The sequence below is a fragment of the Schistocerca cancellata genome, chromosome 5, assembly GCF_023864275.1.
Source record: "Schistocerca cancellata isolate TAMUIC-IGC-003103 chromosome 5, iqSchCanc2.1, whole genome shotgun sequence".
Taxonomy (NCBI): domain Eukaryota; kingdom Metazoa; phylum Arthropoda; class Insecta; order Orthoptera; family Acrididae; genus Schistocerca; species Schistocerca cancellata.
This window is the reverse complement of record NC_064630.1, coordinates 126,139,474-126,211,562: the sequence shown is the minus strand read 5'-3', so window position 1 is coordinate 126,211,562 and position 72,089 is coordinate 126,139,474. Positions and strand designations below refer to the sequence as shown.

At 38.8% G+C, this 72,089-nt stretch overlaps 1 protein-coding gene across 1 annotated transcript; it reads right to left on the bottom strand.

Moving 5' to 3' along the window:
* Window positions 1–27,066: 27,066 nt before the first annotated feature.
* LOC126188262 (uncharacterized) lies at window positions 27,067–28,667 on the bottom strand. Its single transcript, XM_049929828.1, has 2 exons — window positions 28,499–28,667; window positions 27,067–28,348 (listed from the first exon to the last, which is right to left on the bottom strand). Exons 1-2 carry the CDS (start codon window positions 28,503–28,505, stop codon window positions 27,837–27,839), a joined length of 519 nt encoding a protein of 172 aa, XP_049785785.1. The 5' UTR covers window positions 28,506–28,667; the 3' UTR covers window positions 27,067–27,836.
* Window positions 28,668–72,089: the final 43,422 nt, after the last annotated feature.

Sequence of the window (72,089 nt, the reverse complement as noted above, 5' to 3'; positions counted from 1 at the left end):
TCTGCTAACAATCCGCCAATAGTGCAAGCTGCTACCGAGAGGCACCATGGAGAAGGGGCAGATGATTACCTGAAAGTAATTAAAGTCCACGAGGATTACACCAAATATGAAGTCACAGTAGATATAAATAAAGCTGACGATGAGGCCGTTTTGCCAAAAGAGGAGATTGAATTAAAATCTAAGCCTGACGACAATACCGAGGAAGAACTTAGTGCCTGTCTCAGAAAAGCTTTTATGTTAGAACCTGAAAGCGATCCAGAATGGTCGGATTCCGACGATAGTTCAGATGATGAAACATACGCAAATACAGACAAAATTGAATATACTAACTTTCCCTATTGTGCAAAAGTAGCATACTTAAATGAATCTGATGGTGAGGAAGAGAGTAGTAATGACTCTAGTGTAGATGAATTTTCAGGTGTAAAAGAAAGTGAATATATTTTTACTGAAAGAGGGTATGAGGAAATTAGTGGAAATAATGGGAATGCAGCTAATTGCAAAATGGTACCTAATGATGAAGAAGTTTCAAAACAAAATCCAGACGTTGAGACCGAACAAAGAAAGAAAGAACCACCGGACGACTCAGGGTTTATCTCGCAAAGAGTTCAGGTAATTAATGACTTTGGACTCCCGGAACCCAAGAAACCGCCAGATATATGTGAAGCGAATGTTAAAAGCATATCTTGGGACGATGTTATCGTCGACCCGGATTTGCTCAAGGAAGACCACGATAATGAAAGACATTCGACGGTTAAACAAACTATAATACCAGTTGAAATTTATAACATGAAATTGCAAGTACTTCTTGATACTGGGTCTCAGATAAGTGCAATTTCCCAGTCATTTTTCGAACACATTTGTGATAAGCCTGGGCTAGTAATTATGTCAGTAACAGGTGTAAAAATTGTTGGTGCAACTGGCAAGGCTAGCAAGCCGGTAAAGAACCAGATTTTGGTTGAATTTAGTATAAAAGGACAAAACTTTGAACACGATTTTTTGGTTGTGCCCGACTTGAGTACTGAAATGATTTTGGGGATAGATTGGTTGGATAAAGAAAAGGTTATTATTGACTGTAGCCAGGGAGTGATCAAAATTAATAGTACATTTAGGAATTTGGAATTAAATTTTGAGGAAATTGGGAAAGTATTTGATTCAGAAATTGATTCTTTGTTGTTGGAGATCGACCAAGGGAATGATGGGTTGACAAACAAATATGAGGTGTACCATGTCCAGAGATTATTAAATGAGAGTGACGAGCAGGGGCATGAATTTAAGGGAATGGTGGAAAATTTAGAGGGAATATCTCCCGAACAGAAAGCAGAATTGCTTGAAATTTTAGATAGTAACAGCCCCGTATTTTCGGACAAACCTGGCCTTGTTAAGAGTTTTGAATACCAGATTGAGACAATAGAGCATAAACCTTTCTTCGTAAGACCGTTTTCGATACCCATATCAAAGAGGCAGGCTGTTCAAGTGGAAATAGATAAAATGATAGAATGGGGGGGTAATCGAACAAAGTAGTAGCGAATATAATAGTCCCCTTATCATAGTGAACAAAAGGGATGGGGGAGTGAGAGTGGTTATCGACGCCAGAATTTTGAACAAAATTGTAAAGAAGGAAATAGATAGACCTGAAAATCTGGACGAAATGCTCCAAAAATTTTATAACGTAAAATATTTAACCAGTCTGGATATGACCGCCGGGTATTGGCAAATCCCATTGAGTAAAGAATCCCGCAAATATACCGCTTTTCTATTCGCAGGGGAATGCTATCAGTATAAAGTAGTGCCATTTGGGCTTAGCACATCTGTGGCAGTATTTATTAGGGCACTGGACTTTGTGTTAGGGAGAGAACTGAGTTCCCGGCTAACCATTTATGTAGACGATTTACTGATTGCTACAGAAACATGGCAGGAGCATTGCGAGTTATTACAGAAAGTTTTTGTTGCTCTACAAGCAGGGGGCATGACACTTAAGTGGAAGAAATGTGAATTTGTGAAATCGGAAATAAAGTTTCTGGGGCACATTATTACTACAAACGGTATTGGCAAGGATCCGGAAAAGTTAAGTGCAATATCAGGATGCCCAGCTCCTAGAAATAGAAAACAGTTGAAAGCCTTTTTAGGTTTATGTGGGTTCTATAGAAAATTCGTCAAGGGGCAAGTTTTTAATAGTCCTCATTTGAATAAACTACTTAAGAAAAATAGTGCTTTTGTATGGACTGAAGGGTGCGTGAGAGATTTTGAAAACTTAAAAAGGGAACTTTTGAATGACAATATTTTGCATCACCCCATACTGTCAAAACCTTTCCATATGAGTACTGACAGCAGTGCTTATGGAATTGGCATAGAAGTTTTCCAAGAAATCTGTGAGGGCAAAGAAATCGAACACCGGACTATCGCATTTGCGAGTAGAACCCTAACAAAATACGAGAGAAACTACACTATTTCGGAAAAGGAAGCTTTAGCCATTATATGGGGGCTAAAGAAATTTAGAAATTATCTGTGGGGCCATAAGCTCATTATACATACCGACCACAAAGCTTTAACTTTTCTTAAAGATTGCCGTTTACTTAATGGTAGGCTGACTCGTTGGGCTTTGTACCTGCAACAATTTGATTACGATATTTGCTATGTTAAAGGTACTGAGAATTATGTGGCAGATGCCTTATCTCGAATGCCTAATGGTATGAGTGAAGTGCCAAATGAAAATGGTGAAGAGGGTACTTTTCAGATAAGGTATATGAAAGAGGTTTCAGGAAAGAGGAAAATTGAGCAGGTATGTAAAAATATGAGATACCATCAGAATGAGGATTCAACCTGGAAATCAGTGAAGGTAAATTTTGACAGTGTGCAGTATCCTCAAATTAAGAAATATTACAAAATTTATAAAGGCATTTTATATAGGAGGAAAGATTTAGTTACTGAGGAATGGAGGGTATGTTGGCCAAACCAGTTTGATACTGATGTCATAGATTATTTTCATTTAGCATTGGGGCATAGTGGGCCGAAAAAATGTTTGGATAAACTGGGTAATGTCGTAGTGATTACTGGTAGTGTAAGTAAGAAGGTAAAGGAACGGATTAAGTCATGTGATGTCTGTCAAAAGGCCAAAGTGCCGAACAAAACTAGTAGGGGACCAATACAAAGTACGTTGCCTGAAGACACCCTAGACTTATTATCAGTAGATTTATATGGTCCCCTCCCAAAAACTTCAGGAAATTGTGCATATATTTTGGTGATTTTGGAAGTATTTTCAAAATTTGTGAAATTATACCCCTTGAAAAAAGCAACAGCAAAAGCTGTATTCAGTAGGATGGTCGAATACTTCAGGACCATCGGGAAACCCAAGGCAGTACTATCTGACAATGGACCCCAATTCATATCCAAAATTTGGAAAGAAGGAATGGAGAAAAATGGTGTGGAGGTTAAATATATCGCAGCCTACCATCCTGCAAGCAACCCGGTTGAAAGGTACATGCGAGAAGTCGGGAGATTGTGTAGAACATACTGCAGTCACAATCATAGAGCCTGGGGCAGATTCATATCGGATTTTGAGAATGTCATGAACACATTACATCATGAAACTACAGGATTCCCACCGGAAGAAATTTTGTTAGGCAGAAGTAGTAAAAGTTTAATTGAAGAGAAACTAGAGTTTCCACCTTGTACAAGTTTGGGATTGGATCAAAAGAAAGAATTGGTGATAAAAAGGGCAAAGCAAAAAGCTGAATCTAGATCTAGAAGACACGATAAAAATCTAAAAGTTTCAAAATTTAAAATTGGAGATTATGTTCTTTTAAAAACCCACAAAAAATCTAGTGAACTAAACCATGAAATTTCAAAATTTAAATATATCTATAATGGACCATATATAATACAGAATATTCCACACGATAATGCTTACTACCTGATCTACCCAAAATCCAAAAGACCTTTAGGTGTAAGGAATATTGTGGACCTGAAACTGTATGTTCCTCGGAATGAGTAATTGTGCTGTATCTTATGCTGAACCCAAGTTGTTTCAAATGTAACTAATCTTTGTAAATGTCTGTATACCCTTGAAAGAGTGCTAATGTAGTTATGTGAGTTTCAGATTACCCATTGTACTGTAACTGTAAAAATGTATGGAGAAAAGGACTGAAAAGAAAGGATAAATACTATCAGCCAGATAAAAGATGGAACTGTCAAAACTGAAAATGGGCAGTGTATGAACCAGAATATGAAGGACTGCCAAATACCAATGAGGGCAGATAAAGAGTCGATGAAAAATTGTAAATGTAATCCAGGGGATGTGACAATATGAAGTGAAAAAGACTGCCCAAATCCGCATAATAGGCAGCAAATATGTGTAGTTAATTTTCTGAAAATTTTGTGTGTGTGTTTTGTTTAGTAAGTAAGGAAATGGACTGCTATTCAAAGCAAGCAGCAACAAATTATCTTATAGTGTATACGAAATATGCATTTGTTTTTGTAATTAAATATTTGTATTCCATAATCTGAAATTATTTCTTGGAGAAGCTGAAATTATTTCTTGGAGAAGTTAGAAAAAATATTTAAATTGCTATTTTAATAATGTTATGATGGGAAGTTGGACTGTGCAAAAGGCACTTAAGTAAATAACGAGAAATTGGTCTTGGTATGTTAAAATAGTGTAAACCTATATACAGTGAGTGAAAGGAAATATGTAGTGTAAATCTGTTTGAACATTTACGTAAAGATTCGGAACCACTGTATAATTGTAAGATTTAGTGTTCCCATAAAATTTGGACTTAAGAAAATTTTCTGGAAACAGGGGCATGTGTAACGACAACTGTACATATAATAATTTTTTTCTTTATGAATTTAGATAAATGAATGTAAGCAATGTTTTGAATTTCTTTTTCTTTTCGTGTCATGTTAAAGAAACTGTAAGCAACTTTTGAAAATGAATGTTATTATTTATGTTAGATTTCAAGCAATGTGACAATCAAAATTTAATGTTAAAACTATTGTAAGATGTGAAAATTGTAATTTATACACTTGGTCCATACGTAGGTAATGCATTAGGATATATGTAGTAGAAAACCTGTGGTGAATACCCTACCTGTAGGGGAGCGGGAAAAGGTGGATGCAGGCGAGCGCGGGAAAACGCACACTGGCGCGGTTCGGCACAACGGGCTCAGTATTACAGTCAGAGTTGGGCATTGGTCAGAGGAACATGTACTGTACCGAGGAGGCTATCCAGGAAAAGTGGTTTCCATTGAGCCTCGGATGTGCCGATTCCGACGACTACTTGGCATGGCTATATTCTTAGGCACAAAATTGGAAAGATTACGACGCTAAGAAGAAGGAAAGTACCGATGCAGTGAGAGCCTTAGCCGTGCTTGTATGTGTGCTGTGCCGCCCGCTATCTTGCTGCCCGCCAACCGCCGCACCGACGTGCACAGGTCAAACATTTATTTCATCTTTAGAAGTGTATCTGTGTGGATCAGTGTCGAAACTGTTTCTAACTGTTCAATAATAACGTGACTTTTACCAGAATTGCCTTAGCCATCACTTATCCTTATCATTGACCTAGACAGGGTCCTTACCACATATTGTGCAACCCGAGTATCCCGAACTGAAAGTTTAAAGTTAGTATTAACGAGAATTGTCAGCAGACAAATCTATGTTATAAAGAAGTTTATATTTATGTGTGTTAACGCAAATGTTAGTAAAGAACAACAGTTTGATTAAATTGAAAGATAAATTTTGAATTGAGCTAGCAATGACACTTAATTAATTTGAGACAGAAAGAATGATAGTTAATTAATTCAGAAATAAGAGAAAAGAGTAGTAATCCATCGATTGATAATTTTGAGTGTTAATTTACCTTCAGGACTTAATAGTTTCAGTATAACGACCATAACAGTTTCAGGCCCCCCCCCCCTTCTCTTGTCCATTCTTTCACATCTTGAAGTGTACTGATCGGATTTGAACAGTAAAGTTAATTTCTATATTAAACCTAAGTGTATTAGTGTTTTTTCCAATTTTAATAGTGACATTGTATGTGTGTTTTCAAAATTGCTAATTCTAGGGTAATCTATGCCCGATTTCAGTCTGATCAATATACAAAATGCAGTTCGTAGTAATCATTGCTGTGTGGTATTGTGTATTTATAGCTCGTCCAATTTAGTACAAAAGGAGAAAATTTTAGTTCAGTGGATTTTTCCTATGCCAAACTTTGCCATATAACGCAACATTACTACGTGTTGTTATGCTTGTACATGTACTCACTTGTACAAGGAAAAACTCACTCAATGCCTAATTAGGCTGGCGACCATATTATTAATCATTGGTAGTATCTACTGTGTGTACTTCTTGTCCTTGCGAACGCGTAATTATACTTTACACTTGCTTGACGCATCACTGGCTATAAGTCCGAATAGCTTCCAATTAGGTACACGCGGTCAACTTATGTACTAAAATCCTTGTTTATAAGGTGAAGCCTGTGAACTTATTACAGTACAGGCTTTAAAGAGCTAACGCACGTCCGAGCGGGCGGTAGCGTTACAACGTGGTGACAATGAACACATTGTAATAAGAAAATTATGCATTTGTCCTATGGGATGAGGTGCAGGGATCTCATTGGAACAATGCACAGGCCACCATTCATCCATTTGTTGTTTATTATAGACATCCAGAAAACTGTACAATTGATCACATTTCCTTTGTAATAATATCAGAATACCTTAAAGATGACACGGTGAGTGTTCATCTTTTTTGGTATCACTTGGTTAGCTTCATGAGAGCCCATTTCCATAAACCACCCAAGCATAACGTATACTATTTCTCAGATGGTGCAGCAGCCCAGTATAAGAATCGCAAGAATTTTGCCAACGTAACTTTTCATCAGGCTGATTTCAATGTCTCTGCAGAGGCACATTTCTCTTTCACATCACAAGGCAAACAACCATGTGATGGTACATCTACATCTATACTCTGAAAACTGCCGTGAGATGCATGGCAGAGGGTACGTCCCACTGTACCAGTTATTAGGGTTTCTTCCTGTTCCATTCATGTTTGGAGCGAGGGAAGAATGAGTGTTTGAATGCTTCCTTAGTCCTCAGGGGCATTCACCTTCATATGTATGCTCTGAGAAACCTGACAACTGTGGACAAGAGGGACATTCTTACAAAAGCTGATGTGACAATCAGCAACAGGGTGAACATATTTCCGTTCATTAAAAGATGTACAAACAGTGTGCTATGTTTCTTTCCAGTATTGAGGCATAGTAAGTCTAGATGATACATTTGTTGTATTTTTTTCTGTAAATTTGAACCTGTTTACTATATCTTCTAAGCTCATGTTTGGCTGGGATGGCAATATCGTGTTTTGCATCATTGAAGGTCAGACGTCATACTGTGTGACCCTACATATTATAAATGCTTGCTATAGGCCTGTAGAATGTATTAATGCGCTGTGTTATGGTGTAACATCAGGTTTTTAACAATAAAAATGTTTTATAGTGCTTTGTGTCATATTTTTGGAGTCAATACAATTTATGTTGCAATAATGCAACACATTACTGTACATATTAATTTATATCTCCTAATCACATTGTCAGCCAATTTGATTTTTTACTATGTTGTATAGAGTAACATGAATAAGCAAATGAGTAGTCCAGGTGCAAAATCTGCTAAATGTGTTTTTTGTTGATTTTGAGTTGAGCACACTGCCATACAGACTTCTTCAGCACCTACATGATGGAATCCCATCAAGTTCAACCAGCAAGGCATTTGCCGTGCCATGTCCAGATGCAAAGCACACCAGTTGACAGCAGACTTACCAGTATAGAAATTCAAATTTAAATTTCAGTTTGTTAGGATTAGAAGGACTGTTTTCTTATTCAGAGTTATGTTGCCTGTGCTGTAGCAAACTCGTATGCAAGAGTGTGACTCTTGCTGCTTATGCACTGTCGAAATACACGCTGGTAATCACAGTTCAGTTGATGAGTAGGGTGTGTGTTAACATACTTGTGTGAATTTTTTGAAGGAAATTAGTGATTTTGGGGATGTTTTAAATGCAGAAGATGGTAGAAACTAAGTGGGAGGAATTGAAATAATAGGAATTCTGCAAGAAATCAAACCTGTAGTAGTAGCAGCTGTAAATAACCAGAACGAGGCTGAGGGCTATGATCCTTTCCGCAAAAGGAAGTGGCGTCCTGATCAGTGGAAAAGAAATATTTCCAAAACAGGAAGGTCAGAACATGAAAAGTATTATGAAAGCAATGTTATGCGAGGAAAACTTGTGTTGACACTAACTGTTATGGCATACTTAGTGGAAGTGACCGGTAACTGGCATTTCCAGATTTAAAAAAAAAAAAAGCATTTTCATGAATAGCAAAAACAAGAAGTTTTGTCTAGTTTGTGGAGAGCCCTTCTACAATTTTGAAGCTGGAGAGAGGAACATCCTGAGAAAAGGCCCAACACCAATCACCGCAGGTGTAGAACTTTCAGAAGCCAAAGTCGGAGACATCAAAAAGTTTTTGGAGCTCCACTTTGGTGAAGACTAGGTGACCAACGACAAACTCAAATTCTGCATCGATGTGTCAGAGGAGCAGGAAGGCACTCCTATAGTCGTTCCTGCCACTACCAACATTCAGAATGAGGAAGAAGCTGGAAGCAATTTTGAGTTGCTGGACAGTGTTGAAGTCGGTGGCACAAAAGCAATTTTAGGCCACTTTCATTTTCTAGAATTTTTTGTCACTGTTTTAACTACGATGAAGCTTTCCATCAATTTTATCATTACCTAAAATTTTACCAGTTTTTTACTTCGATATAATTTGGAACTTATTTTATTTTCTACAAAATCTTGTGATGTCAAAAGCACGATGGTGTACTTTTTTAAATAAAACTTAATGTTGAACATTCATTTCTGTTCTCTTTTTTATGTTAAATATGTCAGTTTTTTTCTGGTAAAATAATGTCACCTTCATATTTTTATATGCAAACTTTATAGAATTTTCAGACTTTCTGTGAAATAAAATGTATTCTGTTTATGTTCAAAATAATTAAAATCCATTCTTCTGTCATTCCTAACATATCACCGAATAGTGAGTTTTGCAACTGATATTTGTTTGGTAATTGAACAGATACATTTCTAAAACCTGCAAACTGCATAAATCAGGTGCAAAAACTGCTCAGTCAATATTTCACTTAAGATTTCAACACGTAAAACTTAATAACAGATTTGAGCCATTAACACCGAGTAATTAATTATTTTTTATTATTTTTTTTAATTAAGTCTTTTACTAAAATAGTTTGGATGGGGCAAGTTTTCCACGATTATATCAGCTTTGCTTTTGATGCAGTTAGAGGCTTTTGCATCTGGACTATTCAAATATATTTTTTCATCAATTTTGAAGGCAACATGTTTTGTGATACTCAAGGCCAAAGGTCATGAAAAAATTGCATATAATTGAAAAGCTTGTTTCAAGACCCTTCAAAAATCACCTTTGTCAGAAAAGAAGTTACAGCTCTTTCAATAAAATTTTCCGCACATTTTTAGAACTTCGAATGGCCATTACACCCATTTTACTTATGGTAAAATTCTGTAATTTGATATTTTTCATTCTCTTGTCATGTGCAAGGAACACACAAAATTTTATGAAAATCAATGAGGGTCAGGTTGGCACCTGTGTTGATTTGACATGGAACGAGTCATTATCACATTAGCGTATCTACCAAGTTTCACTGCCATACAGTTATTACTGCCCACACTGGAACTTGGTGTCATAATGATGCTAAATCTAATATAGATGTAAAGTGAAAATAGTCAAGGCAACTATGTAATAACAGAAAATGCTGCACCCAACATCTCTGAATCACACAATGCAGATTAGAACAGGGCTGGCAGGCTGCCACTGATTGAGGTATGTTTATCATGTCAGGATCAATAGGAAAGTTCTGTTTCACTATGTATGTATTCATTGGGGCCACTGTAGACACTTTAAAATCAGTGAAACAGTTTACTGAGTGACTTGGGAAATTTCAAAAGCATGACCCCTATGTGCAACATCTCTGTTAACGGCGGATCTGGGTGGCATATGGCCTGTGTCTACATATCTCTATCAGGGGAGAGACAGATTACAATATCCTTAATTAAACTCCCTACTTGTGATAGGTCACAAGTACAACAAATTTACACTTCCTACTCAATCCCCGAAGATCTGCAATCTATGAAATGTAGCTTCCTCAGTTCGATTTACAATGCTGCCAAAATCCTAATTGAGCTGCGATCACGTGCATTTAGCAGAAAAACGTTCCACCAACAAAGTATAAATGTCTGAACAGTACCCAACAGCTTTGCCATTGGCACAAAAAGTAGGCCTGTCAGTTATCTCAGGTAGTTAAAGAAGAATCTCCAGTAGGTCCAGGTGTACTCAAGGCTCAGCAGGCTTTCATCAAAAAAACAATTGGTTTCAGAAAAAGTAGGGAAAGGGGGTAAGCCCTGATGTTAGGTAATATTCTTGGGTGAGGTGTAGGCCATCTGTTAGAGGAACATCCTTGAAATAAGTACCAGGTCACAAATTTTTTCAGACAAGTGTTAGAGGATACATGTACTTTGTACAGAGAATTCCACAAGGAGAATCATGTTGTAATAGTGGCTAGAGCAGGAAACTGTATTGACAGGGACTACAGCTATAGCATTGGGAGTGACCTAGTACAGACAGCTTTAGTAACAAATGATACAAATGTTCTGTTGCTTTGAGACATTATGACTGGCACCAGTTGAACAGCTCTGCAGCTATGGCCAACATGGAGTTATATCAATTGCTTCTGTCAGATGCTGAAGCCATCAGCAGTTCATAAGGGTGGCTGGCACAAATGATAAAGACTGCTGGCTTTGTGTGTTGGGTGCAAGAAGAGCTCTTGAAACCAAGAGCTGGCTGAAGACCAAAGCAGAAAACCCTGGAATATTTAGCCAGGCATGGAATATATACTGAAAGACAAATTAAGATGCCATAGGAGGAAGAGCATTCACTGCAGACCACAAAAATATTTTGTCTGTCAAGATCTGGACATGTTTAACAGGTCTAGGTGAATTCAAGTTTATACCAGATGTTTTGCTGGCCACCCAATTCCACCATGACAGTTTTAGAATCATTCAGAGAAAGTCCTCCTTCAATGATGCAGATATATCAACATCAAGAAATATTAGTTGAGGGGACTTCAACCTACCGAGTATGGACTGGGACATATTTGGATTTATTGCAGATGATACAGACAGGCAGTCATGTCAAGTATTTTTGAGCACTTCTTCTGAAAACGTATCTTTAGCAGCTAGTTCGAAAGCCCACACATATTGGAAATATTTTAGATCTTGCAGATTCAAACAGGACTGACCTTGTTAACAGTGTCAGTATAGACAAGGATTAGCGATCATATCATAGTGATGATGGTTACTAAAGGTAAAAAATCCATCAAGAAGGCTAAGAGAGAAGGTTCGCTAGAAAGAGCAAACAAGCATATGTTAGCATCCATCTTACGAGCCAAGTAAGTGGATTAAGGATTTAACGACAAAATTCAGAAATTACTGAGGAAGCAGAGACTGTGGCACTATTGTTTGAAAAAAGAACACACAAATGACAACAGGCAAAAGTTAGGAAGAAATTTGTGCATCTGTTAAAAGATCAAGGCTTACAACTACCTCCTTCATACCTCAGAAAAACATCTTGCCAAAACCCCAAGAAAATTCTGTCCCTACATAAAATTGCTAAGTGGCTCAAAAGCTTCTATACAGTCAATCATGGACAAGTCTAATGGGGCAGTAAAAAGACAGTAGAAGAAAAGCCGAAATTTTTAAATCTTGCGTTTTCAAAATCATTCCTTCAGGAGGCTCACACAGACATACTGTCATTTGAGCTTTTCACTTACTCCTGTATGGAGGTCACAGTAATAGGCATCCCTGGCATAGAGAGGTAACTGAAACAGTTGAAAACAAATAAGTTGCCAGGTCCAGACAGAATCCCAATTAAGTTGCTCTATGGTATTCACCCCTTCCCAAACAAGTGGAAAAAAGTGCAGGTGACTCCAGAATGGACCCACAAAATTACTGACTAATATCCTTAATGTTAGTTTGCTGCAGAATTCTTGAATATATTTTCAGGCCGGCCGAAGTAGCCGAGCGGTTAAAGGTGCTACAGTCTGGAACCGCACGACCGCTACGGTCGCAGGTTTGAATCCTGCCTCGGGCATGGATGTGTGTGATGTCCTTAGGTTAGTTAGGTTTAAGTAGTTCTAAGTTCTAGGGGACTTATGACCACAGCAGTTGAGTCCCATAGTGCTCAGAGCCATTTGAACCATTTTTTATATTTTCAGTTTGAATATTATAATTATCCTTGAGCCTGAAAAGCTACTGTCCACAAATCAGCAAGGATTTAGGAAGTTTCACTCGTGTGAAACAGCCTGCAAACCATGGATGAATGGCAAAAGGCAAATTCCATATTACAAGATTTCCAGAAAGCGTTTAACACAGTGCACCACTGCAGACTTATCAACGCACATGGATTAGGTTCCCAGATATGTTAGTGATTCAAAAACTGCTGAAGCAATAGAATCCAGTACATTGTCCTCGATGACGGGTGTTCATCAGAGACAAGGGTATCTTCATGAATGCCTAAAGGGAGTGTGATAGGAACTATCTTATTCTCTATATACATAAATGATCTGACAGACAGTGTGAGCAGCAATTTGCTGGTGATGCTGTGGTATTTGGGAGGGTGTTGTCGTCAAGTGACTATGGGAGAATATAAGATGACTTGGGCAGAATTTCTAGCAGTGAGAGGAATGGTAGCTTGCTCTAAATATAGAAAAATGTAACCTAATGCAGATGATTATTTATGTTGAAATACTGCATTAGTAGTGCACTGCTGGGCACAGTCTCATCAATTAAATATCTAGGTGTAAGTGATATGGAATGGAATGAGCACCTAAGGGCAGAAGTGTGGAAAGCAAATAGCCAACTTCAGTTTATAAGGAGAATTTCTGGGGAGTGTGCTTCTTCTGTAAAGAAAACTGCATACAGAACAGTAGTGTGACCCATTCTGAGTATTGCTGCAGTGTTTGGGATCCCCACCAGACTGGATTAAAGAAAAGCGTCAAAGCAATTCAGAGGTGGGCTGCTAGATTTATTACTGGTAGGTCTGATCAACACATGAGTATAGGAGATGCTCTGTGAACTGAAGTTGGAAACCCTGGAAGGGAGATGTTCTTTTCACAGAACAGTACTGAGGAAATTTAGAGAACTGGCATTCAAAGTAGACTGCAGAATGGTTCTATGGCTGCTATTTACATTTCCATGTAAAGGCCAGGAAAATAAGAGAAATCAGAGTTCATATGGAGAAACACAGACAGTAATTTTTCCCTTGCCCTATTTGAGTGTGGAACAGGAAAGGAAAAGACAAGTAGTGGTAAAAGGTACCTTGTGCCATGTACCAGATGGTAGCTTGCAGAATATCTATGTAGATCTGTGAAAGTCACAATCACAATTGTTGAAGCAAATATAATTTATGATTGTTTACTCCTGCCTAGTGTTTGGAGACAAGATTTATATCAGAGTGCAAAGGAAGCAAGCAGACAAGAAGCCGAAAATCGGAAATAAACAGATATTATAATGTAAAGTAAGAACAACAATGTATAAGCTACATCTCTATTTCATCACGATACTTGGATATGGGGATGCAAAATCCCATAAGCTGATGTTCAAATTCAACAGGATTTATTAACTTTTTCAGTGTATAGGCATTTGTTAGCACTCTCCAAAATCAGTGCAATTAATTAAATGTTTAGCACAACATAGTAGCTAAAAACAACAGATGAATAGTGCAAGAAGTAGAGCCGCAAACCCCCCCCCCCCCCAAAATCCAGAAAAAACAATAATAGAAACTGTATTTCTATCAATATAAAAGAACCTGGAAGTAAGAAGTACTTCCAGTAATCTCTTGATGATTCAAGTTAACTGGAACAAAGCAGAGCTCAAATTTGGTAAAACCCAAATTACACAAAGAGTGACAATTTTACAGATGTTTTATTTGAAAACAGATTCAGAACTTTATGTTCACACTATTATTACAGTAAATGAACTTACTTAATCAGTTAACATATTATTTAGTGTTTGTTTCAGAAATAACAGTCTACTAGAAACTTAAAACATTTACAGCTAACATATGTGTATTACATAAACTACTGTATATATTTCATTTCCAGAAATAATATTCAATAGTTTTTTGTTTTTGTCAAGAACATTTGTTCTTAGTGGCATATTCCGGCCACCTTTGTAGAAGAATAGCATCAGTTGGTGTTGCCACACACTGCTGCTCCACATAGTGTAGTGTTAATTCTAATGATGCCATTCCATGACTAACTTTGTTGGCATCAGCATTGTCCTCTTCCTTTTCATCACTAGAATCTAGGTTTCCTTTATTCACCATTTGCACAACAACACTGTTGGTCACTTCATATTGATCATCTTGGTTCAATCATATTTGCATTTCACTGTCGTCTGCACTTTCACATCCAGAAAGATGTCGAGCAAGATCTAACCACTTTTCACTTTCTTCTGACAGTGTCATTGTTGCCTTCATTTATTTCCCACTATGTTTCTCCAAGAGAATTTCCAATGACTTTTTCAGTGTTTCTGTTTTTAAATGAACTGCAGCTTATTATACACCATCTTTCAAATTAATTTTTAAGGCCAGCTTCTATTGACAGTGGCTCATCTTCTGTAGAGTACAGAAGTGATTGCAACTTACATCGACATATTTTCTTTTTCCAAACACGCCAATATACCTTGGTCCACTGGGTGAAAAAGGCTAGTAGTATGAGGAGCTATGAGGGTTGCCCAGAAAGAAACACACCACATTTTTTTCTTCAACAATTCTTTATTGAACATAATGAGAAAGACATACATGAAATAATTGTGTTTTATCTACACACACTATTTATCCACGTAATCTCCATCCCATTCTATGGCCTTCCTCCAGCATGAAACAAGGGTTTGTCTGCCCTGTTGGTACCAATCCTTGTCCTAGTGGCAGAGTCAGTGCTTCACTGCATGAATCACCTCGTTATCATCCTCAAAATGTCATCCATGAATGGCACCCTTTAATGGCCCACACAAGTGGGTGTCTGAGGGGACAAGGTTGGGGTGATAGTGTGGATGGGGTAACATTGTCCAACCCTGTTTTGCGACGTGTTTAGCAGTCCTCAGACTTGTGTGGGGCTGAGCGTTGTCGTGTTGCAGCAACACCTCCTGGCTTACTGTGGCGCTAAAGTCACTGGAAGCGTGTCTTGAGTTTGGTTAATGTGTTGACATATGTCTCTGAATTAATGGTACCGCGTCTTGGCATCACTTGAATGAATATCGCACTTTCGCAGTCCCAGAACATGGTGATCATGATGTTACTGGCAGAAGCAGTTGCTTTGAATTTTTTCTTGTGTGTGGAGTGGGAATGGCACCATTCCACCAACTGTTGTTGACGGTGAATCCAGGTTTCATCACCTGTCACAGTCCGGGACAAGAGGACCTCTCACTCGGCTTCAAAATGTTGCAACAAATCTTTTTTCTGTGTGATTTGTGATCAACTGTTAGACTCCACGAACTCGTCAAACACAGACTTTTGAATATCCAAGAGTGCGGATCATTGCATCCACACTTCCTTTGCTGATTCACAGATACAGCGCCAACTGCCGAGTCTTAATGCGTCTGTCCTCATGAAAGTCAACATCAGCTCACTGCAACATGTCAGGCGTGGCAGCCGTGGATGGTCTCCTCGACTGCTGCAAGACGTAGAGATCCAGCAAACCGCCTTCTGATGACCTCACCCTCCGTGTCCAGCGACTAACTGTACTTCTGTTGACAGCGGATACTCAATAGACTTTGCATAGGTGGTTGTGATTATTCCTCACAGTTTCTTTCTCTGCAGTGAGAAATTCAATGATGGCATGTTGCGTTGTAACCTAAGTCACCTACAGATACCATTTTGAAACTGTCCTGCTGCTATGCTACCTATCAGAAGCGACAAACTTGGGGCACTCACTCAGTACACTTCAAATATCACATTCATAAAGTTTTACATTCATAGGGTTTTCAGTTGAAACTTACAGGCTGAGAGGTCGTGGTCGATGTATAAAATTTCCACCTACCGTTTCATCTCCATCTGCGGGAGACATCTTCTGAGGTTGTCCGGCTACTGCCACTGAGGCTCCAGGTACTCTCTCATTTGTAGAGCATATAGAGGGCACCACCATTCATCATTTGATGCCGACGGTATGCCTATCGTTGGAAGGCGTCATCATTCTCGATTAAGAGTAATCGATTGTCATTCTGCTGGCGCAACGTCGACATCCATATTTTGTCTAACGTTAAAACTTCCTCTTTTCTATTAAAATTGTTATGGTGTTTGTGAATCTCTATTGCTTCTCTCTACATTCACACATGATAGTGGGATTTTCATGCTAGAATGCTTGTCTCATTAAATTTAATTTCGTGGTTCCCATCTCGAAAAACATGCTCAGCTACGGCCGGTTTTTCAATGCGTCCTAAGCAACAGTTTATTTTATGTTCGTCTAAGTGGTTGTTTACACTTCTTTTTGTTGTTCCAATATACACTTGTCCACAACTGCATGGAATTTTGTACACCCCAGGTGTTGCCAGGGGGTGTCGGGCGTCTTTTGCAGTTCTTAAATATTCCTTAATCTTCTTGGTGGGTCTGAAGATTGTTTCGATTCCATACTTGGCCAGAACTTCCCCAATACGGTCCGTGACTTTATCAATGAACAGTAGGACAACTTTTCCAGTAGGTGACCATTGTTGCTCTGGACTTCTCGCTTCTTTTCTTCTTTGATGGAGGGCTTGATCAATTTCCTTGCTGGTATATCCGATTTTCATGAAGGCTGACCGTAAGTGATTTAGTTCATCTTGTAAGTAAGCTGGTTCGCAGATTTTGCTGGCTCTGCCCACCAAGGTTTTCATGACACCTCTTTTTTGCCTAGGATGATGGTTTGATTCCTTGTGGAGGTATCGATCCATGTGAGTGTTCTTTCTATATACCTTGTGGCCCAGAGTCCCATCCACCCATTTAATTACCGACACATCCAGGAAATTGAGTTGACTGTTGCTATCTTTCTCCATCGCAAACTGTATCTTTGGGTTAATACTGTTTAGATGCACCAAGAAGACATCCAGCTTTTCTTCACCATGAGTCCACACTACAAATGTGTCATCAACATAGCAGTACCATTTAGCTGGCTTTTTACTGGCAGTCTGGAGCGCTCGCTGTTCGAAGATCTCCATAAATAAATTGGCAACAGCAACTTACAAGATGAACTAAATCACTTACGGTCAGCCTTCATGAAAATCGGATATACCAGCAAGGAAATTGATCGAGCCCTCCATCAAAGAAGAAAAGAAGCCGGAAATCCAGAGCAACAATGGTCACCTACTGGAAAAGTTTTCCTACCATTCATTAACAAAGTCACGGACCATATCAGGAAAGTTCTGGCCAAGTATGGGATCAAAACAATCTTCAGACCCACCAAGAAGATTAAGGAATATTTAAGAACTGCAAAAGAAGCCCGACGCCCCGTAGCAACATCTGGCGTATACAAAATTCCAAGCAGTTGTGGACAAGTATATACTGGAAAAACGAAAAGAAGTGTAAACACCCACTTAGCCGAACATAAACAAAACTGTCACTTAGGACACATCGAAAAATAGGCCGTAGCTGAGCATGTTTTTTTGAGATGGGAACCATAAAATTAGATTTAATGAGACAAGCGTTCTAGCACGAACACCCCACTATCATGCGCGCATGTATAGAGAAGCAATAGAGATTCACAAACACCATAAAAATTATAATAGGAAAGAGGAAGTTTTAAAATTAGACAAAATATGGATATCGACGTTGCGCCAGCAGAATGACAATTGATTACTCTTAATCAAGAAAGACGACGCCTTCCAACGATAGGCATACCATCAGCATCATGTGACGAATGGTGGTGCCCTCTATGTGCTCTACAAATGCGAAAATACCTGGAGCCTCAGTGGCAGTAGCCGGACGACCACAGAAGATGTCTCCCGCAGATGGAGATGAAACAGTTGGTGGAAATTTTATACATCGACCACAGTCTCTCAGCCTGGAAGTTTCAACTGAAGACAACACCAGCCATGAAAGTCTACATTGTATGACTCGTACTGTTGTTCTCGGTTGAGAGAGAGAGGGGGGAAAAAAACCTGGTTCATTGCTTTCTGGGCAACCCTCTTCATAAAAGAATTGCATAAATTTCTTCACTGAAAGCCAGTCAACCAGAACAAGGATATAAATTTTCTACTCCCCCCCCCCCAATACTTTCTGAAATATAAGTACCTTTTGCTAAATCTCTGTACCAGTTACTGGACTTCCTTTAGCATGTAGTTGAGTAAACCACGACCAGTGGCATCACCAATCTTTTTGTAATCTGATATTTTTATGGTTTTACAATCTGTGATTTTTTTTCTTTTTTTAATAGATGAACAAAATGCTTTGCCACTCTTTCATGGTTTCCCCATTGTCCCATCATTTCAGTATTAAACTTCTGTCTCCACTGAAACAAATTCACTCTTCTGTTTTGATGTCAGCACTCACATTAGTGCAAAATGTGTGTAACGATAATAAATACGTAACATGATCTGATTATACATACACTGCACTAAACCTGAGTGGGCATTGGCTGACTGGCACTGTGTGAAACAAAGCAGTAACAGCTAAAGTGGGCATGATTATAAACTGTCCATGCGTATGCATCTGGGCTACTGATCACACCCACTCCTTGCATATTTTTTATTCTATCCATGATATTCTTTTGATTTTTTTAAACATAGTAATCATCCATAACCCATTTCGGGTTAAACAAGACTCAAATTGCCAGGGCTTGAATTATCGAAGCCATACTGTACATTAATACTACTAGTAACTGGTTGTTACTACACTTTACATAAAGTTGCTTTTGGCAACCCCTCCTACACACAAAGATTTATGAAACTGTGTGAATGAACGAAACTTCATTCACCCCACATAACATGAGAAATGGCAATGCTGTAGTGTTCTGGTAAATTTTCTGGATTAGGTTGCTGAGACCTCTGGAAGTTCTGGTAAGCTGCATCTACAGAAATTTGGAAATGCTGATCATTGTACAATGGTGAATTCTCACACAGATTTGTTCGCCTAGTAACAAAGTGTACATAGAACATGAGAAAGTCAAGCCATGCCATAAACTCCATAGACATAACATGCTGGTCAAGAGTAAATTTATTTATATGTTCCGCAAACCACAGTGAAATTCATGGAAAAGGTTCATTACCATTGTACCACATAGCGGTTTCTTCCAATTCCAATTGTGCAAGGAGGACAAAACGAATAACTATTTAAACTGATCTTTGTGTGATCTCATCAGTCTAATTTTATCATTGTGGTCCCTACGGTAAGAGTATGTAGGGGGTTGATATATATTTCTATATTTTCTGTTTCATACTGGTTCCTGAAACATGTTTACTAGGCTTCTGCAGGATAACTGGCATCTGTCTTCAAGTATCTGCCAGTTATAGTTTTCCAGTAATTATGTGAGTCAACCAGACCTGTGATCATTCACATTATCATTCTCTGAATACGTTTACTATCCCTTCTTAGCCCTACATGGTATAGGTCACATATACTCTAAGAATATTCCAGGATGGGCAAACTACTTTGTAGGTTGACTGGATTTTACCAGTATCCCACCAATGAACCAAGGTCTGCCACTTGATTTACCCTTGATTGAGCCTATGTGATCATTCAGCTTCATACCCTATAAATAATTAGACGGGGGTTAATTAGGAGGATGCTGTCGTCATGAAAAACAAAACTAACATTCTTTGGGTCGAAGCATGAAATTTTAGATCCCTCAATCAGGTAGGTAGATTAGACAATTTAAACAGGGAAATTGATGGTTGAAGTTAGATATGGTGGGAATTAGTGAAGTGCAGTGACGGGCTGAACAGGGCTTCTGGTCAGTTGAGTGTAAAGGCATTACTGTAACAGAGATAGAAATGACGCCAATACCCACCGTAACAGTAAAAGTTTATATGCCTACTAGCTCAGCAGATGATAATGAATTCTGTGCAGAGAATAATTTAAACATTGCAAACACTTGATTTAAGGAGCATGAAAGAAGGCTATTTATGTGGAAGATGCCAGAAGACATCAGGAGGTTTCAGACAGATCACATAAGTCAGAAAAGATATTTTGAAATCAGATTTCAAACTGCAAAACATTTCCTGGGGAGATGACGTGCCTGAACACAATTTATTGGTTATGAACTGCAATTAAACCTGAAGAATCTGTATAAATGTATGAAATGAGGAAATGGGACTGGGTTAATGGAAAGAACTGGAGATTGGTGAGAGCTTCTGATGAACACAGAAAATGACTCCAATAGAAAATGAATCGGTAGCTTTGAGATACTCATAAGACGATGAAATATATAAAAAAAAGACAAGGCCTGGTAGAAATTTTTGGCTAACAAGCATGATATTTAAGTTAATGATGAAGGATAAAATATAAAAATGTACAACATGAGACCCGTGATGAGAGAAGTGTAAAATACCTAAGCAGGGTGAAATGCAAGGCTGTAGAAGCAAGCACGATTTGGGAAAAAGATAGATGTTGCCCCTAAGAAAATCTAAGATTCCTTTGGACAAAAGAGATCAGATGGCAAGCCAGTATGGACCAACAAAGGGAAAGGTGGGAGGTATATACAGAAGGACTACAGTGAAATGAACTTAAAAGCAATGTTACATGAGGGGAAAATGAAGTAGATAAAGATGAGAGGGGACAGAGAGGAATTTGACAGAGCACAGAAAGATCCAAGTTGAAATAAGACCTCTGGGGTCGACAGCATTTCCTCAGAATTATTGATGTCCTTGGGGGAGGCAATGATGAGGAAACTATTCCACCTGTTTTACAAGACCCATGAGAAGGGCAAAAATCCCCAGACTTCAAGAAGAATGTAATAATTCTAACCCAAGAGAGGTAAGTCATGTTTACAGAACATTAACAGTAACTGTTTCAGAAAAATGGGGAAAATGGCAGGAACTGACTTCAGTGAAGATCAGCTTGGATTCCTGATAAATGTAGGAACACATGAGACTATACAGACCCTACAACCTACCTTAAAAGAGAGGCTGAAGAAGGGAAAACTTACATAAGCAGAATTTTTAGATTTAGTGAAAGAATTGGCAATGCTGATTGGACAACATTCTTTGAAATTCTGAAGATATCACAGATAAAATAAGGGCAGTCAGAGGTTACATACAACTTATACAGAAACCAGACTGCAGTTATAAGAGCTCAAGGATATGAAAGGGAAGCACTGGATGAAATATTTAAGGGTTGCTGACTACATTCTAATTCCACCAGGTGAGATGAAGGAGTTAAAAGAACTGTAGAACAGCCTGAGCTCCATATAAATAGTGCAATCTTCAGTTAAACCTAATTGTTACATTTTGGCCTTTGTCACTCTCTGCAATTTTTTCCTCCCCCCACTCCACTATCAAATTTGTGATTCTTGATGCTTCGGGATATGTCCTGTCAACCAATTCCTCTGTGTAGTCAGTTTGTGCTATAATATTTGCCCCAATTCTATTTAGTACCTATTAGTTAGTTATTCTTTCTAGTCATCTAATCTTCTCAAGCAGCACATTTAAATAACTTCTGTTTTCTTCTTGTGTGATCTGTTTACCTGCTCAGTAACTAAAAGTCATGCAAATGGTCAGCATGTTGACGTACTTTGTGTGGAGAAGATCTTCTATAATTGCAGAACTGGTGTGTACAATATCACATATTAGAGGTCACAGTTATGAACCATATAACCTGCAAATAACTAACTATATCCATTACAATGGATAGGGTTTTGAAAAGAGGTTATAACATGAACATCAACAAAACTACAACACAGGTAATGCAATGTAGGTAAGGTGATGCTGTATGATTTAGATTAGAAAATGAGATCCTAAAAACAGTAGACATATTCTGCTATTATGGCATAAATAGAGATGACATAAAATGCATTCTCGCAATAACAAGAAAAGCATTGCTGAAAAAGAGAAATGTGTTCACACTGAAAATAAATTTACATCAGAAAGTATTTTTAGAAGGTATTTTTCGGTGTGTGGCATTATAGGAAAATGAAACATGGAGTTATTGGCAGGTTATGTGGTTCATAACTGTGTCCTCTAATTTATGACATTGTTCATGCCAGTTCTTTAATTATAGTACATCTTCTCAGCACAAAATATGTCAACATGCTTACCATTTGCATGACTTCTAGTTATCAACGCAGAAAAAAGAAAAAGATCAGACAAGAAGAAAACAATAGCTAGTTAAATGTGATGCTATATAAAATCAGATGAGCGGATAAAATAACTAACTAAGCTGTACTTAATAGAACCGGGGAGAAAACTTATGGCACAACCTGACTAGAAGGAGGAATTGGTTGATAGGACATATCGTGACACATCGAGGAATCAATCTTCATGTCCTCCTGTTCAGCTGAGTGGTAATATGTTTGCCTACCATGCAGCGGGCCAGGGTTCGATTCGAGGTTTTCTCTGCTCATTGACTGGGTGCCATGTTGTCTTCATCATCATTTCATCATCACCAACATGCAAGTCGCCCAATGTGGCATCACCTGAAATAACACTTTGAACTCGGCAGCCAAACTCCCCTAAAAGGGGCCTCCCAGCCATTAATGCCACACAACCATTTGTAATTGGTAATGGGGGGAAGTGTTGGGGATGGGGAGGGTAAAAACTACAGAGGGTGACAAAGGCTACAATACAATATTTTTGTTTAAACGAAGGTCGAGTAGTTATGTAGAGATGAAGAGGCATGCACAGAATAGACTAGCATGGAGATTTTGCGAAAAAAAAGCCTTTGAGTTGAAAACAACAACAAAGTAACTTTTGGGCATGGCAATCAACTGTTGTGTTACATGATGTGTAAACAGTTACTATATTAGCAATGTGAGCTATACCACGATATCCAGATTCACAACACACCTGGACACACACCCAGTGAACGGGTGAAAATATTTCTGAGGGAAGATTGGGAACACTCCAAGAAATCAATCTGTGCTCATAATTTTGATGGCAGTAAAATAAAATACAGTAATTAAAATTTTCTGATGAAAAGTAGCAGACATATCTAAGATCTCAACTAAAATTACATGAAGGTTTTATTCAAAGCATTTTCTCAATCTACCAAACTATTAAAGTAAATCATCAAACTTCAGCAGTAGAAAACTGCCTGATGAAAGAAAACTTCCAGACTTCATATGAAACGTGAAGAGTTGGTCACATACACTTGTATGACAAGGCTAAACAGAGGTGCGGGTAGGAGGCAGCATGGTTTAGTTCTAACACTAAAGGCAGAGCTACACTCAACTAATTCAAAATATAAATATAAACATTTTGTTACACAATATATTTTTTCACAAAAAACTATAGACTAATTTAATTCAAAAGTGGTGCATGATATGCGAGGGAAAACATACACCACCATAATACCAGAGGCAAAACAAAATTAGACATACCTAGGCACAGGCTGACAAGAACAAGGAATTCCCATCTAATCAATAGTCTAAAAATATTTAATAAACTTCCATTTTCTGCTCAGTCGGCTCACATAAGTAGCTTTAGGAGCAAGCTACTAAACTGGTTACTTATCAATCCTTTTTACAATATAAGAGAATTTATGAATATAAAATCAACTGACAATTTTTAAAGATTTCATTATGTGATGTTGCTGAATGTATTTATCTTATTTTATGGTGTATGTTATCATCTATGGGCACTATTTGCAATGCTCATTTAGCTTTAAGGTACTATTCAATGGAAAATTTTTATGATATCCATGTAAATTGCCTATTCCACCTCAATGGTGAATAAAGAATCTGAATCTGCAGGAAACCACCAGGCAGAGCATATAAAACAACATTAAATTCATGTCATGTTCATACACAGCATAATCTTAACAGGTTTTACTTTCTTAGGCTTTTGGAGCCACCTAGGTACAATGGTGACACTACTGTTTTAACACACTGACTTAAGAGGCTGCTGAAGCCACAGTAGAGCCTCAACTGCTGCTGTGGCTCTGCCTGGCAGTTACATAACCAGCACTGTGTGTGCATCACTCAACATGTTAACGAGAACAAAAATATGTACAACAATTTGTGACATTAAGACCCATCTATCTGTAATTCAAAACAACAATATGAAAAGGACAGATTGCTATTCAGCATATGGTGGAGACACTAAGTTGCAACAGGCACAACAAAAAGAATGCTAACAAGCTTTCAGCAAGAAAGCCTCTTTCTGAATTTGAAAAACACACACAGGCAGAAGAAAGAAGTAGGAAGAATGGGTGCTTTGGAATAGAAGGCTGTGTGGTACAGGGAGAGTTCCCACCTGCACAATTGAGAAAAGCTGCTACCCCTCCCTCTCCCTGCCCTAGCCACCTCCTTAACCCCACCACCCACACTGCTTCTCACATCATGCGCTGTAGCCCACAAGCTGGTTTCAGTATCCAGGGACAGTTGTGTGCTAGTTGTGACAGTGTGAATCTGAGTTTTTTTAATTGAGAAGAAAGTCCTTTGGCCGAAAGCTTACTTGTCTAGCAGTCTTCTCGTTGTGTCTGTCTTCAACTCAGTATCTCCACTTTCCATAATACTGTCATTATTCCATCTTGAATTTTCTTTATAGCTCACAACACCAACATTAGTACAATCTGAAGGCTTAGTCCATTTGTATTTAGAAATTCACTGTTGATACAGAACTAGGGTAGGGCATGCATATCAGTAAAATTGAGTGTGCTGCCCGTGAACACAGACTAACATTAGTTATTACTACTTGACTGCAGTTATCAGATTCCCAGTCAGACTGTGCTTCTGGGCAGCAAATAAGCTGCATCACGGCAATACTTTTCTGGGTTATATATTTGGAGCTCCATCATTTCACGGGACTTACTGTGAAGCTGCAATACTCAGAAAATTCTCAGTACTTCAATTTTTTTGTGGAGTTCTACTACCGAGTCTGAAGAACGGAACTTAATTGCATTTTATTGCTAGAGTTTGTGCTCAGTATTTTAATTTATGACAGATCTTTTCTATTTCTTTTCACAGTTCCTGTAATATTAGTAAGTATTTAAACACTGACATTTCAGCATAACAACAATTAACCAGTCTGTACTTGCATGAACATTGATTAATACACTAGTTGTCACACACACATTAATGGATGTTTCACTGCCAGGCCACAAGTGGGAGCTTGGTAGCAATGTGTCAAATATGGTCCAATGTAACTAGAAGATTGTGGCCAGTACTCCAACTACTGGGTGGATTGAATATTAAGAAATAAAACAATGATTTCTGACAACTTATGTTTATTTTCTGATATAATAATTTACATTCATAATTCTTGATATTTATTCTGCAATGGTTATCAATCTTAACTATATGTGGAAATAGTTGTAAAGGTATCACCCATTTGAGTCACAAAAAAGGAGGATAGCAAATTTGCCCCCACAATCGATTACTACTGATTATCTAAGAGTGGGGGAGGGAGAGTGGAGTTTTCAACCCACAAGATGTAACAAAAAGGTTTACATATTTGCATGACAAAGTAGGTACATTTATTGGTGACATTCTGCACCATACTTCTTGGGTGATCAGCTGACTGGTTGCATCAACTTGTCATGAACACCATCTTCAGGGAAAGATGATGGGTTCAAAACTGACTGAAATGCTGTGACAAGATGCCACCATTCAGATCACTCAGAAGATTTTTGCATCGATATGCACCAAGAAAGCCTCCAATTGAGGGTCCACACAATAATAAGCAATCCAATGTGTTAATATAAATTATAAGTAGGACATATTCCAAAAAATCTGATTATATATATATATTTTAAAAAAATGTATATCTTCAGCAAAATTTTACTAAGGGTATGGAAAGCCACATACATACTAACTTATGATATGATGTTAAACACAAAAAGTACTTTGTTAATATCTTAACAGCCCATAAAAGCATACAGTGTCTTGCATTCATACTTTATGTATCTACCACATACACAGCAAATACAAAAACTTTATTGGCCCCTTTTTTATTAGGCTGCACTCTTTTGTACTGTAATTCAGTATATGTATATGTAGCAATGTTTTAAGTGGCCCATACATAGACTTCTCCTGCACAATTTCAAACAAAGATTTGAAAAATCTGTCCAAGAAGGTTGCTAATAATGAAGCAGAAAGTTTTAATACAAAGTATGAAAATAAATAATGCCACTGTGTTCTACAGTAGTTTGAATACTGCAAACCTACCTGCAAGTAACTTTTTGCATTGCTATCACACGTTTCTTTACTGATTTACAGAAGAAATGCGATTGTAGAAAACTATGATTCTGTTTGGCATTAAATGTAGTAGTCTACCATGTTAGTAAACCATAATATACGAGTTTGTACTGACAAAAATCTCATCCCAGCTTATTTTAAAAAATCTGCATCTACACGGAACTTTTCCTACAGTCCCAATTTTTTTTACTTTCCTTTGACGCCACTTTTTAAGTCAACAGTGGTTCTTTCAGAAAAGATCACCTGAAGTGCTGCAATGCATTATTCGTCAGTTATCTACAAAAATCTACCTAGGGAAAATGGGTAACTTTGTTGAACCATCCAGTATTTATGACGACTATGAATCTATTTACACATAACACAAACTTTAATCGGCTTTGACTAGTCATAGGAAACTAGTAACAGAACGCCGTAGTCAAAAATGGTGACTATAACAGCTATTGACATTTACTTCAAACGAGCTGGGCTACCACATGGTATCTATTACAGATCAGTCGGCCACCACAGGCTGGCCTTCCAGTCCCCTAACTTTAACTGTCACCTATTCTAGCCTAGATCTCTCTACAAATCACTCAACACACTGAATTTAAAAAAAAAAATTATAACATTTGTTGGCTTCACCAACTGACAACCAAACTCGTGCTAAGGTACAGATCAATCAATGTATCACCAAAACTACTTTTCCTCTCCTCCCCCCCCCCCCACTTTTTTTTTCCACATTCGTTTGCTTCAAAAACTAACAAAACGGGTGACAGATCCGTTAGCAGTACGTCACCAGTTAATACCAACGAATCGTACGCAACATTTCAATTGGCCCATTTTTGGCTATATATCTAAACCGAACTTAATGTCACACAAATATACCACAGCTATAAAAGTCATGTTTTGTGTATCAGAATTTGCTAATACTTGTTGATTTCCTCTCGGGAACATGAAGTAATTATTAAATTTAAAAACCATAGACCTTGGCCTTAAAGTCAAATCTTTGCGCAACGAGCATTTTGAACATTGTACACTTGCTAGAAGCAAAAAGTTTGATACGTTGCTAAATCAAAATTATTACAATATACGATGGAAGCATTTTAGGATTACTATTACATTACAGTAAACTGATTCTCTGTAGTGGTGAATTCCCAAACAGCTTCAACTATTACCAATTAGCTAGCCACATGGACAGTTGGTGGAGAACAAATAAACACACAAAGAGAATTAATACTGTTATAATTAGAGCATTAAAACACTAGAGAAGTTAAATGTATTTTTTCAGAATGTTCACATTTGACGTTTCACACAACACCATCAGTAGGGGCATAAAAATGCCAGTCACTAAACAACCAACAACTTGGTTGAATTTGAGAGAAGTTTATAAAAGAAAAAAAAAAAAAAAACTTATGAAATTACCGCTTTTTCTTCTAACCACTTCCTAACATCCTCGACACGTTCATTGTTTGCCAATGTAACATCGTTTTTAAACTTCCGCCATTTTTGCTTCACATTCTCCATTTCGTGACACACACAACCTCCAATTTGCAGTTCAGGTTTATTATGCCTTGTTCTAAACATTCGCGCAGCGAGTGGTCGCTTTCTTCTTTCCAAGGCTGCGCGCAATTCTTCATCGATTTGTTTTTTAATCTTTATAAGGTCTTCTCGCCTCATTGCCTGTAGTTTAGCCCTGTATTCCTCTTTCGACAGCCCTCCCTTGTACTTACACACAAGAGAGTCCACGGACAACTGGCCGTAAATTTCACGTTTCCTCTGACATCTAATTTTTAACTCTAAGGACTTAGGCAGTGTTCCTGCTGGGACAGATATGGTGCGCCTATCCTCCGCACCGCAGACAGGACAGCCCTTCTCGGTATTTTCCATCTGCGCACCTCCGATTAGGACTTCATCGTTGAATGCTGTAAAAAGAGAAAAATTGAAAATTTCATTGAAGTTGGCCTACATGCTATCGTGGGTAAGATATTAATCTTAAATCGTAAAATACGTAACATGAATTTATTACTGCAGTGCAGTAACTTTGTATCACTCTAGTAGAATAAAAGTCTCACCTTCCATGGTATTCTAGTGAGGGAAGATCTGCTGCTACGCTAAACACAACGAAATGAAAAAGTACAATAACTTCCGACAGTCCACAGCAAACGTAGAGAATAAAACGTATTTTAGACTTCACATTTACCAATGCTCTACGAAATTGAAGACGCTTGCTATTCCCACGTGCTCTTCGGACAGACAGAAGTACAGAACTATTTAGTACCCCTAAGTGCGGTTGGTCGATCGTTGGAATGACGTCATTTCCCACACGTCATAGGGACACTGTGATACGGATACGTGAGGGTACTAGGCATCGAAAGTTGGCGCGACAATTAAGAACCAAATCACGTCGATCCCGCATCGACCCCTGGTGTGTCGGATGGCTGGTACAACTCGAGGAAAAAGGAACACTTTACTTTTAATTTCACTTGTACTTCGTCCCGCAGACTTCCACGTTCTGACCATCAACTCTTAGTATGTGCAGTTTTTAAAATTTTTGGTTGTACATTATCTCTTATCACATACTAGACGAGTTTTTTCTTTATTAAGCGTTTGTTTCATCAAATAATTGGCATAGGAATGGCTTATTTTGTACATTACACAGTTTAAAATATATTCTATGTTACTGGTGCAGTAAATTGATTCAGTACCATAAATAATTTTAAGCACATAATACATAACAGTTAAACCCTGCAAGATTATACACCAAAATGCATGTACAATCAAATACATAGCACAATAAATCATAAAGATATTTTTCATACATAATAGAAAGAGGGAAAAATTGGAATTTATGTCAACAGATATTCATTTACAGTGTAATGGCACCTATCCTGCAAATGCAGTTTTAGAGCCATAATGAAGTTTTGTATGTATTTTCTTGTCTTGATGTGGTGGGAACCTTTATTGTGAAGTTTTTTTCCCAGTATGTAGAGGTCCATTTTGTCTGAGAGTTGTCACTGTGGATGTCAAATGTTTGCTTGCAGGCTGTTTGATTTGTACATACTGCTTTGTTTTAGACTCTGAAATTTGCTTTATGTAATTAACTACCTCAAGAATGTACAAGGATGGCAGTGGTAGTATCTGGAGTGCTTTAAAAATGGATTTGCAAGAGTTCCTGGGTTCTGTAATTTCAACTGCCCTTACGGTCCTCTTTATGCTTTGAAACTGCTTTTGCTTATTGGCGACTTCCTCAAAAAAATTGTCCCATATTACAGCAGTGATTCTACTTAGGTATAATGCATATTTTTTAATGTTTCATTTGTTCTACACGAAGGAAGCATTTTTACACGATGGCATATTGTGCTTAGCTTCTTGCTGATGTAATTGAAGTGTGTGTCCCACTTCATGTTTTTCTGAATCCATATTCCTAGAAATTATGTTGAGATTAGAATTTCTAATTGCTTAACAAACAGATTTATAGTGAGAGTAAACAGGTGTTTGTTTTCTGTGGTATAGAGGTGCCTTATGCACTGTGTCAGTTTTCTCAGTGTTAATAACAACATTGAACAAAATCGTTAGTGGTGAACCATTCTGCAATGTGTGTGGTTCAGTTTTGTATTTGATATTGTACTTCTGCAGCAGTTTTACGTTTTGTCAATATATTTGTATTATCTGCAAATTTTACATATTTCTGTAAGTTGCTGGGTGACTACTTCATTGGCAGATCTTAAGGACAACAGCGGACCAGAAATAGAACCTTGGGGCCCACCATATTTAGTTAATTTGGTTTTAGACAGGTAGATATACATAATGTTTTCTTCCTGATACTTGATTTCTACTATCTGCTCTCTGATTTTCATGTATGATGTCAACCATTCGTGAACCAACACCCTAATTCGTTCACATTCCAATTTTTGAAGCAGTAAGTTGTGGTCTGTCACATAGGTTCTTGTGATGCCAAAATATATTGCCAATACTTGTTCTTTATGGTCTGGTGTCATAAATGCTTCATTAAAAAAATCAAAAAAGGCAATTTCTGTCGACTTGTGTCTTCTGAATCCTTTTTGGGTACTTATTTTTCTCTACAAACGTAAATAAGTATTTTGTAGGACGTTTTCTACAGTATTTTAGAAAAACCAGACAGCAAAGTATGGGTCTGTAGTTCTTTTCATTTCTCTTATCTCCCTTCTTGAACAGAAGCCTTACATTCACAATATTTAGTTTTTCTGGAAAAACATCACTACACAGTAAGAAGCAAATTCAATTAGATAAGATATACTTTTCGTTCGAATACATCCATAGTGAAGAGATCCTCCAGGACTTAGAAAACGTCATAAAAACAAGAACACATGGTAAATATTTACAAAGGAAATCAGGAATCCTAATATACCTCACAAAGGTCGCTAATGAAATGGTCATCATGGATGTGAAAAACGTAGAATTTTCATTTAGAAAGTAAAAATTACTTGTTACAAAGTATGTAAATGTTCAGTACACTCAGATAATATATCAGCAACATGTCACTTGGTTCTAATAAGAAATTCGTCAATGAATTAAAAGAAGTTGGTCACCAATAAATCCTTTAGGATTATCTTAAATTAGACTTAATTAGCAGTTAAATTTTTTATCACTGCTGGCAAGTTCCGGCAAATGTATGTTCATCAATCATGAGCACCTTTTTGGACCAAAGTAGATGATTTTAATTTTTGTGAAGAGTAGTCTTCTTTCTAATATTGATTACATGATCTGAGCCATGAGTTTGACAAAGATATACATTTTTAAAGACGAATTTCATTGAGGAATAAATATATTGGGAGACAGTGATTAGTATACCTAGCTTCCTAAACAGGCCTTTTCACCTGTTCTTGAGTTCACACCATAAATAATTCTTATTGCACATGTTTTGATGTGGAAAACTTTAGTTTGCTTAATAAGTTACCCCAAAACTTAATCCTATAGAGACATTATCTAATGAAAGTAGACATAGTATAATATGATTATTTCACTAACCGATCTTTCTAGGCTGTAGTTGATTTGCTTTTTATTGCAATGTTTTTGTCACTCACATATAAAACAAATTTGGCATCTGTTAGCCTAAGAGATGAAAGATCTTTCTATACACAAAAAAAGTAATGGCCCTAAAATGGAAGTAAAAAGGTGATTAAGCTTAGTATATATTTTTAAATGTGTCAACGTGAACACTGTATATGTCTGAGGAAAACTGTGATTTTAATTTCTTCATACACATCCAGTCACATTAATGTGACCACATGTCAAAAGCCTTAATAACCACCTTTTGCAATGTGGTCTACTGTGAGACTTGCAGAAAGAGAGACAATGTAATTCTGGAAGGTACCAACAGGGATGCAGAGCCATGCTGCCTCCAGTGCCATGACCATCTGCACTAGGTGCCTCAGTTGAGGATCCATGGTGTGAACAACCAGACTGAGGTGGTCCTATAGATTCTGAATGGATTTAAACTTTGTGGCCTTAAGGGTATGGTAAACTCCTCCCGTTGCTCTTTGAACCACATATGCACTCAGTAAGCTGTGTGACACATTGCATTGTCCTGCTGATGGATGTCATCATGCTGACAAAAAAACAAATTGCATGTAGGTGTGGATGAATTGTCCCATTGTTGGATGGTACATGCATAAAGAACACAGTTCGCAGGTAGCCTTGAACTACAGAATCTATTTCTCTAAGGAAGCAACAAGAAAACATGAACAACAGAAATTGAATCTCTCCAAAGAACACGAGAGATTTTCATGATCTGGTAAGAACAACTGTCACTCTGTGAATACAGTTCTAAGAAGGTGCAAGAGGAAACGCTCAGTCTGAAACCATGGATTACTCTCCATGGTCGGAATTAGTTGTGATCACGATTGGTGGTGCATTGGCGTTGTCTTCATATGGTAGTGCTGTATCGGTGACTCGTTGTTTACTCGGTGGTAGACTCAGCAGCGCTGTCTGTTGAAGAGCTCAGTCAGCAGTCTCCTATTGGCCACCCGGCATAGGGATATCATGAAATGGCTGGCGTCACATGGCTTAGGGGATGCGAAATAGTGCCAGCTGTGTCCTGTGATTGTGGCACCTCCACACTGCAATGGATGGCACAGTGAAGTCGAACAGTGTCAGCTGCAGGTGTCTGGTGTGACGGCAACCCACAGGGCATTGCTGTGTGGCTGGTGTGCCACAACATCAGGCACCAAAGGTACACAGCATTCCTCTTCCCTTCGGAGAGAGATGGCGAAGCCATTTTCGGTGTTAACGGTGGCTGTACTGGAGGCAACAGTCAAGGACATACCACTCGTCTTCCCTTTGGACGAGATGGTGCAGTTGGCTGGGGAACTGGATGGAGAGCATAGGCGCCATAAAAGAGGAGAGGCCAGTGCTCTGTCTGGAGAATGGACTCCATGACCAGGAGTGAATGGCACAGAGAGGCAGTAAGACAGAGGCACGTTGTGAGATCAAAGATGGCTGTAGGGAAGAAATCCCCATGTGTGAGAGAAAGCAGATGTCTGGAAGCATGGAACGAAGGACAAGGGTGGAACACAGGAAACAGGCAGGAAGAAAAGCTGTGAGTCAGCCATGTGCATGCCCGTCAAATGGTGTGGGTGGGCTGGAGGCCGACATGTAACGCGTGGCGTGGCGCACCTGTGATGGGTGCAGAGAGTGAGGTGGGCTGGCTGCATCCACGGAGGGTGGCACCGAAGCCAGCAGCGTGTGTATTGCGGCACTGGAGAAGGTGACAGGAGGTGCTTGGCACATTAGTAGAAGGCATGCACCACCAGGCATACTGAGGTTGTCTGTGAGGAGGCCTGAAAAAAAAAAAACTTGAAGAGACATTATCGAGCCTCTTCTCTTTCGAGGGAGTTGGTGAACCCATCTCGAGGTGTAGACAGTAACCACGGTGGAAGCGACAGACAAGGACATACCAGTGGACATGGTCCCCAAGGGTAGGTTTATACTTGCGTTGACTCACTGTGCCTTCTACAATAGTGAGATCATCCAGGGAATGCCAAGGAAACATTCCCCTGACCATAACACATACCAGGGTATTTGCTTCACCAATGGCCAACAGTCCTATGGAGCATAGAAAAGGCCATCTGTCGCCAAGCAGTGGACATCCAGTTGCAGTATTGGCGTGCAAATTCCTGCCTTGCTAGACGATGAGCAGCAGGCAGCTTCAGTCCATGAACAAGGCACTTTCTGCAGCGACCCATATGCAACAATGTTCACTGAACAGTCTTTATGGAGACACTACTGGTAGTCTCTTGGTTCATCTAGATGGTGAGTTGCTCAACAGGTGTACACTTGTTCACCCGTGCAAATCTCCACAACAGTCATTCGCCCCTGTCATATATGGCCCATGGCACACCATAGTTGTCTCAGCGCTAGTTTTGAATTGTGCCATCTTGCCATGAACAGTATACTTTAACCACGGAGGCACTTGGACAGTTTACAAACGTAGCCAATTTAAAAATGTTTCCATCCTTGGCTCGAAAGTCATTGATGGTGCCCTTTTGACATAAAATCAATCACTCAATTTCCACATTGCATCAACGACTGAATTGTTTTCTGTGTCCCCCGAAGTGCTTTATACACCCTCCACTGCTAGTATTGCCACCTGCCATCTGTGAATAGTCACTGCAAGTTGGCATCAAACATTAATGAGCCTGGACTGCGGTAAACTCAATATTTCCTTCTCATCTGTTGAGTACAAAAAGAATTTTTTCGTTTAAATGAACTTTTTGCTTGTCTCTGCTCTCATCTGGTTTCAGAAGCTGTTTTTTGTTGTTTTTCTTTCAGACTGCTTGCTGTTACTGTGAAATATACATTAAACAAACCAGCTACTCTGTGTGAGTCAATAATTTGTCCCTGTTTTCAAACATATTAATGGTACAACGTTTTGCCAGCTTTTCTCCTGACAGTGTCCCAAATTGCTTTCACTTTTTATGTTTCTTTCTCAGATAGTTCTCATTTGTTGGTTTTCTGACCTACTGATAATTTTATTAAGATCTGTTTGTGTCTTTTACAATAAGCATAAAATTCAGGGGTTGTTTAAGTTTGCTATTCCGATAGAGACTGATTTGATTTGATTTTGACAGGGAAGCTAAAACAGCTTAGGTCTAACCCACCACTGCCCACACCGAAACTGAGATTATTGTGCAGTATCGCTCCCTTTGTATCTAGTAAAGACAAACAATGCCCTTAAATAGTGCGAGGAGTCCCTTCACCAGTTTTTTGTTAGATACAATTTCTTCAGGTCTAGTTGTCTCGAAGATTCTGTATATTTTGCTCTCCATTGCCATTCATTCGAAGATTAGGTGTGATGCAGTTTCTTCAATCTCATCACAGATCCTACATTTAAGGTCTTCTTCCGTTATACCCATTGTGTGTATATGTTTTTTTTCCCCATGGCCACTCATTAGCTCAGTCATCAGTTCGATCTCTTTCCTGTTCATTCCCAGAATTACAGAGCTTCTTTCAAAACATGGGCATCATTACCTTACCATGTTTTTGTTTATAAACCTTGGTCCAATATTCTACATGCTGCTTCCTGAGCCAATTCCATAGTTCTCCTCCACACATGCCCTGATTTCAGTAATTTCAGCTTCGAATATGGAGGTCAGTTTTCCTAGAGAGATGATGCCCTCCAGTCTGAACCCCATACACCCCTGCCCCAACGCCTTGGTCTGATTTCGACCCATCAGTGAACCAAACAATGTCCCCCATACGATGTTGAACTGCTTTTCCCACTGCTCACTGCTTCCAATTATTATATTGTAAGGATTGTTGAAGCAGTTGGGAATTATTATACAGTCAGCAAGTATTTCCCCAGCCATTTCTGTGTTTACCTGACTCACTATGTTAGTGTGTGACTCTGGATGTACCGATGAGATCCAGTTTTTGCCAGTTTTAAGTCTGTATGCCCCAGCTGCGCCCTCCATCTCGACCGAAACGTGCAGTGGAGACATGTCTAGCATGGCTTCCATCCCAGCAGTTGGCGTGCTGCTAATTCCGCCAGTTATGGCTAAGCAGGCCAGTCTCTGCACCTTAGCAAGCTCCTTAGCTGCAACCCGCTGTTCTACCTTCGTCCGCCACACTACAGCCCTGCAGGAAATCCTAGGTCTCACCACTGTGGTGTATATCCAGCGCATACCTCTGGGGCTTAGGCCCCAGTTTTTATCAGAAGCCTTTCTGGTACTCACTTGAGTGCTTTTTGCCTTGGAGCAGGTACTCTTAATGTGAGGGGTCCACGTTAGTTTCTCATCTAAGGTTACCCCTAGATATTTCACTATACCCTTCACAGGTAGAGTTGCATTGAAGAGCTTTGGATTCCAACTTGAGTGTTGGATATGCCTCTCTGTAAATGGCACCACAACAGTCTTCTTAGGATTAACACTCAGATCCTGTTTAATGCACCAATTTTGCACAATGTCCAATCCTCCTTGTGCCATATTTCTGAATGTGTCAGTAAATTTGCCTTGTATTACTATGACAAGGTCATCTGCGTATCCTTGGCAGAAGCATTGCCTGGAATTCCACAATAAAGGGGCCAGAACTCCTCCTTGTGGGCATCCTCTAGTGGTGTTAATTACCCTCTTTTCAATCATCATGGTAGCCTCTACCTTCCTTCCACTAAGCATGGCCCTGGTCCATCTACATATAGTGGTCCTTAGATTATGCACCCCTGCTGTCATTACCATGGAATCGAAGGTCGTGTTACTAAAGGCCCTCTCAATATCCAATAAGAAGCTGCACATTGAATGGGTATAACTGCAACACTCTGTCACAGTACAATGCAGGATCACAACATAATGCTTTCACAATAAAATCATGTGCCAACATCTACAGTTCATGTTAGTAATGTCTTGTGATTATTCATAGCTCAACACCTCGCTCATCCTGGGGCAATGCTTACTCAGTTTTTCAGGTGGACTGAGGGAAGGACATGAAGCTGTGCTTGGGGCATAGCTGTATCCTTATGTGCCTAGAATAAGTTTTCTAAACAGGTGCATAGCAGGATGTTAGTGGTCTAGGAGTCACTCGTGGGAGTCTCCAGTGTTTGCAGTGATGTACTGAAAAACTATGTTTCATATTGCAAGTTAACAGGAGCATGTTGTGTGTAAATCAAAGAAAATTGTACAATAGTGACCGACCAAATGAGTCAGTGCAATTGTTAAGTCACTGACGTCTTGTTTGAGAGAATGGAGTTTGCCCCATCTGGTTATTGTGATTTAGGTTTTCTGTTGTTATCTTAAATCATTTCAGGCAAATGCAGAAATGTTCCTTCTTCAAGACCACAGCCAAACACCTGTCTTACCCTCATAAAAGTGTAGCCTATTTATATATTCTCTGTGTATGTACGGTTTGAGCAATTTATTTTCATTGTGTTACAATGAAAAATCCTGTATCATTGTGAGGAAACCCCTGTGTATAAAAATAAATCAGATCAAATCATAGTAGTTACAAAACTTTCAAAGCCTTTAAAGTGGAAGTGACAATGCCAGAAGGATAACCTTCAAGATTTAGGGCATAAGGAATGTATTGCTCTAATAACTTATCCTTGAAGTGATAAACTATGATTTGCCTGATCTTTGCCTATGTCCACAAGAAATGTAATGGATGATGTGGTATTTAACAACAGATCGAGTGTAATTTAAAAATTCTTGCGCATTTTAATTGCTATATAAACATGACTATGTTAGTTTTTGCTGACTGGTTTTGTGTTAAGACTAGAAACATATGGATTGCAATATTATAGACTTGTCTTTGACGTGGTTTAATTACATGCAGTAGCTAAGCTACTAAAATGTAATAAACAGTGTGAAAAATACATACATCAATTACTGTTGTGATCTGATTTTTAATGTAGCAATACTTTGATGTGTTTTGTTATATATCCTTTCCATTGCTTTGATTGACTTCTTCTGAATTAGAAGAATCTCATTTACATTTCTGATGTTTCGCATAGCACTAATCAGTAACTTAAACAGATTGAAAAATGCAAAATATACTACTCTTACATATTCTAAAGTTACACAGGTCATCAGTCTTGTCATAAAATCATGTCAGTCTTTGCAAGCTAATTTTAATGTGTTTAACAAGAGAGTTTGATGTTACTGTGTTGCCAAGTATAATTCCTAAAAACAGATGTGTATTTTATTTCTCTATTTGGCAGTTTTTAATAAACTGGTTATTTTTTTAGTTTAATAGAAAATCATTTGCTTTAAATCAAGGTCCTGCACTTTCTTTTACCAAATTCAAGATTTTCATAAGGACATTCAATACAGGCTTTACATAAGAAAATTGTATCATCTGAATACAGATATTTCTTTATATCGTTATTTCCTGATAATTGCAAGGAATATGTGATTACTTTATTTTGATCCCTGTAGCACACCATTTGAACCTCATGTGAGTTTGACAGTTGAGTCCAGAATTCACAACCTGCTTTCTCTTATAAAGAGGTGATCTGACTAGCTTTAAAGACTTGCTGCAAATTTCGCAGCACTCCAGAGAGTAAAACGGATTCGTAAACACAGTGGAAGCTTTGGTAAGATCACAGAAGGTAATCCATGTATGATCTTCAAATACTGGGAAAATGTATCTCACTAAAAGGCACACCTGACATTTTATTCATATAGCCAAACTCTGATATGCTTTTTGATGCTAATACAGCATGCTAATACATGATGGTTACAAAGAGTCTGATAGTTACGGGCTTTGGTTAAATCAATCTGTAGTTAGCAGGTTCAGATTGCACCTATCCTAAAAAACTGAGTTTTTGGAATCAGAAAAGACATCTTCTGCAAGACATAGTTTTATAGAGTATGTGTTAATTATTTCAGAGAGTTTCTTGACATTTTGTAATGACAATCTTTGAGATTATGATTGAGATTTGTGTTATTAACATAGTCTTTGTATGTTACATTATATTTATAGATCATCTTTTTGATTTTCTCTACACGGTTTACAAAGTAATTATTGTAAATCTTTGCTGGTATAACGACTATATTATTGGGCTTTCTGGTTTCATCTTAGTTCTTAGTGCTGATTTTTGCTATGCATTATTAAATTGGTGATGTATCTTTCTTTAGCAAATTGCAGCTGTTTCTTGTGTAATTTTTTAATTGTTTTTACATCTTCATTAATTTTATTTGCCTTTTTTTAAGTTCATTCAGGTCCTTTAACAGAATGAGTTCATTTCTAGATTTTCTAATTCTCTGATGTACTACAGTTTTGACCTTTTTACTCTATTATTAGCCTTTAAAACAGAGTGAAGATCTAAGATATTTGCTTATATTTAATAACTTCAGGAGGTTTCATAGAACACTTAGGAATTTTATGTACATCTTTTAAGTAATGCAACCCATTTAGGTATACTGAGCTGGGGTATTAGTTTGCTCCTATTGTATTTTGCAAGTACTAAGGTATTGTTTCATTTTGGAAACTTTTGTAGTTGCTTATTCCTATTTTAATACTCACATAGAATATACTTACTTTCTTTTGTGTCAAGTTTCGCTAACAGTGTGGATACTTTTTTTGTTTTAACTATTATTGCTTAATGATCCTGAAATTGATTGTGCAATGTAAGTTTGCGTCTGTATGCATCACTTCCACATGGTTTAAAGATGTTTAGGATTATGTATAGGTGGCCTGACTTTATGGTATGAATAATCTGTTTCAGTTACATTGATGAAGCAAAATAACATTTGATCTCACATTCACAGTCTATGAACAATAACACTGAAAGTGCAACATCATAAGCTACTGGAGTGTTCAAGTTCATTGTATCTTTATTCATGAGAAATATACTGTTTACATAATTTGTGGCAATTTCGAAAACGGTCGCCATGTCTATTAAGACATTTACATACATTCATTGTTCCTTTCCTCAATAGTGCCAGGTAAATGCAGTTAGTTTCCTTAATAATAACGAACTCTTCTTAAACTTTCAATAATGTAATCACACAGCCCATTTCACAAAAGATCGATAATAAATAATTTGAAAATGCTATGAAACTTGAGACAAGTTCAGTTCCGCTTACTGTTTGGTTTCACTTTGTTTAGCACCATACTTTACAGTTATGCACCAAAAAATATTCAGGAAATGAACAAAACAACGCTAGTGGGAATGCAGTTAGCACTACTTTTGAGTAGACACTGGCCATGATAGATATAAGAAAGATATTACGCGTACACCAGTTCTTTAGGTACCTGCTCTTATTATAGTACTCATGTAGAATAATTTTTTTCTTTAACCACAAATAGAATTCAAATACCATTTTCAACAGACAACTTTTGAACAGACTTTATATTAAAGAGTGACAGAATTATAAATCTTTTGTAGCTATGCATATTTCTATATTGAAATCTACTGTTAGCAAGTGATGCTGCTACTTCAGCAACAAAGTTACGTATTGTTTTAACTATTCGCAATTAGATGTAGAATAAATTATTATTCGAATTCTTTGTTCATAAACAGCATCTGTTCCTCGTTCCTGTATCCACTAAAGAACCACACAGTGTGGAAAGGAAGACGTGACAGACTGCCAACGAGAAAAAGAAGATGGAACAAGGCACATTTGGACACCAGGACAGCACAATTTTTTTTCTTTCAATTGAATTATTTTTGTGTATTATTGAGTTCAAATACGTACTTTGAAATGCTTAACTCGAGCTGTTTAAGAAATCAGGCAAACTAGAGAAAGCAATGTCTAAGTGCTGATCAGTGTCTAACATCTCTTGTTCAGTTTCAGAGTGAACAAATAACAGAAATGCTTTCAGCAGTTTCTAGCTTCGAACAAGCGCAAGCAGTGTAGCAGACTAGACTCTAGCAACTGCGAAACACGGGAAGTGACGTTGTTCACAGAAGTTAACACATCCATTTGAAGGCGTTGACTATTTTGTATTTAACTTTGAAGACGAAATTTTTGGCGGGCATGGGCAGGAAGATCTGTGTTTGTTATTGTTTTCGCTGAGGGTGAGGTGGAAGATGCCGCATGGAACTTAACGTAGTAAGTCAGTAATAAGCTTTGTGGTATTGTGATTTCTAAGAGACGAAAAGCGGAACACAAAATTGTTAGAGGGAAAACAGGAAACGAAATATACATTCGCATTCTGGGAGGCAGACAAGCTGATCGCTTAAAATGATTGTGGTTAGAATATCGTATTTTCCCATAGAATATAAATGTACAGGATTATTTAATACTGTGACGTATGTCATCTAGCTGCACTTGTAGTGTTGTACTCATGAACGCTATAAATGGCAGATTTAGCTCCATGGCTGTGTTGTAATCAACTTCATAATGTTGTAGTGGCTGTTGGAAGGCATCTTCAAATGTAACTCTCGTTTAAACATGTTGAGACGTTAAGTAATGTAGTTATTTAGTCACTGAAGTATAGAGCGATGAAACTCGCTTAAAACAGGAAGAGAAATGTAGCAAAATTGGAGATACTGTGGGAAATTCGCAATTGTAAAATAATATGCTGAAATAGCGGGTAAGGGTTCATATGAATGTCTCACCCGACATTCAGAAAATTCTTAAATCAAATCAGGGTCTAATAAATTCACTCTTTATTATTAAACATAAGGACCATTAGGGAGTAAATAATTTAGGATGTAAGTATTAGAATTTCAATGTTAGAATAGAGAATGTTTAGATCTTAGCTGCGCTGCTTGGAAAGAAAATGCTGTAGGACAGATTCAATAAAAGTATTTGTGGACCAGTACAGTGAGAAAGATCTCCTAAGTGCAAAGCAGGCAGTACTGGTCTTTTTGGGTTGTACCAAAAAATGCAGACTCTGAACAAATGTTCCAACAGTAATTAAGTTTAATTCTTGACAATTTAATCCTGTTTTCTTGTCAATTGGCAGTCATTGTCTCATCACTATTTCCTACCTGAGGCTAACTGAGGTTATTCGTACATGGTCGGGTGCTGATGCTACACCCATCTACTTTGACCCGTAATGTCATGGTGAGCCTTGATGTTTTTGAGTCTTTGTCAATTGTGTGTCGTAGTATTCAGTGGCTCTTTGGTGTGGTGTGTGTTTGTGAGTGAGTAGTTTGACATGAATTGAATGTTTCATGTTGGCACTGAAAGAATTTGTGCTGGATTTCTGGTGAGTTACTTTGAATTTGAGTATTTAAGCTGATGGATTAATTTTTATGTTTGAAAATATTAGTACCGTGTGTTTCTTGTGGTCGGAGATTTAATATTTTTCTTTTTTCTTCTGAGGTGAAGATATAGATATTTATGAGTAGCTCATTGCTTGTTGCAATGGGCGAAGTTGTTTGTGTATATTGAAATTGGTGGTGGTGAAAGTTTTCGTGAATTTTCGGGAGTTCCTTGTTAGTGTTTGGTAGTTGTTGGAATGTTATTGGTAGGTATTTTGGGTAGGTATTTTGTTTAGGATATATTTCTGATATTAGTCATGGGAACATGGTTTGGTTTGTTGTACTGAGCACTTTGGTTTAGATAGAGTAAGTGAAAGTGCTGTATCTAGGGCTCTGCTTGAGCTTTGTGGTTGAAGTAAAATTTGCAACACTGTTTTAGAGTGGCTGGTTCGTGGTATCGAGGGCTTTGTTGGATCTGTGTAGCTAAAGTAAAAATTGTGTTGAGTTTTTGAGTTCTATATGGGTTACTGGTATTGAGGTCTTCATTGGAGATATATGGGTCATGTGAAATTTACAACACCAATAGGTTTCATTTTTGTAATTTTTTTGTTAAGTTTTGAGGATTTCATGTGCTTGATTTTTTGGTGAATATTTATTTTGCAGTGATGTCGTTATTCTTACTGTCATTTATTTAGTTTGTCATCTTCCTTTGGTTGTGTTGTTAGTTTCATTCTGTTGCTGGAGCTAAATACTTCACGTGCTATTTATGTTTGTTCACTGGTGTAATGAGTGATGTCGTGGTTACCATATTGTGTGTGTTTGAAATAGTGTACATTATGTTGATGGCATAACTGGTCAAAACAGGCAGGTGGAGTCATGATTTTATGCCAGTCTACCTTTTATAACTGAGAAGAAGATCACTATATATAAACTGATTTTGTTCTTCGGATATAGTTTGTGTGTATTTTGATTAGTTAAAAAGTATGCTGTGTTCCAAGGACCATTGGTCTGTTTCTATCAAAATGGTGTAGAGTACTTTGGATTTACACTCTGTGTCTTTGTTTATGGCTACATACTGGCTGTTTACAGATTACCAGCTAGCTTATTGGCTGAAAAGTAATGATAATGAACGTATTCGTCTCTCACTGCTCGTTTTACTGTTACAGAATGTTTACATCTACTTTTAAATAGCACAAGCAATCATTGTAGTCTTTTTATACCACAAGGTTTTTGTTAAATATCCATCTTTATTTTTATTCTTCAGTTTCTATTTATCCTTAACTGATTTTAAATTAACAAGCTATTTATCATCAGATGGTACATATTTAATGCATATTTGCAGTATTCTTGTGTCTTGTAGTTACGGCAAGAGAACGAAACATATATGCACCAAATGTGGTTAGAAGTATGTACAGTTCACATCGGGCCACAGCTGCACAACTCCAACAAAGCTGCAAACATGCAATAAACATATACCAGCTGATGATAGATTGAAAAGTAATACAAAAGGTGGCTGACAGTAATTTCCGGAAATTTTTAAATTCAGCACCTCTCAGATTATATTACTGGGATAATAATAATAAAAAACTTTTGTGGCTATTGTTTTTGGCAGACTTAGTGATAAACAATTATTATGTTTTCTTCTAAATTTTGATTAAAATAACCTCTTGGTTGACAGACAGCTATGGTGGCGCTGATTTGTTCATTATATACATCATTCCACAAACTTAGAACAAGCAACAGCTGCACATGCAATGCAAATAGAGCAAAATATACATTCTGATTACTTTTATTGTTGTTATTGTCAGCAGCAGTGGGAAGTAAATCAGTGGGGATGGTGGATAGGGCTGACACTTAGCCACTGCCACAATCAGAGTTATTTTAATTAAGGCATAGTGTACTTGTGAAAAAATCAGTTAAAGATGAAATTTGATCTGCACTATAAATACAAGGCAGAAATACAACTTTTGTGTAAGCTTTACATCCTTAACTGAGATTTAACAAATTTATCTACTATGGTATGGAGATATTTGAGAAGGTCCCATTTAACATACAGGTAATTAGTTATCTCAGCAAGTTCAAAGGAAAATTTAAAACATATCTCATTAGTGTCTCTTTCCACTGATTATCTTACTGCACGGATTTGATTCCTTCTTTAGATGGATGGCAGGTAGTGTGTTGCAAACTGTCCTATGTAATTACATATTTAGGTTACTGTTTTCTTCAAAGAAATACTTGATTAATGAAGTAAATATTAAGTTCCCTATAAGACATCCTGCAGCTACCTAATATAACTGAAGTAGCAGCAGCTTTCTTTCTAATTCACAAGAACACATTTAACTGGCATAAACAGAACTAGCATTCAGCAGTATTGTAATAGTTTCTTGTTAATATAGTGTACAGCTTAAGCAGTGTTTGGTTGTCTTTTTCCTGTAGATTCACCTTCTTGGTGGTAGAGTAGAAGAAATTTCTATTCTTGCTCTCCTTGGTGGAATGTACAGAATATGATGAATGAGGGGAATAAATTTCTATTCTTTTGAAATTGTGATGGTTTATTCATGTCATGCCATGTTAGTAAATGTATATAGGCCTAATGTGAAGGTGCTATTAGAATTCTTAATGCCTTGAACACACACCTACATAATGACTGTCAGTAAATCCATTGCATCACTGTCTTCAGCTGCCCAGTTGCAATGTGAATGCAATACAGGATCAGATTAGCTGATTATATGTTCCGCCATTTAACAACTTAATATTTGCTCAAATGTAGGAGTTTTTACTCCTAGGTACTTCATTTGAGACCGATTTGCACCTCATTGGCAACAGGGTGGTGTATTCTACATACAAAATTCATGTTACGGATCATTACATATGGTTAATTCTTTTCTAATTTGACATGTAGTGATGTTATTCTAATTTTACATCTAGTGATGTTATTCTACTTATGTTTATTCTTTCCATTAGTGACAGGTTTTATCAAAAAAATATTCAATAATTCATTCAATATAGCTTTGATTTATTTTCAGAAGCACATTGCAAATCCAGTACCACAATGGAGTGACTACAGGATTGCACAACCAAATGTTCTTTGCCACCATCCGATATTTTCTGGGATGGTTACTAGGGATAGACAACAGCCAGTACCCAAGATCATTATTTTTATTTTACCATATGTGCCAAATTAATGTGTGTGGTAATATATTAATGTTATGTCATTGTCTGTAGTAGTATCATAGATACACTTTAAGAAAATTAAATGGTTTACATTCCACTGTGAAAACCCACTGCCATAAAATGTTTATTTGTGTGGATGACACTTGTTTCTCTTGTTTTGGAGCTACTGTTGCAATGAATGTGACTTTTTTAGTATGACATGTTAAAAACAACTGCAGTAAAATAAATTTGTTTATTGCCAAGGGAGTTATGTCTTTTACATATGTTGTATTGTCCCATTTTATATGTGTGTTGTTAGCAATCCCTGCTCTGTTGTTCAGTCCCTGCTCCCATCCCCAGCCAGAGAAATTAATTACAGTATCAAGAATCATTGCATTGTGTGTGTGTGTGTGTGTGTGTGTGTGTGTGTGTGTGTGTGTGTGTGTGTGTGTGTGTGTGTGTAAAGGGAGAGGGGGGGGGGAGCAAGCATGCACTTTTGAGAAGAGTTCAATGGTCCATCTACTAATGATTATAAGTCCAAGGATTATATTTTTTGGCTGAGTTGCTTACATTTCTTCAAAAGGAAAACTGTGAAAAGCATGAAATTAAAATATTTTGTGATTGGTTCTGCATGGAATGTTGAATGTTTTGTTATAATATATTCAATTATTCAAAATTTATTCCCTTACTGTGAACTATTAGACATTAACTGTATTAGGTATATTAGTGACGTGAAAATTTTTGCCGGACTGCAACTTGAGCCTGATGGAAGATTCACTGTGTATATGTTTAGAATAAGGTATAATGAGCCAATTGTCACACATTCGGCCAGTGATACACAGCTTCTTACTTGGCATGTGTTCAGTTCTTTTTCTTTGATTCTTTCCACGCATCACCTCTCCTCTCCTTGTAACTTTAGATTGGTCAGTCTGTGAGAGTACATAATGGGCTATGAAAATGAACAACAGTTTCTTCTAGATATGTTCAGTTTGGTTTGACATTTTGGATGTGACGTGATCTTGAAGAAATAATAACAAGTAGAAGTAGTAACAGTTATGACCACAGCTTGATCTATAAAGAAAGAGGTACCAGTACTGTGAATTACCAGAGGTAATTGACAGTATTATGAAAAGGATAGTTGCTACCCACCATATAGTGGAGTCGCTGATTCGCAGATAGGCACAACGAAAAGACTGTCAAACATAGCTTTCAGCTAAACAGGTCTTCATTAGATTTAGACAGCACACAACACAACACACATCCGCAGACGTGGCCACAGTCTCTGGCTGCCAAGCCAAGACTTTGAGCATCTTGCACTGCTGCTCTCATTCTGGCCTTGGCAGCCAGAGACTGTGGTCAGGTATGTGTGTTTGAGTTGTGTTTACACACACTGCCACTGCCACCGAAAGAATTGGTCTTATGAATTTTAGTGTGCTGGTGGAGGGTGGTGGTGGGGGGGGGGGGGGGGGGATTGGAGGCAGAGGGGAAGGTTTGCACTGCTCACATGGAAGAATCTATCTTAGTATGTGTTAATTAAGAAATCCCAACCTAATTATGGATCTGCCATTATAGATTTATCATTGAGTCAACATAGCAGAATTAAAAAATAATTTGAAAATGATGAATGAAATCCAAATTTTTTATGGTTGGCTCTGCATGGTATCTGAACCCTGTCACACTTGTCTTTTTTTTTTTTTTTTTTTCCTGTAATACATTTGGTTACGCTGATGCAAAATGTCAGAAAGAGTACACAAGATGAAAGCTCCATGAATACAAGACTGATGGAAAACTCCGCAGCATAGTTTAAGCAACCTGCCAATAAAACACCTGCCAAGGCTGTATGGAGTACGTTGTAGAAGTTTTGCTGGGAAACACGTGTTCTCCATAAAGTCCCAATCTCTCCCCATGTGATTTCCATATTTTTAAAGCGTGGAAGAAAGACATTCATGGCTGTCCCTTTGCTTCAGATATAGAGGTGCATGCCTGGCAACATTTTGCAACAAAGCGTTGACTCTTGTAAGGCAATTACAGTGGAATAAATGTGTTAACAACTATGGCAAGTACTTCAGTATAAATGAATTGTTTACTTACTTTTTTCCACCTTTTTTGTATTGATTTGACTACCCTTGTAAGCCACTCTCTTAAGTTTGTTTTTGTAGATCTGTGTACTATGTACACAAGTGCTCTATTATTATTTTACAGCATTTTATTTTTTTAAATACCGTGTTCCCCTCAGAAACTTGCAACTGTGTGCTGGGCTAAAGATATCCCAAATTTGGTAGGTTTTCGTAATCCAGCTAGATTATCTGTAGTGCTAAAGCAATCAACAGTAGATTCATAAACACTGATTGACATGCACCATTTTGGATTTGAGAACTGTACACTCACTTTTTTTTAAAGATGGGGACAGTAGAATACATACTTCTATTGTACAGATGAAGAACTTGAAACTTAGCAAGTTGGAGTAGCTCCATTTGCTATAAATCTACTCCTTAGATAACTTTATTTTTTTGTTATATTTTGCTGGTAGTAAATATACCACATTTACATAAAGCACCAAAATTCCTATTTAGATGATGTTTCAGTAAAATTCATTATGTATCAAATTAACTGAGTTCTGGTAATGCCAATGCTGAATGTGAGTTCTTTTAAGAGAAATCTGTAATTTGCTTTATTCAGAAGCCATATGCTGAGGAACATATTATGAGCTAATAATTGTTTATTTCCAGAATGACATAAATTATTTGAAAGCCCTCATTTCACTCTTATCTGTTAACATTTTATTATTTGTGAAAAGTCATTAACTAAAATGTTATTCATAATTAAAGTTTACAGATGCAGAAAATATTATTATTTGGACCTTTAAGTGTGTTTATAGAATCATATGTGTAGTTATAATTTTCTTGCTGTAATTTTTCTAAACTAGAAAATAGCTTTGGTTATCAGAGTAATTCGACAATTAAGAAAAGGAGACAACTACTATCCTGTTAAATTTACAAGAGGCTTGGTAAATTCCCACGGCAGTCCGCATGATATGAATAAAATAATCCACCCACCTTTTTTCATTTCCCAATCGTCTATCACATAGATAAACCAAATCATTAGTTCCTTCCCCATAATGTCATTGCCACTAATTTCAAAATTGTTCTCTTTATATAGCAATAGGGATTTAGGTTCTAGTAATCGTTACGGCAACTTCTCGACAGCAGAGTCATGATTAGCTGTTTTCATCATAATATTTCAATTTAAAAATCCATAGAGTGCACTCATCCATTCCACATTTCAATTTCAAAGTCACTAATATGAGCAGATCTTACTGTTACAGTCACTCAGTGTAATTATTTAATGAGCTTGTTTGGAAAATCTGTCTGTAGTCATCCACGTAACTTCTCTGTGTTAAAGTGGTAGTAAAGCTTCAGTGACTGAGTTCTTTCAAATGCTGTTTTCTGAAGACTTACATTTTTGTAGACTTGGATTATGACTTCGCCATGGAAAGAACCTGCTACTGTTTAGAGTTCAAATGTAGTAGCTGACTTGGACTATTTGAACTATAAAAATAGTTATAGCAGAAGTTAATCTTCATCATTGTGTGTTTTGGCACTAAGAATTGTGAAGTAATCTCAAGTTTAAATCAATGATGTCATGTTCATCACTGAACTAGACTACATCTTCAACCAATTTCTCAGAATGAGACTTCAAAAGTTTAGCATTACAAAAGAATACCAGCAAATAACCAGGTCAGTAATTTACATAGTGTGGTTAGCTTTCCTCTGGGCAACTGTAGAATCCCTAATGATAAGCGTCCTAATGATGCACTAAACATAAAATGTGGCTACCCATACAACCAATATGAGAGGAGTGCACATAAAAATAAAAAAAAGCATTTTGTAAGCAACTGCCTTTCCAACTGGAAAAATAGGTTGCCCAAAGCTGCAATACTAAATGTGATACAGTACAGTGCACTCATTGACACTTGAAGTGTTTGTTTCCATTTTGTAAAGTAAACAAATCATATGAGGAATTTGCCCATTTTGTAAAGATTTCTATTCTTAATATGCAAGATATGCCTGTAAGAGTTACTGTGTCAATTATAAGTTCATCAGGCAAATTTAGGAAAACTAAAATTACAAATGGGGACTAGATACCTATACAAAGGGCTAATATGCATATCTTACAATGAAATTATGGAGTAGTCTACATACTAATGCAATGAATTCGTTGAGGCGATGAATCCATAAACAATACACATTCAAAGTACAGGAAACCTTGGCTAAATAGTGTTATACTGCTGAAGGCTAAATAGAATAAAGAAGTACACGAAACCTTTCATGGCATTTGTGTAACTTTCTGGATTAAAATTATCTTTCACAGATGAATAATACTGAATTCAGTTTCTGTTAATCACCAAAATTTTAATTAATTCCGGGATAAGCATTATAGCTCTTGGATCAAACATAATTCCTTCCTTTTGACAAAATGGTAGCATGTTCTAATAATATTTCTTTGGGTTAGTGCACACAGTAACAGAACACTGCTGTTGTAAATTAGAGCAGTAATGCTTGCACCAGATCTACATCCACAAACATGCTATCCAGCATAAATATTTTGTGATATGTACCTAAGACAAAGAGCTACAAAAAAGGACTCTGGGTTAAGTAGGTATAATCTTCTGTAGGAAGGACCTCTTGTCAGGACATGATATAAAAAAACATAAAAAAGGTATTTACTTTCACAGTTACTTTTTATGTTCTGTGTACCATTCAGATTAATCAAATACATGTAATAAGATATCTAATCACAATACCATTACTTCAGACAAACAAAATTTTATGAATAAACACAAGTGGTAGAACAGCCTGCCAAGGTATTTTAAGAGCAGTAACTGAAATTTATACAGGTAGTGAATAAGAAATATGGATTGTGAACTTCTCAGTACTGTATGGCATAGTCCAAAATAAAAGAACTGTGATTGTAGAATTGAGAGATAGCAGAATCCAAAAACTGAATCTTACAATTCTACAAGTGGCACCAGTTGCACACCTATTGCAGTAAGCTATACTTTAAATCATGATCTCAGTTTCAGATATCACTATTAGTGATTGACACTTACAATGAAAATCAAATGATGTGCATTTTATTTACTCAAGTAGAACTGACAAAACTTGTTTGTGTAAACAGTTTGAAATCCCACTTTTGAAATGTGAACAAAAATAATTTAGAGTCATTGGAAAATCTAGAAAATGGAAAAAGGAAACTGAGCAGGCAAGAGAGAGAGAGAGTGGGAGCACGCTGGGACATAGTAGAGACAGGATAATAAGCTGCTAGTTGCAGCATCTGTAGGCTACACTGGGGCTGTGGGGGAAGTGGAGTAAAGTAGAGAAGGAAAAAGGATTCTGCCAGTGTGCCGGTGGGGTAGAAGGTTGTGTAGGGCTGGAGTGGGAGCAGGGAAGGTTGAGATCAGTGTGGTGCCTTAGTCTCAAATCGGTATTTATGTCTCCAAGAATATATATCCTTTCCTAAGACCATTTTGCAAAAAATAAGTTAATTTTCTCAAGGACTGCCCAAATGCTTCAATATTAGTGTCTGGCATACAGTAAAAAAATATATTTATGATTTTTAACATGGGCTATAACAGTGCAGCTGCTTGCATTGCAGTTTTTAGGCTTGTATCATCCTCACTAAGGACACTGTATTGCACAAGTACTGTAAGCCCACCAAACTGATTTATGTAGTCTCTTCTATGATGCCTCATTGGTAGCACAGCATTCTGAAGTCATAAAGTGGAAAATCTTAATGAGTTCAGGATGGTGTTTGCTTAAAAATGTACACACCACCACAATTTTGGTTTCACTTTTTCATATATTGTCTTCAAGGTCCCATTTTTGGATGATGACCAATTTCTTAACGTCATATTAAAAAAAAATACTACTCAGGATAGACTATAATTATTAACAATAATTTGGTTAGTAAAAAGTGTAGTGACTTAGGACTTTGGAATAGTATATGGAGTCATTTTACGCATCTGCATTGGCACTAAACCGTTTATGGGTACAAGCGCAATACTGAACATCATTGGAGATTACACAATTTTCATAACTAATGGCTCAATCAGTTAATGAAGTAGCACAGAGTCAAAATTTGCAATGTAAAATGTGTGTAATTCTGAACATTAATGATAATTATCTTGTAAGTTAATTATTTCCACAAAATTTTAACTATGTTAATGAAAGTAGGAATGCTAGTCTTTACAATGAGTGGTATCATCCTTACCAAATCCGTTTATTAGCTCAAAATATTTTCACTGCTATTTACTATTGTAAAATTTTTAATCAGACACAACTTTTAATTAACATGGTTCTAAACAAAACTAATTGTATTTTTGCTGTCGGATACTGAGACTACAACTGTACCAATGAAACCTGAACAAAATAACAAATGGGCAGATTTATGCCTACATCACATACAAAGATTACTGAAAATCAAAGCCAAAAGACAGCCAGAGACAGAAGAGAGAAAAAATTATTGGTAGCAGTTGGGGTGTAATTAGAGCAGATAGTGGATGCCAGCACGATATGCCACAGTATGCCAGGACCATCCCCCATGATATGTACAGTTGTAGCTTATCTTCACTGAGCCAGAGTTTATTAACACATAATGTAGTCTTCTCGTTTACACCTAACAGAATACTAAGAATACCAATTTTATTTTTTAATGACCTGACATTTATATACACTCCTGGAAATGGAAAAAAGAACACATTGACACCGGTGTGTCAGACCCACCATACTTGCTCCGGACACTGCGAGAGGGCTGTACAAGCAATGATCACACGCACGGCACAGCGGACACACCAGGAACTGCGGTGTTGGCCGTCGAATGGCGCTAGCTGCGCAGCATTTGTGCACCGCCGCCGTCAGTGTCAGCCAGTTTGCCGTGGCATACGGAGCTCCATCGCAGTCTTTAACACTGGTAGCATTCCGCGACAGCGTGGACGTGAACCGTATGTGCAGTTGACGGACTTTGAGCGAGGGCGTATAGTGGGCATGCGGGAGGCCAGGTGGACGTACCGCCGAATTGCTCAACATGTGGGGCGTGAGGTCTCCACAGTACATCGATGTTGTCGCCAGTGGTCGGCGGAAGGTGCATGTGCCCGTCGACCTGGGACCAGACTGCAGCGACGCACGGATGCACGCCAAGACCGTAGGATCCATGCAGTGCCGTAGGGGACCGCACCGCCACTTCCCAGCAAATTAGGGACACTGTTGCTCCTGGGGTATCGGCGAGGACCATTCGCAACCGTCTCCATGAAGCTGGGCTACGGTCCCGCACACCGTTAGGCCATCTTCCGCTCACGCCCCAACATCGTGCAGCCCGCCTCCAGTGGTGTCGCGACAGGCGTGAATGGAGGGACGAATGGAGACGTGTCGTCTTCAGCGATGAGAGTCGCTTCTGCCTTGGTGCCAATGATGGTCGTATGCATGTTTGACGCCGTGCAGGTGAGCGCCACAATCAGGACTGCATACGACTGAGGCACACAGGGCCAACACCCGGCATCATGGTGTGGGGAGCGATCTCCTACACTGGCCGTACACCACTGGTGATCGTTGAGGGGACACTGAATAGTGCACGGTACATCCAAACCGTCATCGAACCCATCGTTCTACCATTCCTAGACCGGCAAGGGAACTTGCTGTTCCAACAGGACAATGCACGTCCGCATGTATCCCGTGCCACCCAACGTGCTCTAGAAGGTGTAAGTCAACTACCCTGGCCAGCAAGATCTCCGGATCTGTCCCCCATTGAGCATGTTTGGGACTGGATGAAGCGTCGTCTCACGCGGTCTGCACGTCCAGCACGAACGCTGGTCCAACTGAGGCGCCAGGTGGAAATGGCATGGCAAGCCGTTCCACAGGACTACATCCAGCATCTCTACGATCGTCTCCATGGGAGAATAGCAGCCTGCATTGCTGCGAAAGGTGGATATACACTGTACTAGTGCCGACATTGTGCATGCTCTGTTGCCTGTGTCTATGTGCCTGTGGTTCTGTCAGTGTGATCATGTGATGTATCTGACCCCAGGAATGTGTCAATAAAGTTTCCCCTTCCTGGGACAATGAATTCACGGTGTTCTTATTTCAATTTCCAGGAGTGTATGTCATCATCACAAAGGGTAAAGGTGGATTCTTAGGCTGTAGCACATCATTGTCTTCACTTTTACATAGTCTACTGTTATACAGACATTGCGTACATAAACAGCAGATACCTCCTCGATTGCATTGAATCCAGATGCTTCCAGCAAAGTAATTTGCTCAGAACCACCCATAAAAAAAATCGCTGTTCCTTTCTTGTTCTGGCAGACTCTCATCCACAGTGACTTCTTTGTTTTCATCCAAATTCTGTTTATCTGTTTTTTGCAATGTCCTACTAATATAATTGAAATTTGTAATACTGCCCTATGAAAGAAATGTAATTGTTTCCTTTTTCATGGATTTGTCTATGCATTTGTAGCAGTAAGAGTAAATATGAAAACATTACCAAAGAATGTAATTTTTAAATTTTTAGTCATTGCATGGAATATAAACAAACAGTGATGTACTGAAGTCATGTAATAATACCAGTTAGGTCTTCTCAACTATTTATCATGAAATAAACTATAACTATTTATTGTATGTGGTTAAAAGACAGTATGACATTCCTCCACTGCATTTTTTTTCGTAGATTACATACAATGTATGAAAGTCACTGCAAAAGAAATGCACCTTATTTTTGTAAAAATACAATTTTGATTCTGCTTGTGTGAAAGTTTTACAGTGTGTAGATACAGCCTTCCCGCTTGTTTTCAAACTTAGTTCAACCTGTTCCCATGAGTGGCGCTGTCACAGCATATCTTCAAGATGGCTGCTACACTTGACATTCATCAAAAGCAACGTGCTGTCATAGAATTCCTGTGCTGTGAAAACAAGACAGTGGGAAATATAGGCAATAGGTTGAAAAAGTTGTATGGAGACGCTGCTGTTGATCGCAGTACAGTTAGTCGGTGGGCAAGCACAGGTTACATGATGAAAGCGGGCACAGCAAATTGAGGATTGTCCTCACAGTGGCAGGCCTTGTACTGCACACACTCCAGATAATGTGCAGAGAGTTAACGAATTGGTGACTGCTGACAGGCACACCAAAGTGAACGAATTGTCATGCTACATTGCGAAAGGGGAAGGAAGTGTTTGCAAAATACTGAAAGTGTTGGCGTTAAAAAAGGTTTGTGCCAGGTGGGTTCCCAGGATGTTTACAGTGGTTCACAAAGAAACGAGAAAAACTGTATGCAGTGAACTTTTGGAACCATATGAGAATGGTGGAGATGAATTTCTTGGAAGAATTGTGACAGGTGATGAAACATGGCTCCATCATTTTTCACCACAGACAAAGAGGCAATCAATGGAGTGGCATCATGCAAATTCACTGAAGAAAAAATTCAAAAACACACCTTCTGCTGGGAAAGTTATGGCTACGGTGTTTTTCGATTCCGAAGGACTGTTGCTTGTGGACATCGTGCCAAGTGGAACCACCATAAATTCTGATGCATATGTGATGACACTGAATAAACTTCGAGCTTGACTGAGTCGTGTTCGACCACATTGGCAAAAGCAGAATTTTTTTCTGTTGCACGACAATGCACAGCCACATGTCAGTCAAAAAACCATGGAAGCGATCCCAGAACTCGGATGGACAACACTGAAACACCCGCGTTACAGTCATGACCTGGCTCCATGTGACTATCATCTCTTTGGGAAACTGAAAGACTCTCTTCGTGAAACAAGGTTTGAAGATGATGACTCCCTTGTGCACACTACCAAACAGTGGCTCCAACAGATTGGTCCAGAATTTTACCGTGCGGGTATACAGGCGCTGGTTCCAAGATGGCATAAGGCAGTTGAGATGGATGGAAATTACATGGAGAAAAGGAAATATTGTTCCTAAAGTATGTATCTGCACACTGTAAAACTTTCAAACACGTAGAATAAAAGACGGATTTTAAACAAAATAGTGTGTATTTCTTTTGGAGTGATCCTCGTATGTCGTGCACTCATGAGATACTTGTTTGTTATCCCATATGTGCTTTATGAATTTACCTTGCAGTTCATTTTTATAACAAAAAATGCACTAAATATGGCATGAACATAGACATTGTGCTGCTCTACAAATCAATATTTTACATCTAGCTCCAAATAGCTTGGCAGCCACACAGCCTCAGGTGTGTCTACCTTTTTGTTATGAAGGAGTGACCATGTTCGTATGCAGTAATCTGCTGAGCAGTGTACTTAGTACACTATCAGCAGTTGCATTAACTGTTAATAGGGTGATTTTATTATTAGCCACTTCAGTCAGTTATATTATTAGTCATACTGGGATGAACTGTCCGTATGATCTTTTGCAGACTCACTAACTGTAGCTTAGGAGCTCTGCTTTTGAGTAGGCTTCGTTCATTGAACTAAATCCCCCCTACCAGATAATGCTCACACACAACAAAACCCCCACCACTTTCACTGTACCCACCCATACAATACTATCTGCACAGGTATGGGACAATAGTTTACTCTTAACACTCTGCTTTCACATTTAACTTGGCCACAAGTAATCGAACTGTCACCTAGTCACCCTAACCTAATCCTCTGGTTACACTACAGATTAGTCATCACAACAAAATGCCTATTCAATCTTGTTATGTCAGTGTTCATTTAGGGTGATAAAGTAGGTGTTTACACAACCTGAAAATCAATTTGCATAAGAATAAAGCATCTGAAATGTAGTGTTACAGAAGAATGGGTGAATATTATATGGGTATACTGGAAACTACAGGGTGTTTAAAAAATGACCGGTATATTTGAAACGGTAATAAAAACTAAACGAGCAGCGATAGAAATACACCGTTTGTTGCAATATGCTTGGGACAACAGTACATTTTCAGGCAGACAAACTTTCGAAATTACAGTAGTTACAATTGTCAACAACAGATGGCGCTGCGGTCTGGGAAACTCTATAGTACGATATTCTCCACATATCCACCATGCGTAGCAATGATATGGCGTAGTCTCTGAATGAAATTACCCGAAACCTTTGACAACGTGTCTGGCGGAATGGCTTCACATGCAGATGAGATGTACTGCTTCAGCTGTTCAATTGTTTCTGGATTCTGGCGGTACACCTGGTCTTTCAAGTGTCCCCACAGAAAGAAGTCACAGGGGTTCATGTCTGGCAAATAGGGAGGCCAATCCACGCCGCCTCCTGTATGTTTCGGATAGCCCAAAGCAATCACACGATCATCGAAATATTCATTCAGGAAATTAAAGACGTCGGCCGTGCGATGTGGCCGGGCACCATCTTGCATAAACCACGAGGTGTTCGCAGTGTCGTCTAAGGCAGTTTGTACCGCCACAAATTCACGAAGAATGTCCAGATAGCGTGATGCAGTAATCGTTTCGGATCTGAAAAATGGGCCAATGATTCCTTTGGAAGAAATGGCGGCCAAGACCAGTACATTTTGAGGATGCAGGGACGATGGGACTGCAACATAGGGCTTTTCGGTTCCCCATATGCGCCAGTTCTGTTTATTGACGAAGCCGTCCAGGTAAAAATAAGCTTCGTCAGTAAACCAAATGCTGCCCACATGCATATCGCCGTCATCAATCCTGTGCACTATATCGTTAGCGAATGTCTCTCGTGTAGCAATGGTAGCGGTGCTGAGGGGTTGCCGCGTTTGAATTTTGTATGGATAGAGGTGTAAACTCTGGCGCATGAGATGATACGTGGACGTTGGCGTCATTTGGACCGCAGCTGCAACATGGCGAACGGAAACCCGAGGCCGCTGTTGGATCACCTGCTGCACTAGCTGCGCGTTGCCCTCTGTGGTTGCCGTACGCGGTCGCCCTACCTTTCCAGCATGTTCATCTGTCACGTTCCCAGTCCGTTGAAATTTTTCAAACAGATCCTTTATTGTATCGCTTTTCGGTCCTTTGGTTACATTAAACCTCCGTTGACAACTTCGACTTGTTGCAACAACACTGTGTTCTAGGCGGTGGAATTCCAACACCAGAAAAATCCTCTGTTCTAAGGAATAAACCATGTTGTCTACAGCACACTTGCATGTTGTGAACAGCACACGCTTACAGCAGAAAGACGACGTACAGAATGACGCACCCACAGACTGCGTTGTCTTCTATATCTTTCACATCACTTGCAGCGCCATCTGTTGTTGAAAATTGTAACTACTGTAATTTCGAAAGTTTGTCCGCCTGAAAATGTACTGTTGTCCCAAGCATATTGCAACAAACGGTGTATTTCTATCGCTGCTCGTTTAGTTTTTATTGCCGTTTCAAATATACCGGTCAGTTTTGAAACACCCTGTAAATAGGTGCTACTGAATAAATTTGGTAAGAAGAGAAATTAATGGCACAAGTAAAAAATGAGACTGACTGTTAGGACACATCCCGAGGCATCAAGGAATTATCTACATCTATGTAATTACTCTAGTATTCACAATGAAGTGCCTGGCAGAGGTTTCAATGAACCACTTTCATGCTGTCTCTCTACTGTTACACTCTAGAATAGCACGCGGGAAAAACACGCACTTAAATTTTTCTGTGCGAGCCTTGATTTCTCTTATATTGTTGTGATGATCATTTCTCCCTATATAGGTGGGTGCCAACAGAAGTGTTTTCACAATTGGGGGAGAAAACTGGTGATTGAAATTTCATGAGAAGATCCCGTTGCAACGAAAAACACATTTGTTTTAATGATTGCCACTCCAATTCAGGTATCATGTCTGTTACACTATCTCTCCTATTTTGTGATAATACAAAACGAGTTGCTCTTCTTTGTACTTTTTCAATGTCATCCGTTAGTCCCATCTGATGCGGATCCCACACTGCACAGCAATACTCCAGAATAGGGCAGACAAGCGTAGTGTAAGTATTCTCTTTGGTAGACCTATTGCACCTTCTAAGTATTCTGCCAATGTATCACAGTCTTTGGTTTACTCTACCCACAATATTATTTATGTGATCGTTCCAATTTAGGTTATTTGTAATTGTAATCCCTAAGTATTTAGTTGAATTTACAGCCTTCAGATTTGTGTGACTTATCACGTAATCGAAATTTAGTTGATTTCTTTTAGTACTCATGTGAATAACTACACACTTTTCTTTATTCAGGGTCAATTGTCACTTTCCACACCATATAGATATCTTATCTAAATCATTTTGCAAGTCGTTTTGATCATCTGATGACTTTACAAGATGGTAAATGACAGCATCATCTGCAAACAATCTTAGGCGGCTACTCAGATTGTCTCCTATGTTGTTAATATAGATCAGGAACAATAGAGGGCCTATAACACTTCTTGGGAACCCTGGATATTACTTCTGTTTTACTCGATGACTTTCTGTCTATTACTGTGAACTGTGGCCTTTGACAGGAAATCGCGAATCCAGTCACACAACTGAGGCGATACTCCGTAGGCACGCAGTTTGGTTAGAAGACACTTGTGAGGAACGGTGTCGAAAGCCTTCTGGAAATCTAAAAATATGGAATCAATTTGACATCCCCTGTCAATAGCACTTATTACTTCATGAGTATAAAGAGCTAGTTGTGTTTCACAAGAACAATATTTTCTGTATCCGTGCTGACTGTATGTCAATAAATCGTTTTCTTTGAGGTAGTTCATAACGTTAGAATACAGTATATGTTCCAAAACCGTACTGCAAATTGACGTTAGTGATATAGGCTTGTAATTCAGTGGATTACTCCTACTTCCCTTTTTGGGTATTGGTGTGACTTGAGCAATTTTCCAGTCTTTAGGTACAGATCTTTCTGTGAGTGAGTGGTTGTATAAAATTGCTAAATATGGAGCTATTTTATCAGCATACTCGGAGAGGAACCTGACTGGTATACAATCTGGACCAGAGGCCTTGCCTTTATTAAGTAATTTAAGCTGCTTTGTTACACCAAGGACATCTACTTCTCTGTTTCTCATCTTGGCAGTTGTTCTTGATTGGAATTCAGGAATATTTATTTCATCTTCTTTGGTACTGCAGGGAATTGGGTGGGATAAAAATTACAGAGGTGCACCTAGGTTTGACTACTGTAAGCAGGTTCAAATGGATGGAAGTTGTGCCTCATGGCAAATTGTAATGGGAGCTGTGCCTTATAACAAAATGTATCCAAGTTTCCTGAATAAATTAATTAGAGTTGCAGCCAACGCTTTTAAGCACGATATCCTCACAGATTTGCGCATCAGTACAAATTGGCAGGATTGCTTCTAAAGGGTATCAAATATAAATTTGTATCATTATTATTTTCAATTAGCTATACTCAGTTCCAATATTTACTATCAACAAACATTTGATATAATAGTAGAGAGAGAGAGAGAGAGAGAGAGAGAGAGAGAGAGAGAGAGAGACACACACACAAAATTCTAGCTTTCGCAACCAACGGTTGCCTCGTCAGGAAAGAGGGAAGGAGAGGGAAAAACGAAAGGATTTGGGTTTTAAGGAAGAGGGTAAGGAGTCATTCCAATCCCGGGAGCGGAAAGACTTACCTTAGGGGGAAAAAAGGATGGGTATACACTCGTGCACGCGCACACACACACACACACACACACATATATCCATCCACACATATACAGACACAAGCAGACCTTTTATTGGCTGAGTGGATGTGTAGGTGAAGGATTAGGTGGGTGAGGGCAATGGATTGTTCAGTATGGAACTGATATAGGGACTGATGGAAAGAAGGGTTGCAGCCAGAGATGGGAACTTTAAGTGTGAGGCCTTTGGGGGTGATGCCAAATGTCAGACAAGCCTGAGAAAATAAAATATGGGAGTGTAATCTGGCTAGGGCGAAGGCATGTTTGCGGAGGGAATGTAAATAAAACTTAATGGGGTCGTTGTGGAGGTGTTGTGAGGGTGACATGGTACTAGAAGGTGGAAAGTGTAACATGAGGCTGAAATGAAAATGACAATAAATATGAAAATATATGTGGAGAGATAAAGGTGAACTAGAAAGCAAATGGAGATCTGGTGTGAAAAAAGGCGAAAAAGGGTTGGTTAGAGCTGGGCTATGTTGATCCTGTGGTGAACTTGTGTAGGTAGATAATGATGTGCATAAAGGTTAGGTGGTTGTGTTGCCGCCAAAACACGTTAAAGGGTGGAGAAATTGGGGAAAATTTCGAAAAAACTACGTGAGGATGTATTAAAAGGAGTGGTTTGGTGGTGGCAGATTATGGAAATGAGGCTAAAAATTGTCTGATGAAGAAATAATGACGTTAAAACCTGTGGGAAGCGGCTAAAAATGATCGGTGATGTGAGAAAAACGGAAATGGAAATAAAGCAAAAGTTATTAAAACTAGGCGAAAAGGTTGTTTAATAGCTGAAAGGAACTGTTTGTGAACTAGAAACGGTGGATTTTATAGCAGCGGTAGTGTTGAAGCGGAAAAAATCTTTTTGGTTATGGTTTGGAAGTGGGTTACGTATTATTACGTATTATTGAGTATATATCGGCGGGATAAAATTGTATACTGGATTACGGTAAAAAAGGAGAAGGTGAATACAAAGTGGCAAGTTCCTAGGCGTTCGGGTAGATAGTAAGCTGTTGTGGAAAGCCCATGTTCAGGATCTTGTTCAGAAACTAAATGCTGCTTTATTTACCATTAGAACAGTATCTGAAATAAGTGACATTTCAACACGAAAAGTAGTCTAATTCGCATATTTTCATACGCTTATGTCATATGGTATTATATTTTGGGGTATTTTTGGCTCAGAAATGGGCTGTTCGAGCTATATGTGTTGTAAGTTCGGAACCTCTTGTTGACCCCTATTCAAAGGCTGACATTGCCCTCACAGTATATATTTTCTTCAATGTCGTTTGTTGTTAGCAATATTAGCTTATTCCAAAGAGTTAGCAGCTTTCACTCAGTTAATACTAGGCAGAAATCAAATCTGCATGTGGAATGCACTTCCTTGACTCTTGTGCAGAAAGGAGTGCACTATTCTGCTGCATCCATTTTCAATAAGCTACCACAAGAACTCAAAAATCTTAGCAGTTGCCCAAATGCTTTTAAGTCTAAACTGAAGAGTTTCCTCATGGCTCACTCCTTCTATTCTGTCGAGCAGCTCCTGGAAGAGCTGAAAAATAAAGCAAATTCCAGTGTTACATTGTTGATTTTCTTTATTTAAACTTACAAATTGTCACCTGAATACGTTTCTTGTATTTCAGTTTATCTGTTTCTACTATCGTGTTATAATTTCATGTATTGACTCGTTCCATGACTATGGAGACTTCACCTTAATTTGGTCCCACGGAACAATAAATAAATAAATAAAATAAATGTCAACAATGCTGTACTTTAGGATATGCAAATATTTTCACGCTAAAATTACACTGGAAACTAATTCACAACCCAAATTTTTCTGCACGCACCCTGTGCTGGATGCAATATGTGATGACGTGGCTACAGAAATTCAGAGGCTAGAGCCCGTTGGTGTCTTAAAATCTATTTCAGCAAATCTGTGGGCATCATCCTTAGTTGTCCTTTGTAAACCAAATGAGAAGATTCGTCTTTGTGCGGATTTCAAATGCACAGTAATTTCACAGACAGTCATTGATTCGTACTTGCTCCTGCGTATTGAGAAAATTTTGGATGGCCCAGTTATTCTCAGAAACTTATTGCAGAATCCTATCTTCTATTACAATTGGACAAAGAGACAAAGAACATTTTTGTTGTTAATATCATGTCGGGGTGTTGAATACCAGCGCCTACCTTTCAAAAGTGCTTCTGTGCCTGTGTTGTTTCAAAAATTTCTCAAACAAGTAACGTCCAAGGTACCTTCTTGTCTTAATTATTTTGGTGACATAAACGTCTCTGGACAAACACCAGATCAATACCTTAAAAATATGGACTGTCTTTTTCAGGTTTTAAGTGAGACTGGCCGCAAATGTAACTGGCAGAAATGCTCTTTTTTCAACATAACGACTGAACACTAAGGACATATTATCGACGCCAATGGCGCTTGTCCTTCGAAGAAACATTTGCAAGCAATTAAGCAATTGCCAGCTCCTAAAAATTTATGTGAACTGCAACCCGCTCTTCGAAAATTGACTTAGTATACAAAGCTAATTCCTAATGCAGCACAAGTTGCCGCACCTCTTTTCCGTTGGACACAAGTCTGTGAACAGCTTCTCAAAGACTGAAAAATGCATGCTTTGTCAAACGTGCCTGATGCACTATGATCCGCTTAAACCATTTGTGCTTGCAGACAACACCTCGTCCCATGGAATCAGGGCGGTTTTAACCCACAAACTCGGCAAATAGAACGCCTCATCGCAATTGCTTCCAAGACTTTCAAAAGTGCTCAGATTAACTGTCATCAGCTGGAGAAGGAAGCCATGGCTATAATAAATATATGTTGCTACCAAATTTCATGATTATTTATATGGCAGAAAATTTTTCCTGGTCGCAGACCCTAAGCATTTGACTGCACTGTTTCATCCATTGAGGCAAGCTTCCAACAGCATGGCGCAAAAGCTTCAATGCTGGTAGTTATTATTGTAAATTGTTGTTGTTGTGGACTTCAGCCAAGAGACTAGTTTGATGCAGCTCTCCGTGCTACTCTATCCTTCGCAAGCTTTTTCATCACCAAGTACCTACTGCAACCTACATCCTTCTGAATCTGCTCAGTGTATTCATCTCTTGGTCTCCCTCTGTGCTTCCCTCCAATACTAAATTGGTGATCCCTTGATGCCTCACAATGTGTCCTACCAACCGATCCCTTCTTCTGGTCAAGATGTGCCACGAATTCCTCTTCTCCCCAATTCTATTCAGTACCTCCCCATTAGTCACACGAGTACAGGGAGAAATGTCGTCTCACCCCACTCTGCATTGTTGACAAATTTAATCAAGATTGCGGATCCAAGATGATGGTGGTAGATACGGCAATGTCGGAATGACATCATGGCGGGAAGTTCAAATTTTGGTGGGAAAATAGGTCAATTGGGCTACCTCCAGTAACCTTACCCCTCCCCCCAAAAATGGTGGGAAGTTCAAATTCCAGCAGGACAATGCCACACACCACACTACCTGCACTAACTGCCACCAGAGGGCACTGTTGTCCCATGGTGGTCTGGGGTGGGGGGAGGGGATGGTGGGAAACAGACTCAGCCTGTTCTGGATTGCTTTGCTGGAGGGAGGAAGGAGTGTACTTTATTTATTTTAGAACAATTTATTTAGCGATGGATTTCATGTAGTTTATTTATTACACTGCTACAAAACACTCGCTCTGACGCGCATAGGGTCACAATACACAGCCTACAGACCTGCAAACTATTCGCAAATTATGTAAATAATGCAGTACACTGATGTACAGACATGAAAACAACTCTTAAATTACCGTAGTAATGCAGTACATGGCATATGGACCTGCAAACTACGCGTAAATCAACGAAATAATGCATATATTATGCTCTGCCAACACATTCACAACGATTAAACTGCCGAAAATAATGTAGTGCACAAACACTCATTGCACGTAAAACGCGCTCCAACACGCGCACATGCCGACGCTGCTGCGATTGTCCAAGGGACAGATGAGTGCAGGGGGCATGAGTCATTGCTCTCACGCCGCTATAGCCTACAGCGAGCAGGTGAAAGTCGCATCTATTTTCAAGTATACAGTTAGAGTTCTTCAAATGTTATACTGACATCATATGCCTATGTAAATAAGTGCCAAGTCACCCTCTGGGCAATGCGTGCATGTTTACTGTTACTAGTGTGATACCTCTCTACCTGTGGATACTGATGTCACAAGTCACACTATAGAAATCTGTTCCAATGCTCCCCAGAATAGCACAGGGTGTATTTTATTCCTAACAATTCTAATGGGACATGTGAGATGCCTCAGTCAGCGCACGTGTTTACTGTGACTCACGTCTACCTGCAAGTCCAGCGTGAAGCGAGAGATGTCTGCGTAGCAGCTCACACATGCAGGTGCATTGAAAAGGTTCTCAATGTTATACTGACGTCACATGGCTCTGTAAATAAGAGCCAAGTCGACATCTGAGAAATTGTTAAGTGCCCCAGAAATAGTTAACGGTCGCTTTTGTAGGAGATTTCGTGAGTCTCAGCATGTCCGCAGGGAAATTCTTGCCCAAACAGGAGCTGTTTACGAAAATAGATCAGAATAACAATGAGTGCATTCTTTCTGATGGTGCTAACGTGGCACCCCATCCATCACGTGTTACCATTCCTGGAAATCGTGAAGTCCTGCTTCCAACAAACATTTCAGAAATGGGAAATGTTCTCATCGCTATGTAGAGGCTCCTATGTCCCAGCACAAACAATGTCTTGTTAATGAATGGAGATTTCTGATTGTCTCTTACTGAATTTACCTGCCAACCTGCTGCTGCTACCGGTGCGGGAGCACTGTCCGCCTTTTTTTTTCTGCAGATGAGGCTTTCAGCGCCAAACTATTTCGTACAGATCGCCATACTGATCTGACAGTTAAACCCTGAAAAAGTGGCATACAGATCGTCAAATACAGAAAGACACTTGCTAAATTACACTGCTCTGCCACTGAGAACAGAAGCTTGATTATTAGAGCATGAAACCAATCTCCAACCCGGCAATATATCACCGCATACTATGTCAATGTAGTAAACATATAATTCGTATCCTGCACCATACAAAATCACCCTTTTGTGTCATGCATATACCTATGGACCGCCACTCACTTGTACATATACTGCGAAGACAGACAGCACCATATATATTCCTTGCAGCACTAGGTATTTTCTAGCAGCTGATGGTCGCAAGTCATCTGCTTCTGAAGCCTGACTGGAGCACTCTCAACGGACTGAAGTCACTCTCTGAACTGTTGTACAAAGATAGGCTCGTTTGCCCTCGGCACAAAGGTGTCACTGTTTCTGGTCCCGACCAGCTTGCTTGCTTGCTTGCTTGTTTTCTACACCAGTCTCCATACTTTGGGATTACAACAACACATGTATATTCACATGGTTTTCCAGGATATTATACCATTTACGCGATGCTTGTCGATATCAAGCACATAGCAAAATCCCTTGCATAGCAGTATCGCTCGCGCAACGTATTTCCGAAGATATAGACTGGAAATTATTTCTCTAGAAACCTGAAACTTTAGCGAGGTGCAGTGTGTTGTAAACCACTGAGTAACTAGAAACTTATCCTGACTGCAAAGACCTATACATGAAAGCTCGAAAAAAATAGAAGAAACTGATACTTCAACGTGCGAATACCAATGTCAGTGATGTAACAGATTCCAAATCATCCCTTTAAAAAGTCAACTAACGTGTTTCTCTTGTCTATAGATACAGCAAACGTGTCCTCCACCTGTGTTTCAGCTGCTAGATGTGCTCACCACAATCGATGTTCTCTCAACTAAATAAAGATGGGAAATGTGATGAAGCAGTCAATCGGGCAATTTACATGAGAGGAAATAATGGCCCAGCGAAAACACATGTCCATATTGAATCTTCTCAAATTTCCACACGATCACGAAAGCTGTCCAACAGATGCTAAGTATAACTTCGCTATTCGGCCATCTAGAGGACGACATGGTTAAGTCAGCTACATTCCTACATCCCGATAGGCCTCTCCATTCGGACAGCTCCTACCGTTAACCACAGGTCACCGGCGCTGCACGCCAACCACGCATAGACAGAATCATCCTAGGAAACCGGCCACATATATACTTTGTCACTGTACTTACAATTAAATATTACAATTGCGGTCTCAATTGGACAACATTCGACAATGAGCAAGGTATTGGTAATACACCCTGCTGACGGCTGTGGCTCTGGAAATAGAAATACGTGTACCATTCTTATGACTTGAGATACTCCTCCCTTTGCTGTCACAGTATTACATGTCAAATCCATACCTTCCTTACGACTGGACATAGTCATTTCCTTTGCACATGCCATAACATGCAGATACACATACTTTATAAGCCTGATACTCAAGGCGAACCTGTCAGGCATACCCTACTACCAAGTATAATACTTGGCCAATAACTGATTGGCAGCAATACGAAATAATACTGACTGAAAATCAGTGATGGGTGGACATGTCTCAAGTTTTTCTTGCAAGTGGTACCACCGTGTCTTAGAAAGAGAGGCGAAATCGTCTTACAAACTACCATATGTTAAAAAAACACGATCGCAATGACCCTATTACTATCATAAGCGGTCTTGATTCTACACGTTCACACAAGTATCCATGTTAAAAGCTATAACAGCTTTATAAATCGAGGCATGGCATTACCTCTGAATGGAGTGGTTTTTTCAGACAAATACCAAGACACTGAATATAGACGCTGATCGCTGGAGTGTGTATTACCAGACCCACAGTGCGGTTACACATAGCTGATGATGCAACCTCGTTATAAAATCCCTGAATTTAGAAACTGATTTAGGTAAGGAATGTGGTATGAAACCAGTGTTTGCAGCTCCCTCATGCTGCCGCTAGATATTTCTCCAAGCATTCTGTCTCGATGCAAGATCAGAGGATGTGCGATATATCCACTGGGTTACAGGCAAAGTATCACAAACTGTAGATAGTGCGCCGATTGTGGTCATAAGAAATGTGCACTAGCTTTTCAGATCTCTAGTGTTACTCTCTCCGGTAGAAATGCTGTCCGGGATTAGCAATCAAGTCTTTCCATTCAACCACGTGCCTTCTTTGGACCCTATTGAGAAGTCCTTTAAAGATTACAGCCACTAGTGAGTTATATTTCTGGCACTCTCATATTCTGAAACGATTCACCTTTTTCGAGCCTATCAACTATGGTAAAATTTTAGATAGTCCCTATGCCTCATGCAACTGCTGCCGTTTATGCAGCTTTGCACGTGTGATTGTTCCAATTTAAGTAGGAACTGAGCAGAAGCCGAAGAGAGCTGTATCTACCATCTTCTGCCACCTGTGTAGAAACAGAGTGACCTGAGTTAGTGTGACAGGACCATGTTTTGACCATTCGGTGGAAATGTAAACATGTTGTCGTAGCTCTACCAACAGTGTACAATGTGTAAGGTCAGTGCCAAACGAAGTCTGCTCCTGCAGCATGAGGTAGTATAAAGGGCAGTATGGGAACTGGGGAAAGGTCGAGGATTTTGCTACTGCAATGTGGTGCATCTGCAAACTACATATGAGTACTGCTGTCCAAAGCAGATCTGCGTCCCTTAGGGCCCATTCACTTCTAACCCCCTAACTTGCTATCTTCGTTATGCTGTACTATCCAACAGAGAAAAATTATGAACTATAAAAGATCCACTAACTTCATCAGATAGACAACTCGATAAGAATTTTACTGCATGTCACTCCTCCCATATATCGAAAACAAATACCGTCTGCATGCCAACATCAAGCACATGTGAGGATCCTATTAAATATACAGCTATTGATCCATTGCATGGACCAGTGTAAAGTCGCATTGCCTTTAGGAGGATGACCATATCCCACAAACTATACTATAAGTTGAAGAGACCCTCTCTGTGACCCTGTGTTGTTGTTTGAAACATTGTTTTTTTCTGCTGTACAACGCTTTGTATACTGCCATACATTCTGTTTTTTCTCCCATGACTTTGAGGGCTGTGTCACGTTGTAAAGTGACATTAACAAGTTCTGGACCACTCCTTCTCACAGGAAACTAGACATCGACCGGTATAAGTCATATTGTTGTTGCTGATGCTGCCATAACACACCACACACACTGGATGATTTTAAATAAAAGACAGTTACAACATAAGAAACTGGAAGAGTTTGACAGCATTGTGAAGAGTTTCCAAACTGCTGCCCTAAGGTGATTGACGACCTCTACATTTAAGCTCATCTGTCACAGTGGCTCTGCATTCCATTTTGACTGATTCCTCATATTGCGGTCATGTACGTGATTACTGTTACACTGCCAGCCATCCCCAGAATGTGTTGTCCCTCCACCAAAACTCTTTATCCAACTCAAACAAGGGATGTCAGTCAATCATTACGTGGTAACCAACAGCGTACCAGTGGAGAGATGGGATGGAAAAGACACCGTATATGTATTGTAATAATAAGCATCACAGTTGATAGTGCGAATAATTTTGGCAACTTTGCAGTAATTTCAACACCGGCGAATGATGAGACAGCATGTTTCCTAATTTCAGTATCATAGCTAAACCATCCCTTCTCTACTTTGCGAGTATCACTGCGAATGTAGATACATGACTGTGCAGTATGTTCACTCATAGTAAATTCTCGATCACATACATAATCGAAGTATACCAGACAGCAATCTACATATTTGTAGCACCTAGAGCATAGTGCATAATTTACGATCTATCTCTATGCGGATGTGAGTTACAGAGCATTCTCGCAGTCTTAGGATAAAATTATATACAGAAAGACCCCTTCGCACTGTCTTTGACCAACCCACCCTGCAGCGCTGTTACTGATTTAATCTGCAGCTGACCAGAAGTAGACTGCTACATTCCACATCTCATGAATGAATGGAGCTAGCCGAGTCCTCACCCATCCAAGTACACAAGATTTCTCCAGATACACCATAGTCGAGAAGGTTACCACCCCTTATTAGTGTATAGAAAAATATTTGAAAGCATTGTGATGTAATAGCAGACGGTTAAGAAGAACAACAAATGGCTGGTTTTTATGCATGTTGGAGTTCCAGATGGATGGAGTTCAAAGCATTTTTACATAAATCAATCACACTATCAACTCTAAAGTATTGTTCTAGAGTCTAGGATCAGTACAAAAAATGGTTCAAATGGCTCTGAGCACTATGGGACTTAACATCTGAGGTCACCAGTCCCCTAGAACTTAGAACTATTTAAACCTAACTACCCTAAGGATATCACATACATCCATGCCTGAGGCAGGAGTCGAACTTGCAATTGTAGCAGTCATGCGGTTCCAAACTGATGTGCCTAGAACTGCTTGGCCACAGCGGTCGGTTGGGATCAGTACCTGAATGGTATGGGTAAGAAAGAACATAAATGCAGGCGCTCCTAAGGCTACAAGGATCTGCACTTAAAACAGGCTATGATGTTAGATCATTCCAGTTTCTGACCTATGAGACGTTTGGAATGTAATGCTGTTAATATTCCAATGTAAGAAACATATTTACAACGCATGACATACATGCTTCTTGCCGTTACTCTACCATAAACTATGGCAACAAGTCATAAAAGAAAAAACTACTTCCTTAAAATATCGATTCTGTGTGATATGTGCACAATATAGCTTTCCAGAGATGTATACCATCCACTGTTCACAACTGATCACGGTTCAGAAATTATACTATGCCCGTATCAGTCCTATATAAAATGGTCGTTAGTAATGGAGAATACCTCTTAGAAGGAAACAGATAAACGCATAGCAGTGACGTTTGAAATGTGAAATTAGACATCATGCAGCCACTGACTATGTAAACAGGACACCTGTCAAGCAAATGTATACATGGGGATTGCAGTGCCTCATAAACACCTATCTCTAGCTTGGAATCATCTTAGTTACAAAACTGAAGTCTTGATTTTATACCCAAGATGCGACAGTGGAATGAAGTACATCGCATAAATCTTCGTTTGTTTAGAGGAATGTGTCACAGATCATCACAAATAAGGTGGAAGTCCTCTGATGACCAAGAGGTTTACTGTTAACGATCACAAGTAGACACTGCTCTAAGACCCACACAGAACACATGGTTGTATATGAGTCGAACGCACACTTTGTCACACAACAGATGCATCCTGACAGAACACTGGGAAAAATGGTCAAATGACCTGCAGCAACTTCGCCCTCTGTCTCTCATCAGTCTACCATTAAATCGTACCTTGTTACAACTCCATCTCAACCGACCACTTCATCCACTAAATGTCATCCTTTAACACAGACACAAGCTCAGAGACAGCAGTCAACTGACGTGTATCACTATTACCTCAACAGACATACAGTAGAATGCTGCCTCAACAAAAAAGTGACGGTTTCCTTGATTCCTGATGCTTCCATGTCAACGTCTTTTCGTATTCCTCTTGCTGTCGCACACTCGTTGCCAAGTACAAGAATTCTTCTGCACCAACCAGAAGACACGTAAGTACATCCTCAATTTCTCCATATTTCAGTGAATTTTCTCTCGATGTATAAGTATTTTCGGCAATTCTATCGATTTTTTTATATCACTTCTACCCATGCAATCATGGCATGATGTTTCTTCCCAAGTTCTAAAATTGCTTGTAAACGTAGTACTGTTGCCAACACCTACTACAAATGCACTGATCACGAGGCGTAGTATAGCACTGTACTCGATTGCTTCCAGTCGCCTCCACCCCACATATTCCACATTTTCAGTGCGTTTGCTCTTCTGTATGTCTGTGTACATGCATGTGTTGCAACGGTTAATATTCTGGCAAACCATGAGAAAATACATGTGTTCTTGTAATCCCAAAGTCTGGAGATTGGTGCAGAAAACAAGCAAGCAAGCGGGGTGGAACCAGAAACAGTGACACCTTTGTGCTGAGGGGAAACTAGCGTGTCTTTCTACAACAGTTCAGAGAGTGACTTCGGTTTGCTGAGGGTGTTCTGGTCACACGTCAGAAGTGGATGATTTGTCAGCTGTGACAAAATATCTAGTTCTGCAAGGAGTGTATATGGTGCTGCCTGTCTTCGCCGTATATGTAAGAATGTATGGCATTCGATAGCTATATGCATGTTGCATAAGGGCGATTCTGTATGGCACAGGATACGAATTGTATGTTCACTACATCGACACAGTGCACGGTGATATATTGCTGTGTTGGAGATTCATTTCACGCTCTAATATTCAAGCTTCCGTTTTCAGTGGCAGAGCAGTGTAATTGAGCAAGTGTCTTTCTGTATTTGACGTTATGTATGTCACTTTTGCAGGGTTTAACTGTCAGTGCAATATGGCGATCTCTACAAAATACTTTTGCCACTGAAAGCCTCATCTGCAGAAAAAAAGGAAGACAGTGCTCCAGCACCAACAGCAGCAGCAGGTTGGCGGGTATATTCAGTAAGAGCCAATCAGAAATCTCTATTCATTAACAAGACATTGATTGTGCTGGGACATAGGAGCCTCTACATAGCGATGAGAATGTTTGCTGTTTCTGACATGTTTTCTGAAAGCAGGACTTAATGACTTCCAGGAAGGGTAACACATAACATATAGGGTGCCATGTTAGCACCATCAGAAAGACTGCACTCGTTGTTATTCTGATCTATTTTCGTAAACAGCTCCTGTTTGGGCAAGAACTTCCCTGCAGACAAGCTGAGACATCACAAAAGCTCCTAAAAAAGTGACCGTTAACTATTTCTGGAGCACTTTACAATTTCTGAGAGATCGACTTGGCTCTTATTTACATATTCATGTGACATCAGTATAACATTGAGAACCTTATAGATGCACCTGCACGGATGAGCCGCTGTGCAGATAACTCTCACTTGATGCTGAACTTGCAAATAGATGTCAGTCACAGTAAATTCGTGCGTGACCAGAGGCATCTCACATGTCCCATTAGGATCGGTAGGAACAATGCATCCTGTGCTATTCTGGGAAGCATTGGAACAGATTTCTATAGCACGACCTGTGACATCAGTATCCACAGGTAGAGAGGTATCGCACTAGCAACGGTAATCTTGCATGGGCCACCCAGAGGGTGACTTGGCTCTTATTTACACTGACATGTGACATCAGTATAACACTCAAAGAACTCTAACTGTATACCCAAAAGCAGACGTGACTTTCACCAGCTGGCTGTAGGCAATAGCAGCCTGAGAGCAATGGCTCATGCTCCCTGCGCTCGTCTCTCCAGCAGAGGCTCACAGTGGCATTGGCATGTACACGCATTGGAGACTCTGATGTGTTTTGGTTGACGATACTTTGAAAGCATTTTTTACGTGCAACGAGTGTTTCTGCACTACACTATTTTCGGATGTTTAAACGTTGTGAGCGTGTTGACAGAGCATTATATATGCATTATTTCGGTGATTTTCGAGTAGTTTGCATGTTTGTAGACTATGTATTGCATTATTTGGACACTTTAGAATTAGTGAGCCTGTCTGCATAAGGTTTTAAATTCCTTGTTTTAATAATTTACGGATTGTTTTCGTGTCTGCATATCAGTGTACTGTATTCTTTCGGTGATTTGCGAGTAGTTTACAGGTCTGTATGCTGTGTACTGCATTATTTCCGTAATTTAAGAGTTGTTTTCGTGTCTGCACATCAGTGTACTGCATTATCTCGGTGATTTAAGAGTAGTTTGCATGTCTGTAAGCTGTGTACTGCATTATTTCGGTAATT